The sequence below is a fragment of the Ranitomeya imitator genome, chromosome 4, assembly GCF_032444005.1.
Source record: "Ranitomeya imitator isolate aRanImi1 chromosome 4, aRanImi1.pri, whole genome shotgun sequence".
In the NCBI taxonomy this organism is placed as follows: Eukaryota; Metazoa; Chordata; class Amphibia; order Anura; family Dendrobatidae; genus Ranitomeya; species Ranitomeya imitator.
In genome coordinates this window covers 46,281,318-46,353,406 of record NC_091285.1, presented here as the reverse complement: position 1 = coordinate 46,353,406, position 72,089 = coordinate 46,281,318, and the positions used below count along the sequence as shown (strand labels likewise).

The 72,089-nt window shown below is 44.3% G+C and overlaps 1 long non-coding RNA gene across 1 annotated transcript; it reads left to right on the top strand.

The window, feature by feature from the left end:
- The first annotated feature begins 13,260 nt into the window (after nucleotides 1-13,260).
- On the top strand, nucleotides 13,261-65,067 carry LOC138673937 (uncharacterized). Its single transcript, XR_011320380.1, has 3 exons — nucleotides 13,261-13,409; nucleotides 19,757-19,910; nucleotides 64,646-65,067. It is a non-coding gene; the product is annotated as an uncharacterized lncRNA (long non-coding RNA).
- Nucleotides 65,068-72,089: the final 7,022 nt, after the last annotated feature.

The following is a 72,089-nucleotide window of genomic DNA, read 5'->3' as shown; positions in this document are numbered from 1 at the left end:
TGTGGTTTTGCTGCGGATGTGCTCGACCCAATGCAAGTCAATGGGTGCAGAAACAATGCAGATCCGCACAAATAAATGACATGCTCCTTCTTTTAACCTGCAGCGTTTTCAGTGCGGAGTTTTCTGCACCATTAGCACAGCATTTTTTTTCCATTGATTTACATTGTGCTGTAAATCTTTTGCGGATTTGCAGTGTTTCTGCACGGTAAAAAACGCTGCGGATCCACAGGAAATCCTCAACTTGTGCACATAGCCTTATATAGACAGGTGTGCGCCTTTCCAAATCAAGTCCTATCAGTTTAATTAAACCCAGCTGGATTCCAATGAAGGCGTAGAACCATCTTATGGAGGATCACAAAGGAAATGGACAGCATGTGACTTAAATATCAGTGCCTGAGCAAAGGGTCTGAATACTTATGACCATGTGAAATTTCAGTTTTTCTTTTTATTAAATTTGCAAACATTTCCACATTTCTGTTTTTTTTTCAGTCAAGATGGCATGCAGAGTATACATTAATGAGAAAAAAACTGTACTTTTTTGAATTTACCAAATGGCTGCAATGAAACAAAGAGTGAAAAATTTAAAGGGGTCTGAATACTTTCCATACCCACTGTATATAATGTACACAGAAAGCTGCTAAGCCGGGGTTTGAGCAGTGTTATACAAGGATCAACATCTGAGCTCTGCTAGATCTGCAGCAGAGAATACTGTGATTCAATCACAACTGCTGCATTCAGTAAACCAAGCGATACATACACTGCTGGAATCAGGGTGTATGTCCCTATATCATGCTGCTGTCAAATTACACAGCAAAAACCTAATGACACATTCCCTTTAAGCATAAATCAGTCATGTGCGAAAGGGTGGTCGAGCTGTCATACTCTCTCCCCTGAAGACGTCAATGAGTTTTATGTAAACGTTTGAAATAGTATTTCTTGTTGTAACAAGTATTAATGTCCCTGTGAGCTGTCTTACTCTTTGTTTCTGTACAGAGCTGGGTGAAAGGTTAAGTCTGCCCATCAACAGACAGCAGGGATAGTGTCAGGGTTAACTGTAAGGCTGGCTCATTGTGGGGAGGAGGATTGAGAAAGTTAGTGAAGTAAGAAAGGACAAGAGATGTGAGTGAGCAGACTAGATCTGGCGAGGAACAGAGCTAGGGTGGGGTGAGCTGAGAGGCACAAGGCAGCAAGAGTCATGAAGAAACTTTAGAGGAATCATAGACTGAGACTGAGCTCCAGCTCAGAGACTGAGCGATCCAGTTTAGAGACTGAGATCCTGCTCAGCAGGCAAGTGGACTATTTGTAGGAGAATTAAAGGAATAAGTGAGCCCAGTATTGGCCAGTTGTGGAGGCCCTGTAGTGAAGGGTCCTGCCCTACTGAGGACACAGAAGAGGGAAGTGACATTAAGAGAGTCCCTCGTGAATGGATCACAGACTACTGTTTGGGACCAGAGTCAACAGCGTAACCAGTAAGATGGAGGTTTATCTGATTCGCTCTGCTTGTCTACCGTCCACATGTAAAGTGTTGTCGCCCAAAAGTGATAAGAACATCCCTCTGTATGAGGCAGAAGAAGTTGTAAAGTGTACTGCTGGCTTGTGTACCTAAGTGTCTTGCCCAGTACAGAGTGCCTTGTTTTTATGAACACGACTGGTGTCCTTATCTTGAAGTCTAAATGACCTGATCAAGAGTTGGAATGGGACCAGCTTGAACATGAAGGTACCTATAGCAACACTGCCATTATACACACACACATCCAGAGCTCTCGTTTTTTCTTTAGCGTGCCATGGCATTGGACTCATGACACTAGCCTACGGTTTCCACCCCGGCACTGTTACACATGCACTGTCTCCCACTGCTGTTGAGGACGGGATCTCCAACATTTTTGTTGCCCAGGACTTTTCGCCAACTTTGAACTCTCCTAGGCTGTACACTATTGCTCTAGAGCTGTAGTTTCCAATTTGATTTTCCAATTTAAATCCTTTGTTTCTTCCTAAAAGCTAAACTTCGTAAGCGCTCTGCACAGCGACATTGTCTGTGTTAATATTGATTTTACATAGTCAATGTACAAAAATGATAGTTCTTTCTCTTCATAACACTCTTATAAATATTAATAAAAGCCTTGGCTCCCTGATGCATAATTACACTTGTTTAAGATTTAAGCTATGCCGTACGTTGCCCTTTTTTCTAATATGAGTTCTGCAGCTGACAAAAGCAGTCTAGCTTATATATACAGGAGCAAGCAGGCAGCTGACACAGGGCCTTCCGCAACCTTTTTACACCAGAATATTGGTGAAAACTGACAGCCGGCCACTCAGTTCCCTATCTGCATTGTGGTTTTTGCTTACACAGTATATTTAGTAACATAGTAACATAGTTAGTAAGGCCGAAAAAAGACATTTGTCCATCCAGTTCAGCCTATATTCCATCATAATAAATCCCCAGATCTACGTCCTTCTACAGAACCTAATAATTGTATGATACAATATTGTTCTGCTCCAGGAAGACATCCAGGCCTCTCTTGAACCCCTCGACTGAGTTCGCCATCACCACCTCCTCAGGCAAGCAATTCCAGATTCTCACTGCACTAACAGTAAAGAATCCTCTTCTATGTTGGTGGAAAAACCTTCTCTCCTCCAGACGCAAAGAATGCCCCCTTGTGCCCGTCACCTTCCTTGGTATAAACAGATCCTCAGCGAGATATTTGTATTGTCCCCTTATATACTTATACATGGTTATTAGATCGCCCCTCAGTCGTCTTTTTTCTAGACTAAATAATCCTAATTTCGCTAATCTATCTGGGTATTGTAGTTCTCCCATCCCCTTTATTAATTTTGTTGCCCTCCTTTGTACTCTCTCTAGTTCCATTATATCCTTCCTGAGCACTGGTGCCCAAAACTGGACACAGTACTCCATGTGCGGTCTAACTAGGGATTTGTACAGAGGCAGTATAATGCTCTCATCATGTGTATCCAGACCTCTTTTAATGCACCCCATGATCCTGTTTGCCTTGGCAGCTGCTGCCTGGCACTGGCTGCTCCAGGTAAGTTTATCATTAACTAGGATCCCCAAGTCCTTCTCCCTGTCAGATTTACCCAGTGGTTTCCCGTTCAGTGTGTAATGGTGATATTGATTCCTTCTTCCCATGTGTATAACCTTACATTTCTCATTGTTAAACCTCATCTGCCACCTTTCAGCCCAAGTTTCCAACTTATCCAGATCCATCTGTAGCAGAATACTATCTTCTCTTGTATTAACTGCTTTACATAGTTTTGTATCATCTGCAAATATCGATATTTTACTGTGTAAACCTTCTACCAGATCATTAATGAATATGTTGAAGAGAACAGGTCCCAATACTGACCCCTGCGGTACCCCACTGGTCACAGCGACCCAGTTAGAGACTATACCATTTATAACCACCCTCTGCTTTCTATCACTAAGCCAGTTACTAACCCATTTACACACATTTTCCCCCAGACCAAGCATTCTCATTTTGTGTACCAACCTCTTGTGCGGCACGGTATCAAACGCTTTGGAAAAATCGAGATATACCACGTCCAATGACTCACCGTGGTCCAGCCTATAGCTTACCTCTTCATAAAAACTGATTAGATTGGTTTGACAGGAGCGATTTCTCATAAACCCATGCTGATATGGAGTTAAACAGTTATTCTCATTGAGATAATCCAGAATAACATCCCTCAGAAACCCTTCAAATATTTTACCAACAATAGAGGTTAGACTTACTGGCCTATAATTTCCAGGTTCACTTTTAGAGCCCTTTTTGAATATTGGCACCACATTTGCTATGCGCCAGTCCTGCGGAACAGACCCTGTCGCAATAGAGTCCCTAAAAATAAGAAATAATGGTTTATCTATTACATTACTTAGTTCTCTTAGTACTCATGGGTGTATGCCATCCGGACCTGGAGATTTATCTATTTTAATCTTATTTAGCCGGTTTCGCACCTCTTCTTGGGTTAGATTGGTGACCCTTAATATAGGGTTTTCATTGTTTCTTGGGATTTCACCTAGCATTTCATTTTCCACTGCATTTCTGCAGTTTATTTTAAATGTCTAATATACAATAAGCACAAGGAAAAGCCTGCAGTTACTGGAATTTTGGAATATATATATACTAGCTATTGAACCTGTTCTACGCCCGGGTGGCGAGCATTTATATTGGTATATGGTCTCCATCCTGGTATGTGCTGCTCCATCCTGCGTCCACATCCTGTCATGAGCTGCTCCATCCTGCGTCCCCATCCTTATGTGCTGCTCCATCCTGCGTCCCCATCCTGTCATGAGCTGCTCCATCCTGCGTCCCCATCCTTATGTGCTGCTCAATCCTGCGTCCCCATTCTGTCATGTGCTGCACCCATCCTGCGCCCCCATTCTGTCATGTGCTGCTCCATCCTGCGTCCCCATCCTGTCATGTGCTGCACCCATCCTGCGCCCCCATTCTGTCATGTGCTGCTCCCATCCTGCGCCCCCATTCTGACATGTGCTGTTCCCATCCTGCGTCCCCATTCTGACATGTGCTGCACCCATCCTGCGCCTCCATTCTGACATGTGCTGCACCCATCCTGTGCCTCCATTCTAACATGTGCTGCACCTATCCTGCGCCTCCATTTTGTCATTTGCTGCTCCCATCCTGCGCCCCATCCTGTCATGTGCTGCTCCCATCCTGCGCCCCCGTTCTGTCATGTGCTGCTTCCATCCTGCACCCCCGTTCTGTCATGTGCTGCTCCCATCCTGCGCCCCCGTTCTGTCATGTGCTGCTTCCATCCTGCACCCCCGTTCTGTCATGTGCTGCTCCCATCCTGCGCCCCCGTTCTGTCATGTGCTGCTTCCATCCTGCACCCCCGTTCTGTCATGGGCTGCTCCCATCCTGCGCCCCCGTTCTGTCATGTGCTCCTGCCATCCTGCACCCCCGTTCTGTCTAGTGCTGCTCCCATCCTGCGCCCCCGTTCTGTCATGTGCTGCTTCCATCCTGCACCCCCGTTCTGTCACGTGCTGCTGCCATCCTGCACCCCCGTTCTGTCATGTGCTGCTTCCATCCTGCGCCCCCGTTCTGTCATGTGCTGCTCCCATCCTGCGCCCCCGTTCTGTCATGTGCTGCTTCCATCCTGCACCCCCGTTCTGTCATGTGCTGCTGCCATCCTACACCCCTGTTCTGTCATGTGCTGTTCTATTTTGTCATGTGCTGCTCCCATCCTGCGCCCCCGTTCTGTCATGTGCTGCTCCCATCCATATGCCCCATACGCTGCTCCATAAAGGTTTATGGCCCCCATAAGATGCTCCATAGTATATGCCCCGTACACTGCTCCATAAAGGTTTATGGCCCCCATAAGATGCTCCATGGTATATGCCCACGTACACTGCTCCATAAAGGTTTATGGCCCCCATAAGATGCTCCATAGTATATGCCCCCGTACACTGCTCCTTAAAGGTTTATGGCCCCCATAAGGTGCTCCATATTATATGCCCCGTACACTGCTCCATAAAGGTTTATGGCCCCCATAAGATGCTCCACAGTATAATCCCCCATACACTGCTCCATAAAGGTTTATGGCCCCCATAAGATGCTCCATATTATATGCCTCGTACACTGCTCCATAAAGGTTTATGGCCCCCATAGGATGCTCCATAGTATATGCCCTCGTACACGGCTCCATTATGGTTGATGGCCCCATTAGATGCTCCATAGTATTAAATGCCCCGTATGCTGCTGCGATATATATAAAAAAAATAACATACTCACCTATCGTCGCTGGACGCCGAGTGCTGGGGGGCCTGAGTAGGCGGGGACACCGGCGCACTGTGGGGGTCAGGTGCCGCAGTCGCCGCTAGCTGAGGCCCCCGACACTTGCTATATTCACCTGGCTCTGATCCAGCGCTGCGTGCCGCTCCGTGTTCCGGCTCCTCTGGCTGTGACTGTTCAGTCAGAGGGCGGCGCGCATTAAGCACGTCATCACGCTCTCTGAACTGTGAACGTCACAGGCAGAGGACCCGGAAGATGGAGCGGCATGCAGCGCTGGAACGGGACAGACAGGTGAATATAGCTCATACTTACCCTCCTGGCGCGTCCTTGCTATCCATTGGAGATCGCAGTGTGCGTTCAGTGCTTACGCATTCCACGATCTCCTGGGCTGCGTTACTCTGTGGGGTCCAGACTGCGCCGGCGCTTGCGCTTGCGCAGTCTATAAAGGCTTCGGACAGAGTGACGCTCCCAGTGTTATATTATAGAGATATATATATATATATATATATATATATATATACACCATTTAAATCAGGAAGTCCCTCACTGAGCTCAATATGCATCTCTGGGGCTTAAATATGTAGAAATTTGCACAGTAAATGTTCGTAAGTCTAACAAAGTTTACTGTGTCTTTTACTGTGTTTTGTTATTTCCTTGTGATGTTTTCTGTTTGTATTACTGTTTTTCCTTTAATATTTGTAACCTTTTTTGGAAATCTGTTCCCTCTTTCCTGTTTTTTTTTTTTGCAGCAAGTCCTCTTCCTTACAGCATTATTGAATTTGCTCACCCCATGGTTTAAACATAGAATGCGAATCAGTCCATCCAACTTTCATTGTATACACATAAGCCCAGTATTTTTTTATTGGCTCCAATTATGGCCACAAACATAATAAATAAGTAGATAAGTTACCTTAGGCCCATTGAGCTGCCATTATGTCATGCAGCTAGGAGGAGGCGGCACCAGCCTGATTGACACAGCTGGGAGGTGCAAAAACAAGGCCAGTTAATGAGTGGGATGACAATACTGATGGGGTATGGGTGAAGGGGTACAATTCAGACAAACCTCTTCAATCACATGTTCTGCTTAAAGAGCACCTGTCATTTTATTTTTTCATCAATAAATAGTACATATGAAAATAAGCAACTTTGTAATATATTAACCCCTTCAACCCAAAGGCTGTTTTCACTTTCCTGACCAGGCCAATTTTTACAATTCTGACCACTGTCACTTTATAAGGTCATCATAACCCTGGAAGGCTTCAATGGATCCCACTGATTCTACAAATGTTTTTCTGAAACATATTGTACTTCATAATAGTGGTAAAATTTGTTGGATATGACTTGCGTTTATTTGTGAAAAAAAATGGAAATTTGACAAAATTTCCTGGAATAATTAGCAGACACCATGTTGCGTTTGGAGAGCCCCTGATGTGCTTAAACAGTGGAAACCCCCAACAAGTGACACCATTTTGGAAACTAGACCATTTTGGAAACTAGACCCTATCTAGATGTGCATTGAGCACCTTGAACCCTCAGGTGTTTTACAGAAGTTTATAACATAGAGCCGTGAAAATAAAAAAATAAAACATCAAATTTTTCCCTGACTGCCATTGTAGTGACCAGTACGTTGTAGTTACCAGTACGTTATGCCCAGCTCATGCTTCTGGAGACACGCACCCGTAAATTAGGCTGCCTCTCTTCACTACAGAAATGCCAAACATGTGGATGCTAAATGTGGTTTAGGTGCACTGTGGGGCTCAGACGGGAGGAGGGGCATTTGGATTTGAGAGCACAGAATTTGCTGGATTTCTTTTGGAGGATGACAAGCCATTTTGCTTTTCCAGTGCCTTTTTACTACCAGTAACGTGAAAACCCCCTATATTTCCATTAACAGATAACAGACCTGAGTGAGGACTTGCTTTTTTGTTGTTGATTGAGTTGAAGCTTATATTGGAACATTTTACACTACATTTGGGATCACATTTATCTGGCATTCTATGATGAGCACTTACTTTGTGGTTTCCTTCTAAGGAAACCCCCAAGGGATCCGTTCACTATAATGAGGCATCAGATTTTCTCTGGACTCCATCTGACCTCTTTTCAGCATTGTCCTTCTTTTCAGAAGTGCACAAAACTGTGGCCGACGACACTTTTATGTAATCCTAAAAAGATGGACACCGCCGGATCAAAGGTCTTATGGCGTCCACAGTGCTTCCATCCGCCTCACTAGAGGGAGTCTTCCATCGAGGGATCCGTCTGAATCACGTATTTCCGAGATTTACACGAAAACCCCGGTGTAAGCGCTCAGCGCAGAGCGCAGGATAAATATGCACCTTACTGCGACCATTGGGAGGCAGAATGAAAAAATCCACAGCAGGTGAAGAATTGGCATAATTTTTTTTTTATTTATTAGGCAACTTTATTCTTTGGGTCGGTGCGATTACAGCGATACCATATTTATATCGGGGTTTTAAGTTTGGCTGCTGTCATACAGTAAAAGACGCTTTTTATTGCGAAAACTAGTTTTTCCATCCCCATTTTTTGAGAGTTATAATTTTTCCATATTTTGGCCCACAGAGTCATGTTATGGCTTGTTTTTTGTGGGACAAGCTGACAATTTTATTGGTACTATTTTTGGGCACATGACATTTTTCGATTGCTTTCTATTCCGACTTTTGGAAGACATAATGAACAAAAAACATAAATTTAGGAATTGCTTTTTGTTTGTTTTTTTATACTGTTCCTCTTGTGGTAAAATTGGTAAGGCAGCTTTATTCTTCGGATCAGAACAATTACAGCGATACCTAATTTATATAGTTTTCTCATGTTTTGTCGCTTTTACACAATAAAAACTATTTTATAGAAAAAATCATTATTTTTGCATTGCTTTATCCTGAAACTTATAACTTTATTATTTTTTTGCTGATGGAGCAGTGTGATGGCTTGTTTTTTGAGGGACAATATTATGTTTTCAGCAGTACTTTTTTATTTACATTCTTCTTTATGATCACGTTTTATTGCCCTTTTGTTTGGCAGTATGATGATAAAGCATTGTTTTTTGCCTAGTTTTTTTTCTTACGGTGTTCATTGAAGGGGTTAACTAGAGCGACAGTTTTATGGAGCGGGTCATTACGGATGCGGTGATACCAAATATGTGTACTTTTTATTGTTTTGTGTTTTCTTTTACATAAATAAATATATTTATTGGAAAAATAATTCTTTTTTTATATTTATTTGGAGATTTGTTTTTAAATATTTTATACTTTTTATTATTTTTTTTTAAATTTTTTACATTGTCCCTTCCTGGGACATCACTGTATATAATCTGATCGCTGCTCTGATACTGTGCAATGCTTCTGCACTGCAGAGCTTTAGAGCAGCATCTGACAGGCAGGGAAGGAGGCTTGTCAGCGTCTGCTCTCCGCAGGCACTCACAAGTCACCTTCCCTGCAGGAAACCGAAGGAACCTGCGGGGATCTCCTTGGAGACATCAGGACAACGCAATCGATCGCGTTGTTCTGATGGGAGCACTCAGGGAGCCCCATCCCTGTGTGCGATCTTCTCGATGTCGCTGTCACTATTGACTGCAGCATCAGAGGGGTTATTATTATTATTATTATTATTTATTGTTATAGCGCCATTTATTCCATGGCGCTTTACATGTGAGGAGGGGTATACATAATAAAAACAAGTACAATAATCTTAAACAATACAAGTCATAACTGGTACAGGAGGAATGAGGACCCTGCCCGCGAAGGCTCACAATCTACAAGGGATGGGTGAGAATACAGTAGGTGAGGGTAGAGCTGGTCATGCAGCGGTTTGGTCGATCGGTGGTTACTGCAGGCTGTAGGCTTGTCTGAAGAGGTGGGTCTTCAGGTTCTTTTTGAAGGTTTCGATGGTAGGCGAGAGTCTGATGTGTTGTGGTAGAGGGTTCCAGAGTAGGGGTGATACGCGAGAGGAATCTTGTATACGATTGTGAGAAGAGGAGATAAGAGGGGAGTAGAGAAGGAGATTAAGGGGTTAAACTGCAGCAATCGGTGCTAGCACTGATTGTGGGCATTGCTACGGGGTATCAGCTCTCACACACAGCTGACACCCGCACCCGATCACCGCGGCGCTCAACGTGAGGCTGCGCAATCGCTACACTGACCATATACTGTGGTTTGCGGGAACGCAGTTCCCGCCGAGCAGCACTAGTACGGTGCATGTCAGGAAGGGGTTAATGCATCTTCAATTTCTTCTCCAGTATTGATATTTCACTTTCAATTCTTCGGTGAATACTGCTTTTTCCATTAAGAGATGACAATTGCTGCTCATTAGATTCTATGGCGGGAGGAAGGGGAAGAGCTGGAGGCTGGCACAGACATTCTGCTGCAAGTTCTCCTGAAATACGGGAACTGTTACAGCTAAAGGATATGTTCACACATTGTGGTTTCACAGCATTTTTTTCTGCCGTTAAAACTTTCTTTTTTAGCAGTATAAAGGTTGTGTATAAAACACAGCTTTTCGCTGGGTTTTTTTGGGGTGCTGACTACATGTGTGATTTGTCTACAGTACATGTCAAAAAACGTTTTATTCATCAAAAATGCTATAAAAAAAAGTAAGCACAAATGTTGTGCTGCATTTTTTTTATTGTTTTTTTTTCAATTTCTTATTACTTTGAATAAATAAAAAACGTTTCAAAAATTATGAAAGAAGGGACTTGCTAAAGATTTCCAAAAACGCTGCAGTTCTTAAAGGGAACCTGTCACCTGAATTTGGCGGGACTGGTTTTGGGTCATATGGGCGGAGTTTTTGGGTGTTTGATTCACCCTTTCCTTACCCGCTGTCTGCATGCTGGCTGCAATATTGGATTGAAGTTCATTCTCTGTCCTCCGTAGTACACGCCTGCACAAGGCAAGATTACCTTGCGCAGGCGTGTACTATGGAGGACAGAGAATGAACTTCAATCCAATATTGCAGCCAGCATGCAGACAGCGGGTAAGGAAAGGGTGAATCAAACACCCAAAAACTCCGCCCATATGACCCAAAACCAGTCCCGCCAATTTCAGGTGACAGAGTCCCTTTAAATTTAGCAAGGAAATTAAAAAAGAAAAATCACGTGCATGAGATTTCTGAAATCCCATTGCTCTTTGTACAGTAATATGCTGGTTTTTTTCTGCCTGAAAAAAAATGCACAAAAGTAAACATCTCCAAATCGCAACATGTGAACATATTCCAAGTATCAACACAAAAACAGTGGCGTTTCTCTCCGTATGGAAACACAATTTACCTTTTGATCTTCTGGTCAGGAAAATGGGGGAGTAAAATTATTCAAACATTTTTTTTATATTTATTTGGAATCTAAAAGTAGCAATTGTGCGTCAGGGGCTTCAAGTCATGGCTATTTTATTATTTTACAGCATCATGAACTTTTTCTCTGAAAAAATACAAGTTTGTATCCCTTTTTTACTACTAGACAGACCCTTGCTCAACTGCATATATACCCATGTATGTAAAAATAATTTATTTAACTGCTGTAGGAAGATCGATCTTGTGCAAGCCTAGAAAGGTCCACCAGAGTCTTCTCCGCCATTATAATATTAAGCCACCTGTTTGCTCTTCCCCTTGTTTGTTCTATTCTTCAACCCTAATGTCCTTCTCCAGTGTTGGTCTCCTCATACGATTTGTACAAAGTAGGCAAGTCCTGGCTTGATGATCCCTGCTTCGAGTGACATGTCTGTCTAGACTTGTTCCAAGATTGATTTGTTTGTTCTTGTTCCATCCATGGTATTGATAAGATCCTTCCTCAGCACTAGATTTTGAAGGCTTCTATTCTTCTTCTGTCTTGTTTCTTTTTCGTCCATGTTTCGCATCTGTATGTTATCACAGAAAGACCAATCTATGCAAGGGCCGTGTCTCCATCACTTTCATTGTGGATTTGTCCATAGTTATTCCCCTATTGACTTTTGGTGTTGTCGTCGCATCTTGAGTGATCATCAGTCCAAAGAGGTTGAAATCCTTCCGAACTTCCAGTTCTTCACCATCCATCTCAAATGTGTTCCGGTCATACCTCGCAGTAGTCAATAACTTTGTCTTCTTTGTGTTGAGTAGAAGTCCCGGAACTTTCCATCTTAACGCTCCATAATATTACAAACATAAACTTGTAACAAATTCACGTAGACTGTTTACTGTATGTATATGGAAATATTTCCTTTACTAGACGCCCCTTTTTGGGGTGGCCTATAAGCACATGTGTTGTATGCCCATAAGTAAATTTGAACCTGGCCTTTATACAGTTTTTTAGTATGTACTTGTTTCAAAGGTAGGATCTATAGGAGTGTTCATCTGTGGTTTCCTTGTTCCTCTGTAGGATGGTAAGTCACCATTCTGAATTCTGCGCTCAATATCAGGTAGCAAGTAGTAGAAAGCAAAATATGTTCTATGCAATAAGCAGAATTTTATAAAACAACCTCCCGCTTTGTTCAGTGGCCACATCAGTAGTCCATGGTTCCATACCAGAGTTACGCGAACCTTCTCCTTAATTGCCCATATCCCAGGTGCAAATTCTGTTTAGTAGGAATGGCACAATGTTGTCTACTAATCACAAGGGATGGTGGGAATGCTGAAAGGCAGGAGATTAGCAGGGCTGTGGTCCGGCAGCTACAGATTACTAACATGACCAATGGACCGTGGTCTACTAAAGCTTTTTGCTTTATTCTACCTTTCTAAAATCTTATAGGGTTTGTCTTTAGTATAGTTGTTCTATCCTGAGAAGTGGGAAGTGTATGGAGTTGAGACTTCAATCAATATCAACGTGAATATCGCAGTCTTGGCCAACCCATTTATCTTACATGGGTCCACAAGCTGCTTCGCTAAAAGTTGCCGCATCCATTGCTATGCAACTCACTGCTTCTTTAGCATTGACTGGAGAGGAGTGAAAAAAATGAAGCCATTAAAGATAATAAGACTTAAAATGGCTGCAATCAGACTATTATTTCTTGTCCCAAAACGACAAGTGTCCAGAACGCAAACAGCTGGGCCTATAAGAGATCTTGCACATATTTTCTACACCTGAGGATTCGGGAATACAATGAGATTTTGGATTTCGGTAGTTATTATTAAACAGAAAATGCTTCATTTTGGAAGGCGTCCAATAATTTTAGCTTCAGAGCTAAGAGCTTGTTAGACCGGTTTTACTCTTGTTGTATAAACAGTACGTTGCTTTGTCTGCTAAACAAATAATAGTAACAGACCAGAGACATGACATGAATATCAGAAGTAGGGCATTGAACTGAACAGAAATCTGGGGTATGTTTACAAAATCAGGCCTGTGCCTGGGGCATCGCGACTAATTTATGTTTATTTTTAATACGATTTTTTTTGTTCGCTATTCTTATTTTCATACAAATAATGGTGCCGAGAACAATGAACAGACATGGTGCATGTTTTGCAATAAAAATAAAAAACCAAAGGAAGATTCCAGGAGACAAGATTGGTGGAGATACGGTTTAATACCAACGCGTTTCAAGCTCGTCTGACTTCTACCAATTCTGCCTCCTGGATTCTTCCTCTGGATTTTTGTTAGCAATGCAGAGGATCCACTTATTCCTTCTTTTCATATTATTATTTTACTCGTTGTGGATTTCACAGCTGAACCAGGTGAGCATCTCCTTCACTAGCAAGAAAGTCCCGAAATTGGAGAACTATCCGGGGATGTCAGGGGTACACTCTGACTTCAACTGTATTTATGTTGTCAAGACACAGATACAGCTGAATATAATGTTGGCGCTGCCAGATCCCTGCTCTATCATTCTATCTGGGCAGAGACTAAAGAACCTTCAGATCATGTAACATTCTCTGGACTTGGGGGTGGGTAACAGAGACCAGTGTCAGAGGAGCAGGGATGTAACAGGATATAGAAGCAATTGGGATGCTAGTGTGGGGGCCACTGTGGGGGCTTCACACTGTGTATGTGGAGAGATAGTGGGGGAATCATGCATCGTGAGAAGGAATATGATACTGTGTGGTTTGAATTGTGATGATTTTGGGTCCCACTCTTTTTGGATTGGGGCAGCAACGTTAGCAGCTCAATGGGGTTTAGGAGTACAGGCAGTGCACAAGATTGTTTGGTGGGAGTCGGCTACCTATCGTTCGTATGTTAGACGGCCCACGTAAGTGGGGATACTTGGGGTCTTGTGTGGCTTCTACATCTATACCCCCACATTTCTACCACTCCATGTTCTGTCTGTTTATGTATTTCAGGAACTTGCTTGCCAATATGGGTGTTAGGACATTCTTATTTTTATTGAGGTTCACTTCAGGCCTACACGAGACTGGCAAGACAACATTTGGGGCTCTCCAAAGAGGTAGTATCGATACGATGGATCGATATCAGGGGTATGCCCTGGAGGGGGTAATACTGGAGTTATTTCTTCACATCATGTTAGACTGAACACCTGGTATACTGATACTGCACGTGGGTGGGAATAACTTTAGTACGAGGACTTCGAGAGAGCTGATACGCAATATCAAGTATGATTGCTAGTGATGAGCGAGTGTACTCGTTGCATGGGTTTTCCCGAGCACACTCTGGTGGTCTCCAAGTATTTATGACTGCTCAGCGATTTAGTTTTCATCGCTGCAGCTGAATGATTTACAGCTACTAGACAGCTTGATTACATGTGGGGATTCCCTAGCACCCAGGCAACCCACACATGTACTTAGGCTGGCTAGTAGCTGTAAATCATTCAGCTGTGGCAAGGAAAACTAAATCTCCAAATACTAACAAATACTCTGAGGCCACCCGAGCAACGAGTACACTCTCTCATCACTAATGGTTGCCTTTGGCTCTGGTTCTCCCACCTTGGTTTGGTAGTGGTTTGGTCAGATATTATTGCGCGCTTGACATGGAAGCATGTGCGTTCAGTGGAGAGAATCATCAAGGTGCTCATTAAAGTCAATCGGGAGGTGTCACATTTTATTGCACGGAGGGGGGAGTAGTGATATGAAATCGGGATTTGGAAGTTCCTTTTCGGGAATTATCCTCACGGGGTCATGGTGAGGTCCAAGGAGCATATAAGTTTTTTAATTTTTGGATTAAAGATTTATATTTTATTCACATGAAGCTGGAACATTTGCTTTTTCTTTCATGAAAGAAAGCTGGCTTTGATGCCCATAGCAATCAATGAAAAACAAAAGTTGCAATTAGTTGCTATGAAAAACAAGGGTTGTCTTTCTTTTTGACAGTACTGTAAATCTGCCCATATATATGTAAATGAAGACACCGACCAGCAAATGGTGAGCACCGAAGGCACTAACGGAACACTATCCATTTCAAGGGGCACTCAGACAACCATATTACTGGGCTACCCTCATTGCTGGGCCATGCCTTGCCATTGATGAGGCCACATCATTTTCAAATTTTCAATGAGGACATCCCCTTGTTGAGGCCTTAAAAAATCCCTACACCCTTTGTCCGGACCATAGAGGCCAAGTATTTCTGTTTGTAAATGTAAACCTGCAATTCGCAATGAGAGGAGTGCAGAGAAATATATATGAGGTCTAGTGCCACCGAAACGGTCTCTGGCGCAGTCATCGCTACTTCTCCAAAAACAGCAATCCCCTTTGGATGATTTAAGCCATGTCATACAAGCGTAGTCATATAATTGATTTGATTCAGTCAAACTCGACCATTTAGCAAATGCATTAAGAAATCCAATCAATTATTAATGATGGGTATTCAGTTACCAGAGAACACTATTGCAAATATATTTCTTCATATCAAATTCATTATTATCATTTGTTCCCCGAAAATAATATTTGTACTTTTTTTTTTTTTATTGCGCAGTGATATTTGAGTGTATCTTCAATTATGCAATCCAAGGGATTGTGTTGCTTGTAGTTCCACTGAAAATGATAGGTTTCCATTTCTGAAATGTTTGTGCTTTTTTACTCCATATAGAGAGATGAGTGCACTTTTTTGCTGGTTTGTCAGTCTTGTACATAAATGAAGATATTCATGAGGCCGGACCAAATGAGAATGAAGAAGGTTTTTTTTTGTCATTTTCATACTGCGAATTAGGTAATTAGGAGTCATCTCATTGTGCATCATGTGATATTTAAAGCTGGTCAGGGGTGGGACCAATCTGTAGAACTGTATGAGTATGTGTATGTATGCAGCAAAGCTGTGTGGTGTGTGTGTGCATCTACTGAGTGTGTGTGTATGTAGCAGAGCTGTGTGTATACAACAGAGCTGAGTGTTCATGCAGCAGAGCTGTGTGTGCAGCCGTGCTGTGTATCTATATGTGTGTGCGCATTTACTGTGTGTGTATATCTACTGTGCATGCATAAGTATATTTGTGCATTGCATGAATGTTTGTATGCCTAACGTGGATGTTGCAGAGCTGTGTATATAAGATGCACTTGCCGAAAAAAAACACTAATTGGAGCTATTAACTATTTTCTCCCTGTTCCTAACTTATATTATGAAAATTAATGTTATTGACTACCCCACCAGGAAAATTTAAAAAGGAACAGACATAAAAGTGCTTTTAAAAAAATTAGACTATAATCAAAAAGTCAGTTTATTTCTGTTCTTCAATACAAAAAGTGAAACTCGTATATTATATAGATTCATTACAGAGTGATCTATTTCAAATGTTTATTTCTGTTAATGTTGATGATTATGGCTTACAGACAATGAAAACCCAAAAGTCATTATCTCAGTAAATTAGAATACTTTATAACAAGAGCTTGAAAAATGATTATAAAATCTGAAATGTTAGTCTACTGAAATGTATGTTCAGTAAATGCACTCAATACTTGGTCAGGGCTCCTTTTGCATCAATTACTGCATCAATGTGGCGTGGCATGGAGGCGATCAGCCTGTGGCACTGCTGAGAGGTTATGGAAGCCCAGGTTGCTTTGATAGCAGCCTTCAGCTCGTCTGCATTGTTGGGTCAGGTGTCTCATCTTCCGCTTGACAATACCCCATAGATTCTTTGGGGTTAAGGTCAGGTGAGTTTGCTGGCCAATCAAGTAGTTGCTTGTAAACCAGGTATTGGTACTTTTGGCAGTGTGGACAGGTGCCAAGTCCTATTGCAGAGTGAAATTTTCATCTCCAAAAAGCTGGTCGGCAGAGCAAAGCACGAAGTGTTCTAAAATTTCCTGGTAGACAGCTGTGCTGACTTTGATTTTGATAAAACACAGTGGACCTACACCAGCAGATGACATGGCTCCCCAAACCATCACTGATTGTGGAAATGTCACACTAGACCTCAAGCAGCTTGGATTGTGGCTTCTCCACTTTTCCTCCAGACTCTGGGACCTTGATTTCCAAATGAAATGCAAAATTTACTTTCATCTAAAAAAAAACAACACCTTGGACCATTGAGCAACAGTCCAGTTCTTTTTCTCCTTGGTCCAGGTAAGACGCTTCTGACGTTGTCTATTGGTCATGAGAGGCTGACACAAGGAATGTGACACTTGTAGCCCATGTCCTGGATACGTCTGTGTGTGGTGGCCCTTGAAGCCATGACTCCAGCAGCAGTCCACTCCTTGTAAATCTCCCCAAAATTTTTGAATGGCCTTTTCTTAACAATCCTTTCAAGGCTGCAGTTATCCCGGTTGCTTGTGCACTTTTTTCTACCACACTTTAATTTCCACTCAGCTTCCCATTAATATGCTTGGATACAGCACTCTGTGAACAGCCAGCTTCTTTAGCAATGATCTTTTGTGTCTTACCCTCCTTTTGGAGTGGGTCAATGACTGCCTTCTGGACATCTGTCAAGCCAGCAGTCTTCCCCATGATTGTGGAGCCTACTGAAACAGACTACGGGAACTTTTTAAATGCTTAGGAAGCCTTTGCAGGTGTTTTTTGCTAATTATTCTTATTTAATGATATAATGACTTTTGGGTTTTCATTGGCTGTATTCTAAGTTTGTGAGAAGCACCTGTACATATGCTGACCAAATCACAGGCAACATGAATGAACCGTGTAAGTCTGCAATGCGGTGGTGTTTCCAAAAAAGCCACTTCGAAGAGCCATCTGCAGCTAAGCATCTCATATGACTACTCTGAGGCCGATTCCTGGTAGATTGTCTCCACCAAATTCTACAGACTGACTGGTTTCTAAACGCAAACATGGGGAGAGACCTGTCAGTTTAGGAGAGTGGGGCAGGGAGAACCCAGAGGGGACCAGCTTTGGACTAGTCATCTGGGATGCAGAGTAGAACCTAAATGCAATAAAACAGCCCAGGTCTAATTCATGTTTGCCTATGTTTCAGGTGGAATGAATATACAAGTACCTCTTAATTAAAGGGAACCTGTCAGCAAGCTTTTACTTTCTCATTTGAGAAAAGTTTAATGAAGGGAAATAGACCCTAATTCCAGTGATGTGTCAATTAGTTTACTGGTTGCAGCACTTGTGCTAAAATCAGATTTTTTTTTATTTAGATGTAACAGTGCTCAGAAAGCTGCCCCCTCGCACACCCCTGATTAGCAGCTTTCTATGTACATTCTATATTGATAGTAAGCTGCTAATCAGTGCTGGGTGCATGATTGGACCATCAGGCACTGGGGCAGCTAGCCTGGCAGTGATAATCTTCTTCTGATAAAACACTGTATTAAAGGTACAGCACACAGACTAATAAGTGACACATCACTGAATCGGTCCCTCAGCTCCTGTCTTATTCTACCTTATGCTCCTGATAGATTTCCTTTAATAGGAAACATGTTTGTCCTATTTTGTGATATGCAAACCTGAGATGCTACAGTCCAAAAATATGCACAGATCGGCATCAGGACGAGACACGAGGAGTGGGGAGCATTCAATAGATTGTTATGGATCTCTGACTCTTCTGATTGCTCCCCTGATGCTAGAGGATTTTTTAGAACGCTGCACCATTTGCAGTCTCGATGGTTTCCTGCCCCAGCTCCTCCCTGATTATAGAGGAGCCACTTCAAACTGGCGTGAGAACGGTAAACATTGCAAAACTTTTGCCAAACTCCATGTTCCGCAAACAGCTGGCAACTTGTAATAATGTTTTAGAATAGATGAATGTGCAAATCTGGTGTCTAACACATTCATGTTCAGCATTCATAACGGCAGAATGTACAATATTATATATTTAATGCAACGTACAGCCATGGAACCGTGGGCCTTCAGCCTTCACTCTGTCTAATTCTCCCTTCTGCTGGTAGTTATTTTTCTCTTCTGCGCTCAGAGATCTCACTCCATATTCCATCACTTCTCAGGCCATCTCCGCACACACTTGACTGCGAGGGAAATTGGATTTTCTTAACTTCGGGGGGAGAGTAGTCCGTAATGTACTTTCTCCTTTATCTCCTTCAGATTCTATCCCTCTCTTTATAAGTCCGTGATAGGCAGCTGGTGCTCCGAGCGGACCCACTCACTAACGGCTACAGATTGCCAAGTCCTCTATGTCAGACTTCAATATATTCCTTGTGTAGATTGAAAACAGATTAAAGTTCTTAGTGATTTTCCTTGCAACTTATTTCCTTTCCGCTTCTTCTACGCCATTATAAACCAAGGCTGAAAATATATTCACTTTTATTTACTATGTAAAAAAGTGTATATCATAGAAACTGCGATCGAAATGGAAGAACAAAGGCGCGCACAGATACATTCAGACGAGTCATGAAGGGGCAGCTTACATGAGTAAAGTATCAAAGTCTCGTTCCTCCTACCCCAGAATATATCCCAACTTTAGCGCCCCAAGAAAGATACAACAACCATAAATGGATTTTATTGGTCATTGCGTTAATATAAAAAATGTACGTAACGTACAGAACCCAAAATTGAGTCCTCAACCCTTCACACTAACGATGACCGCGTCTATTGAAATTTGAATTTGGCAGATTCGTTTAAATAAGGGACAGAAATTCGATTTGCATTAATTTCTTTATGCTGAGGTTGCTCCAGACCCCAGAGCTTTATACATGTAGGGTTTTCTAAATAACAAAAATTTATATTCATCTCTCCATAGTTATCACTTTTTCCGATCATTGATGTTGTCATGCCCAGCACTGGAGTCACCAAAGACTGAACCAGAATTGTAAAGATGGAGTCTGGATACCTGTATACTGGGGACTGGACCGAAACTGTTACAATTGGGTGGAAAAGCAAATGGTTGGGGAGAGGTGAGTATAATTTTATTTTGTTAACTCCTTGAATCCAAGGAGCCTCCAGTTTTGCCCAAAGCAATTCATAATTTTTTTTTTATTGTGGCAAATTGGAATATTTTTGTGAAATTCAACATGTCGATTCACTCATCTATTTATCACCTTATAATACAACTAGATTGTGGCCCGATTCTAATGCATCTGGTATTCTAGAACAGGGGTCCTCAACTCCAGTCCTCAAGGCCCACCAACATGTCATGTTTTCAGGATTTCCTTAGTCTTGCCCAGGTAATAATTGCATCACCTGTGCAATGCAAAGGAAATCCTGAAAACATGACCTGTTGGTGGGCCTTGAGGACTGGAGTTGGGGATTCCTGTTCTAGAATATGCATGTCCCCGTAGTATATGGACAATGATGATTCCAGAATTCGCGGCAGACTGTGCCCGTCGCTGATTGGTCGAGGCAACCTTTATGACATCATCATCGCCATGGCAACCATTATGACATCTACGTCGATACTGTGCCCGTCGCTGATTGGTCGAGGCGAATTCGCGGCAGACTGTGCCCGTCGCTGATTGGTCGAGGCAACCTTTATGACATCATCGTTGCCATGCTGTGCCTGTCGCTGATTGTGGCCCGATTCTAACGCATCGGGTATTCTAGAATATGCATGTCCCCGTAGTATATGGACAATGATGATTCCAGAATTCGCGGCAGACTGTGCCCGTCGCTGATTGGTCGAGGCAACCTTTATGACATCATCATCGCCATGCTGTGCCCGTTGCTGATTGGTCGAGGCCGGGCGGCCTCGACCAATCAGAGACGCGGGATTTCCAGGACAGACAGACAGACAGACAGACAGACGGAAAAACCCTTAGACAATTATATATAAAGATTTCTAAGGAAAAGCAACCCATTGAGTGGAGGTCCTTGAAGATGACAGTCAAGCCAAGCACAACTTTCTTTTACTTATAGTCAATAAATGGTGGCTCTGAGGCTGGTCAACCAAACATGGACCGTAGCCTTCTCATTATCTCTAAGGCTAATGCTGGACTTTTATTCATTTTTTCGTCAAGTGGGGAGGCAAGAACCTTAATTAATCCCTCTCCTAAAGATCTGAGGCATAATTCCACCAATTCTAAGTCCCGCATGCCACAAAGACTGTTGTGACTAAACTTTCCATTTCCATACTTCTGGTTCAATCTAATCCACACTTTTAATTCAAGTTAAACCATCTCCCCTCATTGAAAAAAGGAGCAATTCAAACAAAGAGTTCATACTATACCCTACAAAAGTATCTTTAAAATGGAAGCGGGTGGAAGACTACACTTTTGTATAACCTAAAATTACTGGTAGTCTACCTTTTGCATCCCTATTTATGTACATAAGATGTATTATCATTAACTAACAGTGTCAGACTGGTACAGAAGGAGGGAGGACCCTGGTGGACTTACAATCTAAAAGGCATGGGTTAAGCAGCTCAGGTAGTCAACAGGGTTATTAAAGGTTGTATTCTTTCCTAAAAAGGTGAGTTTAGGTTACATTTTAAAAAAAAGTAATAATCGTGGAGGAGAACCTGAAGTGCTGAGATGGTGAGTTACAGAATATTGGGAGATGCACAGGAAAAACATTGGAGAGGGCTTAGTGGCGAGCAGAAAAGAATATTCATAGAGATAGAGATAGAGTAGCAAAACATTTACCCAGCTTGGGTCTTACAAAGGTCTCAGAAAGTACTGCTTCTGCTTACCGAAAACACCAGCTGGTAAAGGAAGACTTACATGCCAGACAATGCAACCTGGGAAAATGGCATACAAATTAGCTCTCCTTCCAAATAAAGGAGACCCATCTGCCATCATTTGGAGATACAGATGCTTCCATATCAGTTAAAGCCAGTTTCTTTGGGATCTTCACAAGCAGAAACAGTCCACCGACACTTACGTCAAACCCTCCCATCTTGCCAACCAGTGCCCTGCTTTGCATTGATAAGAGGATATCATCCACTAATAGCTGTCTGCTGGTGTTTTTCCTTTTTCAGAAGACTCTAGTATTAAACTTTAGGCTAATGTCAGCTGAACCACCTGAAATCAACAGGCTTGGATAACAGTCTAATGTGTATGTGGGCACTGATCAACTGATTCCTGGAGGAGGGGGAAATGTCAATCATTCATATCGAGGTTTGGACTGCTGATCGCTTTGTTCTCCAGGAGATAACCCGATGCCAGCCATGACTCGCGAAGGCTCTTTCATAGAGAACAGTGGAGCACTTGGCCTAATGAGAGCGACAGCCATCTAATATGTATGGTGGGCTTTAGTCTTGTTATAGGACTAGTTACATGGTCCCACATTGACCTAACTATAGGGTGGCTACACTAGAAAAAGTTTTCCCTCCTTCTTAGAGCAGAGCTTATTTGAATGCGTCTTACAGAAACTTGGGTTGTACAACCAATTGTGGGAAGGATTTGATACATTATATCAAGAAGTTATTTAATATATTCTTTAAATTGTTGATAACACTTTTATATGCTCAAAAAACCCGGAATCTATGTCCTTGTATTATGTGAGTTTTGGAATGACACTTTAAATGATGAATAAGCCAAGACTAGATCGGTAGTTGTAATGTTAAACTGTCTGAAAGTCTTTGGTGTGCCCTGCCTGGATTACATTAGGCTTTACATAGGGAAAATAGTTCCTGTTTCACACCAAAGAGATTCCACCATCAAAACATTGCAGGCAGCTCGCTGGCAAGAGAAATGTCTTTGGCATGACAAGTAAACATTATTTTCTCTGTTCTCGAAGATATGCTCACTGATTTTACCATTCCTGGACACGTAACATTATTGTAACATTGCCCATAGACATCCAGGCTTTTACTCTCATGTCAAATACCAGTTAAACGACTAAGTGTTCCAAGTATGAATATATATATATATATATATATATATATATATATATATATATATTTATATAGGCTGTCCCTCTCTCTGGCAGTATATATATTCAATATTATACATTACCTTGCCAAAGTTTTATGCCGGTGCGGAAGAATTGTCTCTAAGTGTCACACTGTGAAGGTCTTCAGTAACAAAGGGTGGCCTCAAACTGTCTCGGGAACTGGGACCGTATCTATCCCTGTACCGGGGGTACTCTTGATGGTAGAGTGGCCCGAGTCTCTGACCTTACTATGCTCCTGATATGCCCTAAGCTGTCCCCTTCCACTCCCCCGGAGGCCTGGGACGGTTATCTTAGTGTATAAACACGTAAGACAAACAGGCATAACAAAAAGCAACTGATGCGCAAAATCACTCATCAATGGTAGTGAGGAATATAGGGAAGGGTAGGAATGTACTAACGGAATGGAATAGGATAATGGAGGGAGCATTCACCCAAAAATAGTATACAACAATCTCCAGCAGCAACTACAAACTCAAAAGATCAGCACACCAACTCGAGCGAGCCAGGAAGTAAACTTTCACAGGCAGGGATAAAAAGGTCTGGCCAGGTTTTATAGGGGGAGAAAATTAGAAAGTCAGATGCAGTTGTGCGATGGAGCTACATGTCTCCAACCAGCATACAAAGAGTCGTTAACCTCTTCAGCGCTAAAGGAAACAAAGTCTATTTAATATGAGGAGCAAAACACACAGGCTAAATTGAAGACCTGTGATTCCCAATACGTAATGATCAACCAATCCCAAGTCTCCCAGGAGGATGTGACACACTTGTGACAGTAAGAATGCTCTCCAAAATAGAAGTGTTGATAGCTTACTGTTACCAGTTAACACAATGCAAAGTGAAAGAACAAATAAAAAATAAAAATCAAATCAATATTTGATGTGACTGGCTTTTGTCTTCAGATCATCATCAATTCTGTTAGGTATACTTAAAAAAGTCAGAAATGTTATCTGGTGTAGAACTAGGGTCAAAATATTCGTAGTCGCAGGGTGTGAGGAGGAGTCCAGTCAGGATCAGTTATGCAGTTGAAGCTGTTTTGAAGAGGAATTAAGGAATAAGCAATGTTGAGGATTGTAGATGCAGGAAACTTTGTCCAGAAGATGAAACACACAGCATGCTTGATTCCCCTTAAAAGAACTGGCACCAACCAGTGGGATCCATCAACAGTCTGGAGACGTCTGGCTAGAAGTGGTCTTCATGAAAGAATTGTGATCAAAAAACCATACTTTCAGTATGGAAACAAGGTCAAGTGACTCAATCATGAAAACATGGCAACTGAGCTGCAGAAAAATGTCAGCTGGTGCTCTGGACTGATGAGACAAAATGTGAAACATTTGGCTGCAACAGAAGGAGGTTTTTTGCCAAAGGGCTGAAGAGTGGTGCAATAATGAGTGTCTGCCGGCAACAGTGGAGGGTCTGCCGGCATCAAGCATAGTGGCGGGTCCTTGCAAGCTGTAAATTTTACCCAATGCAGTTAAAGATTAGGTCAGGATTAAACTCTTCCCGATATTGCAAGTACAAGTACTTCCAATGTCAGGTTCCCCTTCTTTGATACAATCTTACTGAGCATGCATACTTTCAGGCTGACAATGGTTGTGTTATTCAGTCAGCATTTGCCTCTAACAGCCACAGGTGGAGTCGCGCTCTGCTCACTGCTGTTTACTCCTTAAATGCCATGGTCAATCTCTGACCGTGGCATTTAATGTGAGCGGTCTAAGGAGGTGCCCACTGTCTCTATGTGACACTATCGTGGGCTGCAGATTTGTTGATATGTTATCACGGGGTCTGCTGAAAACCCCCATTCCTGCAATTGCATTACTCCTGTGCCACTCTGGTAATGCAAAATAATAATAAAATGTAGCTTTCACTTAATACGTCAATAAAAACAATTGTCTCAAAAATCTCTAGAAAACCAAGTGATCAGGCAACCAAAAAATACATGGAACAATCTGCCACAGCTGGAAAAAGATTTCATGATCAACTATATCAGTGACAGCTAGTAGAAGACAGATGTAATATAAATATATAATCAACAAATCATAAGAAATTGAATCTTCTGTCAGAGGATAGGCCTACCACAGCAGATGTAACACGTAAATGTCTGCCACACTATGTGGACAGTGGTCACATACCATCAAAACGCTATTAACCTGCAGAAATGAGGTTAATCTCCAGCTTAATGGCATTCTAAAACTGTGCTGCTACCGTACTGAAAGTGTGGCTTCCAGGAGGAACCAGCAGCCTCCGGCTTTCAGTTATATAAGGAACCTGTTATATAAAGGGAACCTGTCATGTGCCAAAATGCTATTGATCTGAAAATATGGGGTTAATCTGTAAATTAATAATGCTCTAAAACTATGCAGCCGATGCACTGAAAAACTGAAAACCTGGCCCCCAGAAGAAAATAAACTTTATTCCTGCCAGCACCCTCCGGCTTTCAGTTATATAGGCACGGCTTCCGTCTCCTTTCAGTACATAGTGAGTGGTGGCTGGAACCCCGCTCCTTACACTGACTGACAGCTGGCTCTGTACTGATGCAATGCTGAATCCGTGTGAGTGCTATCCGATAAAACATTGGATAGCCCTGGTCTGATTCATACGCTCATGGATCAGAGCCCCAAATCTGGCTTTCGAAATCAACTATGGATGTCGGAGGTGAAAGCAAGTCATTTTGGGTTATGTAATGCCTGTTTTTTTGTGAAAATTTTGTAAACAGAGTTTAGCCTTTTTTTAAGTCCAAAACTTATAGTATTTGATCTAAAAGTTTATTTTGATTTTAGTTCATAAAACTAGAACAGAAGGGAATTTTAGAAGTTTTATGTTTTTTAATTAATTTTTCATCAGCCAGTAAGAAGAACCTCAAAGCAGCTGCAGATACAAATAAAAACATAACATTATAACTCTGTATTGGTACAAAATAAGTAATGCAAAATATTTTTACATTTACTCAAAATGTAATTTGCAATGTTAAATGTTAATTACGGCAGAACTTTGTGTTATATCTCTGTCTTACACGTAGGATATACAGTAGCATGAGGTTTAAAGATCTTGAGTTTTATTCTATTTTTTTTTTGTTGTCATGGCAAGTTTAATTCTTCCTAGAAAATATTGTACAAAAAAACAAAAAAAAAAACTGTCGGAATTTATTATACATGCTAATTTTAAGTACATCTGAGAAGTATAAAGCCATATTTTCTCTCACACAAACAATAAGATTAAGTGAGAAAAAGAATTACAATATAAACCATGTCAAATAACAGTGCTTTAATGGGTTTGCATCTCAGAGTCATTATGAGTTGCTCTGGGCGCAGTAAGCTTTTTTTTTTCCCCTTAATCTTCTTATGTCTAAAACCCCTAATGTTACCGCAGCATACCGAGAGTTGTCAGCATTGTCCTGCACCTACATACAGTATATATTATCATGGGAAATCATGGAGCTACTTTTAGAGGACAGGATTTTGGTCAGTATTTTGCATTGTCATTTGCAAGTCAAATCAAAAGAGATGAAGTCATGACCACCAGTCATAACATGATAATTATGGGCCTGGTGGACATGATGGGGTTATACAGGTGAGAATAAAATCTTTTTGCTATTAAAAGGAGTTTGTCAACAGAAAATGACTGTCGGAACCAAAGAACAGGCACTTGGTGCACCCTTGGCGTGGCCAAACTGTTTAGTTACTCTTCCCACCTACTTGGTTTCCATCAATCCCTGCCTTTGTCTGTCTTTCTCCTGCTGACAATCAAGAAAGATGTGGTCTAGATAGATGGAGAACAAGTAATAATAATATTCAAATCCAAAACAAGCCTTTTATGCCATGAAAAAGACTATAAACACAATGGACTCCAATAAATTCATATAATGATATTTTATTAAATAATTTACACGATAAAATACTACTATAAAGCAGAAAAAACCTCCGATGTAAAGGAACAAAGATATCATGGAATATCAAAAAATTATACACTTGAAAACATCATACGTCTCACTAGAAGGACCTGCCCATCCAGCTAATTACTTGAAAACAGGGCGGTATTACCTAGTACAAATCCTTTGGTAAAAGCAGGTGCTCTAATACTGGGGCCAGACTAGCGTGTTTATTGCTATAAAAGCATGTATAATGAGCGATTCAATACCCAATATAAATTGGCACCATTAAACTCAATTACCAAACTACAAAGTGAGCATTTGATTACTTTCATAGTGCCTGATGTCGGTGTATCCATTCCTACACCCCGACGCGCGTTTTGTAAACACTTCCTCAGGGGGCGTCAGTATTTTGCATTGCCATTTGCAAGTCAAATCAAAAGCGATGAAGTCATGACATGATAATTATGGGCCTGGCGGACATGATGGGGCCATACAGTGAATTCCAAAGGTGAGAATGAAATCTTTTTGCTATTAAAAGGAGTTTGTCAACACAAAATGACTGTCAGAACCAAAGAACAGGCACTTGGTGCACCCTTGGCGTGGCCAAACTGTTTAGTTACTCTTCCCACCTACTTGGTTTCCATCAATCCCTGCCTTTGTCTGTCTTTCTCCTGCTGACAATCAAGAAAGATGTGGTCTAGATAGATGGAGAACAAGTAATAATAATAATAGTCTTTTATTTGTATAGTGCCAACATATTCCGCAGCGCTTTACAGTTTGGACACATTATCATCGCTGTCCCCGATGGGGCTCACAATCTAGGTTCCCTATCAGTATGTCTTTGGAGTGTGGGAGGAAACCGGAGTACCGAGAGGAAACCCACGCAAACACGGGGAGAACATACAAACTCCTTAGGTGGGAATATACATTAAACTGTTTTGCCTCTCTTGCACGTGCTTGGTATCAAAAAGTCATTTTGTGCTGACAGGCTCCTTTAAAAGGGGAATTATAGGACCTACATGTAACAGACATTTATGGAATCCAATGACAGATAGATAACAATCATAAGTATATAGTGTGCATAACATTCATCGACAGAGCATAAAGCACACATACAGACACATATAGACAGTCACACAGACACATACACATATACATACACAGACAAACACACTGACATATGCACACATACACACACAATGGGTATAGTGAACATTAATGAGATATTTTTAAAGATACATTACTAGAATACAGTGGAAAGCTTATACCCTCTGGTAATAAAATATCCAGGAATAAAAAAAAAACATTAAATAGGTCAGGACAAAGTAAAATATGACAAAGCCAAAAGGCATTTAAAATCTTGAAGGCAGAGAAATCAGAAAATCAGAAATAGCATTTCAGGAGCATAGAAATAAGAAATAAGAAATGTGAAAAAGAAATCACGCTGAGGAATTAGCTACAGAGAAAGAAGTCACCAATGAGTATAAAATAAATCATCAAAATTTGTATATATGTAAATAAATACTTAACCCCTTACTGCCATCAGACGGAATAGTACATCCAATGGCAGTGTCCCCCGCTTTGATGCGGACTCCGGCAGTGAGCCCGCATCAAAGCTGGGACATGTCAGCTGTTTTGAACAGCTATGAGCCCACAATAGGCGCGGGTGAAATCACAGTCCACCCACGCCTTTTAACTAGATAAATGCCGCTGTCAACTTTTCACAGCGGCATTTAACACGCGCTTCCAGCCATCGAGCCTGAAATACGCGCACCGCTGACTCCGGTGATCGGGGGTCGTCGGTTCGTTGGCATAACATCCAGAGGTCTCCTTGAGATCTCTATGGTTGTTGATGCCAGATTGCTATGAGTGCCACCCTGTGGTCGGCGCTGATAGCAATGCAGTAATTCTGCTACATAGAGTCAATCTGAGCATCGCCTCTTTGTAGCAGAGCCGATCAAGTTGTGGCAGCTTCTAGCCTCCTATAGAGACTATTGAAGCATGCCAAAAGTAAAAAAGAAATGTTTAAATGTAAAAATATTAAAGTTTAAATCACCCTCCGTTTGCCCCATTCAAAATAAAACAATAAAAAAAAAATCAAACTTACACATATTTGGTATCGCCGCTTTCTAAACAGCGTAGCGATAAAAAAAGTCAAAACCCTAGAATTATGTTTTTTTGGTCGCCGCGACAAAATTATATCATTAAAAACATCAGCAGGGCATACAAAAAATAAGCCCTTACCCAACCCTAGATCATGGAAAACAGACGCTATGGGTTTTGGTATTGGGTATTTTTTTTATTTTTTTTAGCAAAGTTTGGAAATTTTTTTCACCACTTAGATAAAAAAGAACCTAGACCATTTTTGGTGTCTATGAACTCGTAATGACCTGAAGAATCATAATTGCAGGTCAGTTTTAGCATTTAGTGAACCTAGCAAAAAGCAGAAGAAAAATTAAGTGTGGGATTTCACTTTATTTTGCAATTTAACCGCACTTGGAATTTTTTTTCCTGTTTTCTAGTACACGATATGGTAAAACCAATGATATGGTTCAAAAGTACAACTCGTCCTAGGAAAAAATAAGCCCTCACATGGCCATATTGAATGGAAAATTAAAAAGTTATGGCTCAGGGAAGGAGGGGAGCGAAAAACAAAAACCCAAACCGAAAAAAGCTCAGGTGGTTAAGGAGTTAAAAGAAAAAAAAATCTGATGGCATTAGCCCCTTAAAACATAATCATATATTTATAGGGGATAAAGAGAAGGCTAAGATATTAAACATACACTTTTCATCTATGTTCACAGATGGATGAACTGATGAACTGCCAGTGCCAGGTATCATTCAGAAAGGCAGAAATCAAAGTTCATCACCAATATAACTTCATTCACACAAGAATAAGTACAGCTGTGTTTGAGCAAATGAAATATGACAAAGCATCCAGGCCAGATGTCGTTCATCCACAAATATTGAGGGAATTCAGCTCAGTAATTGACCGACCACTGTATCTTATCTTTTAAGACTCTCTTGTAACAGAGCCAATGTCAAAAGATTGGAGGATAGCCAATGTAGTACCGATAATTAAGAAAGGTAAAGAGGTGGATCCAGGCAACAACCATCTGGTAGGTTTTACATAGGTGGTATGCAGAATATTTGAGGACAATCTAAGAGATGACCTGCAAAGCATTGGGATGCTAGTCAATACTCACGGACAAGCTGTGAGGCTTGGGTAGTCAAGAGGCTCGGGATCAGGTGCCAATAGGGCTCGTCATATACATGTGACGCTAGTCACTTCTCATGGCTAAGCCGTGAGTCAGAGTGGTCAGGGAGTCCAAGGTCAGAAGCCAGGATGGTACATCAAAAACAGAAGGAAGAGACAAAAGCGTAGTCAGGTAACATTCCAAGGTTAGAGGGAGGATAACGGGTCAGAGCTGAAGGGGTTAAACAGGCAGATGGACAGAACAAAGTCCAAGGTTCAGGCAACAGATCAAACATATAGAACTCAAGGCACAGGAGAGCACAAAGCACAAATCTCAGAAGATGACTGTACATCTGGAAGTGGTCTGGGAGAAGCTGCTCAGTTAAGTAGGCATGAAAATATCCCGAGATAGTGAACACCTGAGACAGTCGATGCCTCCCAGTCACAGATTGGTTAGTCGAGCTGTTGATAAACACACTGACAGCTCAGCACGCCCCTAAACCAGACTGGATGGTCATGCTGTCCTTCAAAGTACTGACAGCTTCAGCACGGCCCTGTACCAGATTGGATGGCTGAGCTGTCAGTAACTGCATCCCAGACACCCTAAGGAGTGGAACCATGACAATACTAACAGGTAAAGCAAAGATATAGTCAGGATAAAGTTTGAGATTAAAATTCCGGGAAGGTAGAGGATCATGACCAAAAAACAAAGCAAACAGATGTCAAAGGCAAGGTCCAAAGTCGATAACAAAGATTAAATACAGGAACACAGAGAACATAGCAAGTGCACACCATTTGAGCTAAGCTACAGCTGGCACTAATTGGAAACATCAAACCACCTAAATAGATAGGAAATCACCCATATAGTAGGTATATGCCCTGGCCCTAATTGGACAGCTGAACTTTCACTCATCATACTAACAGCTTAGCACCCTCCCAGCCTCCTATTGGATGGCTGAGCTGTCCATCACCATATCTACAGCTCAGCACGCCCCTGTTATAGATTGGATGGCTAAACTGTCACTCACTGCTTCCAGACACACTGACACGTGTGAACTAGTGTTGAGCATTCCGATACTGCCAATATCGGATATCGGCCTATATTCGCGGTATCGGGGTTCCGATACTTTTGCAATATCAAATACCGGAATAATCCCATAATGCTATGAGCCAGTTTGATTTAATTCAGCCAATGAGGAATCCTAAGAAGTGTGGGCACATCCTGTTATGCATGTTAGGCATGTAACTAATGGCATGGCTGTGATTGGCTGCTGAAATGATGTCATGATGCACTATAAAAGCCGCCGCCGCCATTTTGGGTTCACTCTGCTGTGAATTCAGTTAGGGATAGGACGCTGCTGTTCTGACTGAGGGACAGTTTGAGATAGTGATTTGCTTCATTGTGCTTTACCCAGGCTACTGTAGCAACCGCTGTGTGAGAACCTTTTATTTGCCTTGCAGCGCTGTTCACGGCTGTCTGCAAGATCTCTCTGTGTGTGAGTGCAGATCATGCTGCAGTGTGTTCTGCAGCCACATCTGGTTGTAGTTCCCTCAGCGTGCTTCACTTCCTCATACTGTTGCATTGTCCTTTTTTACATTTGTGCTGCTGCACATTTTTCCTGATTTCTCCTATTAGTGTGTTTCCATCCGTGTCCAGCTAGATAGTGTGCAAACACTATATAGGAGTAGATAGAGGAGCTTTTCTGCAGTCTCAGCGCCATTGACGGCTGTCTGCAAGGTCTGTCTGTGTGAGTGCAGCTCTCGCTGCATTGTGTTCTGCAGCCACATCTGGTTGTAGTCCGCTCAGCGTGTGTCACTGCCTCGTACATTGTCCTTTTTTTCATTAGTGCAGCCCATTTTTCCTGATTTCTCCTATTAGTGGTGTGTTTCCATCCGTATCCAGCTAGATTGCGTGCACTATATAGGAGTAGATAGAGGAGCCTTTCTGCAGCCTTGTGCCCTGCAGCCACATCCAGATTGGTATTAGCCTATTTTTTGGAGCCTCATCTATTGCATTATAGGTTACCTTCCTGCATTGTAATAGCTACAAAAAGTTTCTGATACTATCGGTTTGACATCTTTGGGCACATCCATTTTTTTTGTAAAAAAAAAAACCTAAATAAAGTTCACCAAACACTCCACTTTACAGTTGTGTAGGCCACATTAGCTCATATTAAAGTCTAGTCCACACTTTATAAAATTAGTGTTTCTTATACCTGTTAGCAGCTGTTCAGGAATAAGCACACTAAGCCCTTAGTACTTTTCTGCCTATCTTTAGCAGTCTACTTCAGAAGGCAGGGAGTAAGGCACGTGGTCGTGGGCATGGAGTTTCTGCAGGGAGAGGATGTGGGGATTCTGTGCCTGCTGCGGGCACCAGTGACTCAGCATCCCCTCCACCAGTTTTACCAGGGAACAGTCCTTTATGCGCAGCTTTGTAGGAGCTCGCCGTACCCCACTGGTGTGGGATGAACAAATTGAAGCCGTTGTGGAATGGATGGCAGCTAACGCATCGACTTCAATTAGTGCCACATCCTCTCAGGTCCAGAGCACTGAAGAGCACCCATCTTTCTCTTCACCACCTGGCAAATTGCCCAGGCAGTCTGAGAGCCCTGGACAGGAGCCATCTCTACTTCGGTCCTCTGAATCTCTTGGCTTGAAAAGAGGGGGCCAGCCAAGCAGCATTCGAGAAATGGAAGAAGAGGCAGTATGCAATGATGCGCAACTGCTTTGTCTCTCTGAATCTGAAGAGGCGGGTGGGCCAGTGCCTACGGTCAGCACACCTCAGTACGCATCTGATGATGAGACTCAGGTGCCACTTTCTGGTGCGCACTGTGCTGCTGAGACTACCCAGGAGAAGCAGTTGTTGAAGAGGGTAGTGTAGATGATGAGGTCTTTGACCCATCATGGCATGAGGTACAGGAAGGTGGTGGGAGCTGCTCTGAGGAAGAGATTCCCCAAATGGCCCAAAAAGGAGGGAGAGGGAGGGGGCAGACTGCGTTGCCTGTAGTCTCCACTTCGGCACCCATTAGGAGTATGCCTCTTCCAAAACCCAAAAAAGGGCACTCCCAAGACTTGCAGTGCCTGCTCCTTTTTTGACACAGTTGCAGATGACATTTGCTTTGTCAAATGCAAGCTGAGTAATCAGAAAGTTAAAAGAGGGAAAAGTGTCAGCAACCTCAAAACCACAAATATGTGGAAACATGTGCGGACAAAGCACGTGGTGGAGTTACAAAAACACACTGAAGACCTAGGCTAACCTACAGCGCCACCTAACACCTGTTGAGCTCATGTTGTAGCCTCTTCCTCCAGCTCACACACAGCTGGTTTGGCTTCCTCACAGGATCGCCATGGAAGAACGTCTGGCCCTGTTGTACAGAGACCCAGTGTAATTCCACCCACAGCACCACGTTCCCTGTCATCCTCACACTCCCAGGCCAGTCTACAGCCATCGGTAGCACAGGCATGGGAGAAAAGGCAGCCATATTCGGCAAACCACCCCCGAGCACAGGCTCTGAATGCTGGCATTGCAAAACTACTGTCCTTGAAATGCTGTCATTCAGGCTGGTGGAGACTGACAGCTTCCGTAACTTCATGGGATTGGCAGTCCCACAATACAACGTGCCCAGCCGCTTTTATTTCAGCAGGAATGCCATCCCTGCCCTGCAAAAGCATGTGGAGGGAAACATTAAACATGAGCTACTAAACGCCGTCAGTAGCAAGTTCCACCTGACCACCGATGTGTGGACCAGTAACCATGGACAGGGATGATACCTTTCCCTCACTGCCCACTGGATAAATGTTGTGGAGCTGGGTACAGATCTTGAGAGTGGCGCTGTACGTGTTCTGCCAACTCCAAGGATTGCAGGAATCCAGTCTGTACACATTGACTCCTCCTCATACTCCAGTTCCTCTGAATCAGCTCTACAGGAGCCGTCACAGTCTGCCTCCACACGGACCCGTGAAAGGTTACCTGTTGCGACCGATATGAGCACAGCTGTGGCCAAACGTCAACAGGCCGTATTGAAATTAATTTCTTTGGGGAATCGAAGCCACACAGCGCAGGAGCTCTGGAGTGCCATCAAGCAGGAGAGCGACGTGTGGTTTGTGCCAGCGAATCTCCAGCCAGGCATGGTAGTGTGTGACAATGGCCGAAATCTGCAGCTCTGGGCCTAGGCAACCTCACTCACATCCCATGTCTGGCACATGTGCTCAACTTGGTCTTGCAGAGTTTTTTGATTGACTATCCGGATCTTGATGCACTGCTGCACAAGGTCCGGATAGAGTGCGCTCACTTGCAGCGTTCCAGCATGGCAAGATCGCGCATTGCAGCTACGCAGCGCCGATTCCGCCTTCCGGAACATTGCATCATATGTGACCTACCCACCAGGTGGAATTCAACGTTACATATGTTGGAGAGGTTGTGTGAGCAGCAGACAGCAGTAATAGAGTACCAGCTGCATCAGGCCCAAAAAAGTCGCACTGCGTGCCGTTCAGACTTCACCACCACTGAGTGGGCCACTATGAAGGACATCTGCCAGCCTTTGCGTGCCTTCGATGACTCCATGCGGATGGTGAGTGCAGATGATGCACCAGTCAGCATGACTATCCCCCTCATCTGCCTGCTTGAAAAAACACTGCAAGCGCTAAGGGAGGAGGTTGTGGAAGAGGTGGAGGATGAGGAGTCACAAATGCCATCTGCTTCTGAACAGTCTGCGCAACGAGGCCTAGGCAGGGGACACTTTGTGAGGAGAATGAGGAGGAGTCAATGGAGGAGGAAGACATCAGTCCAGAGGAGGGACTTACACAATGCTCTAGTAGTCAGTATGTAGAGCGAGGTTGGGGTGATGCAGAGCAGGCAGAGATGACGCCTCAAGCAGGGGACAGCGTTTCTTGGCCAGTTGGCATTCTGCAGCACATGGTTGATTTCATGCTGCAGTGCCTGAGAAACGACCGCCACATCGCCCACATTCTCAACACGACTGATTATTGGGTGTACACCCTCCTAGATCCTCGCTACCGGGACACCTTACAAAGCCTCATAACACCATTGAACAGGGAGCGTAAAATGCGGGAGTACCTAGACACACTGGTGCATTCCATCATGTTCTCCATTCCAACCGAGAGCAGTGCTGCTAGTGCTTTACAAAGCAGCTCAGTGCGTCGAGGCAGTGGAGGAAGCTCTGCAAAAAGAGGCAGCAGAAGCAGTGCCTTAGCACAAGGCAAGACAAGTATGGCCCAAATGTGGCAAAGTTTTGCGTGCATGCCACAAATGTCTACACCATCACAGATGGCTACAGTCAGCAGGAGGCAACGTTTCCGTCAGATGGTGACAGACTACATGTCTTGCCCTCTCAGTGTACTCCCACACAGCTCTTCCCCCTTCAAGTTTTGGGTCTCTAAGCTGGATACATGGCCAGAGCTTAGCCACTATGCATTGGAGGTGCTGGCTTGCCCCGCTGCTAGTGTATTATCGGAACGCATCTTTAGTGCCACAGGTGGTGTACTAACAGACCGTCGCATGCGACTATCCTCTGATAACGTTGACCACCTTACTTTTCCGAAAATGAACAAGGCCTGGATCTCGCAGGAATTTGCCACTCCACTTCCAGATTAAATACTTGGTTGGCAACAGTATCCAGGTCTCCTGTTGTGTTCATGTTTCTACCACCTGAACTGTAATCCCTGGGCTCCAACACCGCCAGTTGCTGCTCAGAAGTGCCGTCTGCACAGTCTGCCATGTTATTGCGGTACAGTAACGTCAGCTGCTCCCCTGCTGTGTATCCGGCAATTTCTCCTGCTCCGTCCACTCTCACACTACAACAGATATTAAACTTGCTCCAATTAGGCCTCAGCCTACACTCTGTTTCTAGCATTGACCCTGGGCTCCAACACTGCCAGTTGCTGCTCAGAAGTGCCATCTGCACAGTCAACACTTGCTCCTCTGTTATTGGGGTTCAGTAACGTCAGTTACTCCCCTGCTGTGTATGCGGCAATTTCTCCTGCTCCATCCACTCTCACACTACAACAGATATTAAACATGTTCCAATTAAGCCTCAGTCTACACTCTGTTTCTAGCATTGATCCTGGGCTCCAACACTGCCAGTTGCCGCTCAGAAGTGCCTTCTGCACAGTCAACACTTGATGCCGTGTTATTAGGGTTCAGTAACGTCAGCTACTCCCCTGCTGTGTATCCGGCACTTTCTCCTGCTCCGTCCACTCTCACACTACAACAGATATTAAACTTGCAAAAAGTAGTGACGAAGAAGGACGCTGTTCCTTCGAAACGCGTTGGTTGCTAAACTTGTCCCTTGTGCCGCTCCGTAGTTTTTCAGCTGTGACGTCACACGCTAGGTTTTCCGTCGGCCATCTTCCTTGCGCTCGTATCCAGGGATGCCACCGGCCGGGGCTCTCCCTGGCTCTACGCAGCCTTCCCGCTACTACCACGTGAAGCCTCGCTCCAGACATCGGCAGACCCCCACTGCATCTCTGCACGTATTGTCTCACTACTTCTCCTGCGGCGTCAGGCTCAGCTCTGTATTGGACCCAGCGGTGCCCTCCTCGGTTACAGGTACTGTTTTCACAGGGTCGGGGCCATTGCGGAGTTTATGTAGTCTGACATAGTATTGTCTATTATATATGTTTCTGCTACCACACTAGTACTTTCATTGGGGCTTACACGGATTTAGGGGGTTGTATGGCTCCATTGTAGGACTCTTCACAGCAGGATTTTAGACATTCCCTTCCCTTTTCTCGCAGTTTTTTTTCCTTTACTCGCGGTCTCTAGCTTTTTTGTAGATATTAAACTTGCTCCAATTAGGCCTCAGCCTACACTCTGTTTCTAGCATTGACCCTGGGCTCCAACACTGCCAGTTGCTGCTCAGAAGTGTCGTCTGCACAGTCAACACATGCTCCAGTGTTATTGGGGTTCAGTAATGTCTGCTGATCCCCTGCTGTGTGTGCAGCAATTTCGCCTGCTCCCTCCACATTCACACTACTACAGATGTTAAACTGCCCCCAATTAGGTCTCAGCCTACACTCTGTTTCTCCTGTAATCCCTGGGCTCCAACACCGCCAGTTGCTGCTCAGAAGTGCCATCTGCACAGTCAACATGTGCTCCAGTGTTATTGGGGTTCAGTAATATCTGCTACTCCCCTGCTGTGTATGTGGCAATTTCTCCTGTTCCGTCCACTCTCACACTACAACAGATATTAAACTTGCTCCAATTAGGCCTCAGCCTACACTCTGTTTCCAGCATTGACCCTGGGCTCCAACACTGCCAGTTGCTGCTCAGAAATGCCATCTGCACAGTCAATACTTGCCGCTGTGTTATTGGGGTTCAGTAATGTCAGCTACTCCCCTGCTGTGTATCCGGCCATTTCTCCTGCTCCGTCCACTCTCACACTACAACAGATATTAAACTTGCTCCAATTAGGCCTCAGCCTACACTCTGTTTCTAGCATTGACCCTGGGCTTCAACACTGCCAGTTGCTGCTCAAAAGTGCCATCTGCACAGTCAACACATGCTCCAGTGTTATTGGGGTTCAGTAACGTCTAATGATCCCCTGCTGTGTGTGCGGCAATTTCGCCTGCTCCCTCCATATTCACACTACTACAGATATTAAACTGCCTCCAATTAGGCCTCAGCCTACACTCTTTTTCTCCTGTAATCAGTAGACTCCAACACCGCCAGTTGCTGCTCAGAAGTGCCGTCTGCACAGTCAACACATGCTCCAGTGTTATTGGGGTTCAGTAACGTCTGGTGATCCCCTGCTGTGTGTGCAGCAATTTTGCCTGCTCCATCCAGATTCACACTACTGCAGATATTAAACTGCCTCCAATTAGGCCTCAGCCTACACTCTGTTTCTCCTGTAATCCCTGGGCTCCAACAACGCCAGTTGCTGCTCAGAAGTGCCGTCTGCACAGTCAACACATGCTCCAGTGTTATTGGGGTTCAGTAACGTCTGCTGATCCCCTGCTGTGTGTGCAGCAATTTCGCCTGCTCCCTCCACATTCACACTACTACAGATGTTAAACTGCCCCCAATTAGGTCTCAGCCTACACTCTGTTTCTCCTGTAATTTCTGGGCTCCAACACCGCCAGTTGCTGCTCAGAAGTGCAGTCTGCACTGTCAACACATGCTCCAGTGTTATTGGGGTTCAGTAACGCCAGCTGCTCCCCTGCTGTTTGTCCGGCAATTTCTCCTGCTCTATCCACATTCACACTACTACAGATTTAAAACTTGCTCCAATTACGCCTCTGCCTCCACTCTGTTTCTAGTATTTACCCTGGGCTCCAACACCGCCAGTTGCTGCTCCTCAATGCAGCAGCCTGGATCATCTATCTGCCTAATCGTTATTCAGATGCAGCCACTCTTCGCCAGTCATTACACTGGCTGCCCATTCATTATAGGATCCAATTCAAAGTACTTGTTCTCACCCACAAAACTCTCCACAGTGCAGCACCCCTTACATCTCCTCCCTTAGTTCTGTCTATCGGCCTAGCCGACCACTGCGCTCTGCAAATGACTTTCGACTAACCTCTGCACTAATCCGTACCTTCCACTCCCGTCTACAAGACTTCTACCATGCTGCACCAATCTTCTGGAATGCTCTACCCCAAGAAATTAGGACCATTCACAATTTGCATAGTTTTAAGCGCGCTCTCAAAACATATTTATTCAGAGCGGCCTATCACGCTTCCTAATACAAGTCATTTTAGGTTTGTGTGTTTGTGTGTGTGTAGCCCATTCACTGCTTCGATCTATCCCCCATCCCCTGAAGATGGCTGGACCATCATTGTTAATACATCATTGTAAATACACACCTGAACTTTGTATCTCCCCCACCTCATTGTTGATTGTAAGTTCTGACGAGCAGGGTCGTCTTATTTATTGTATTGTTTACGTTGTTACTTATGACTTGCATTTGAAAATGTTAAACTGTAAAGTGCTGCGGAATATGTTGGCGCTATATAAATAAAGATGATTATTATTATTGTTATTATTATAGGAGGAATAGTAACAAGTATATTGCAGAGAAAAATACAAGTATTGACAACCAGCATAGCTTCATAAAAGATAAATTTTATCTAACCAACATTTTGGATTACTGTGAGGAGGTAAGGGCAAATCTGGATGTTAGTCATGCAGCTGATGTGGTATACCTGGACTTTGCAAAGGCATTTTATACTGTGCCACACAACAGCGTTATACTGAATCTCAAGAAGCATGGACTAGAGGACACTATATGCAAATGGATTGAAAATTCAATAAGGGACAGGAAACAAAGAGTTGTTGTAAATGGTACATTCTATAATCGGGATAAAGTCAGCAGTGGGGACCACAAGCGTCTGTGTTAGGACCTATTCTTTTTAATGACTTTATAAATGATCATGTGGATGGGATTGGGATTGAAGTGTCAGTCTTTGCTGATAACGCGAAACTATGTAGAATAATAAAAACTGAACTTAACTGTTTAATGTTACAAAATGATCTGGATAAGATGTCTGAATTGGAAAACACTTGCAAGATAAGTAGTGTTGAAGGCAAGTGCTCGTTACTCAAGTTTGCCTACAGTGCTTGGGTATGCATTGAGTATCACAGGTGCTCGAGTGAGATGTTCGTGTCCCCTAGCTTTTAGACAGTAACAAAACATTTGGACATTGCTGTCACGCATAGTGAAGGGAGACGAAGTGCAACACAAAGGAATAATGGAAAGGGAAACAAACACTAGGAAAGGGGGAGTGGAGACCCCTAGACAGATTTAATGTCACCCTGTCTGCCCAATCAACCCTATATAGGTTATGCCCCTATTGCCGAGCAGGGTTCCTAATCCCTGCCTGACCCTGGTGATAACATCTTCAAGGAGTTTGCATGTTCTCTCTGTGTTTGCGTGGGTTTCCTCCGGGTACTCCGGTTTCCTCCCACATTCCAAAAACATACTGATAGGGATTCTAGATTGTGAGCCCCATCGGGGACAGCGATGAAAATGTGTGCAAACTCTAATGCACTGTGGAATATGTTAGCGCTATATTAAAAAATATAAAGAAAAAGAAAGAATAAGTCCTGCATCGGGAAGGACAGGATGAGTGCTAGTCAATCCCCACTACCGCTAAAGACAGATGGAATACACAAACAAGGGGGAGCACTAAGCTTGAGTAGACTCAGACAGAAACACAGACATCCTCCAGCAACACTAAGGAGGAAGCTAGCTGACTGCAATAGCTACAAGCTGCAACTGGAAATAGAAATATCAACCACAACTTCTAGCAGCAAGCTGGGGGTTATAAACATCCCAGGCCATGTGTGTCAACTAGAGCTGTGGGAGGTTGCCACTGGGTCCTAAAGTCAGAAGAATGGAGGCTGCAAAGCCAACCGCTGAAACCTTTTGCAGGCTAGAGGCAGTGCGACTGTCTACAGCCTCTGACACACCTGTGACAATTGCCTGGCAAACAAAGGCAATTTCTGCATGTTTTGTGGCTGTCTAATAAACTGAGGAGACGTGAACATGTCATTCGAGCACCCTCAATACTCAGTGCATACCCGAGCACCCTAGGCAAACTCAAGCAATTTGCACTTGCGCTCATCACTAAGGATAAGTTTTAATTAGGATACATTTAGAGTAATGCACTTAGGACAGAGTAATCCTATTGCTGCATATACATTACATGAAAATTTACTTGGGATTACCGAACAGGAGAAGGACTTGGGTATTCTGGTTACAAGTAAGCTGAGCAGCAGCACTCATTGTCAGGCAGCAGCTGCAAAAGCAAACAACATTTTAAGATGCATCAAAAGAGATTTAAAATCCTGTGATCCAAATCTCTATATATAATTGTCTAAGGGTTTTTCCGTCTGTCTGTCTGTCTGTCTGTCTTTCTGTCTGTCTGTCTGTCTGTCCTGGAAATCCCACGTCCCTGATTGGTCGATGCCGCCAGGCCTCGACCAATCAGCGACGGGCACAGTATCGACGTAGAAATCCAGCGTCTCTGATTGGTCGAGGCCGCCAGGCCTCGACCAATCAGCGACGGGCACAGCGACGACGATGTCATAAAGGACGTAGACATCCCGCGTCTCTGATTGGTCGAGGCCGCCAGGCCTCGACCAATCAGCAACGGGCACAGCGACGATGATGTCATAATGGTTGCCATGGCGACGATGATGTCATAAAGGTTGCCTCGATCAATCAGCGACGGACACAGTCTGCCGCGAATTCTGGAATCATCATTGTCCATATACTACGGGGACATGCATATTCTAGAATACCCGATGCGTTAGAATCGGGCCACAATCTAGTGTATAATAATCCCTCATAAGGACTCACCTTGATTATGGGATCCAGTTTCGGGCTCCAAAATGTAAAAAAGATATTGGGAAGTTACACTACTTTCAAAAGTTTAGGGTCACCCAGACAATTTTGTGTTTTCCATGAAAACTCATACTTTTATTAATCAAATGAGTTGCCAAATGAATTTAAAATCTAGTCCAGACATTGACAAGGTTAAAGAAAAAAGATTTTTATTTGAAATAGTAATTTTCTCCTTCAAACTTTGCTTTCGTTAAAAAATGCTCCCTTTGCAGCAATTACAGCATTGTAGACATTGTAGGCATTCTAGCAGTTAATTTGCTGAGGTAATCAGGAGAAATTTCACCCCATGTTTCTAGAAGCCCCTCCCACAAGCTGGTTTGGCTTAATGGGCACTTTTTGCGCACCATACCGTCAAGCTGGTCCCACAACAGCTCAATGGGGCTGAGATCTGGTGTCTACCCTGGCCATTCCATTGCAGATAGAATACCAGCTGCCTGCTTCATCCCTAAACAGTTCTTGCATAATTTGGAGGTGTGCTTTGGGTCATTGTACTGTTGTAGGATGAAATTGGCATTGCGTTGCAAAATGGAGTGATAGCCTTCCTTATTCAATATCCCTTTTAACTTGTACAAATCTCCCACTTTACCAGCACCAATGCAACCCCAGACCATCACATTATCTCCACCATGCTTGACAGATGGCGTCAGGTACTCTTCCAGCATCTTTTCAGTTGTTCTGTATCTCACAAATGTTCTTCTGCGAGATCCAAACACCTTAAACTTGGATTCATCTGTCCATAATACTTTTTTCCAATCTTACTCTGTTCAATATCTGTGTTCTTTTGCCCATATTAATCTTTTCCTTTCATTAGCCAGTCTCAGATATGCCTCTTTCTTTGCCACTCTGCCCTGAAGGCCAGCATCCTGGAATCGCCTCTTCACTGTAGACGTTGACACTGGCATTTTGCGTGTACTATTTAATGAAGCTGCCAGTTGAAAACCTGTGAGGCGTCTATTTCTCAAACTACAGACTCTAATGTACTTGTCTTGTTGCTCAGTTGTCCAGTGGGGCCTCCCACTTCTCTTTCTACTCTGGTTAGAGTCTGTTTATGCTCTCCTCTGAAGGGAGTAGTACACACTGTTGTAGGAAATCTTCAGTTTCTTGGCAATTTCTTGCATGGAATAGCCTTCATTTCTAAGAACAAGAATAGACTGTCGAGTTTCACTTGAAAGTTCTTTTTTCTGGCCACTTTGAGAGCTTAATGGAACCAACAAATGTAATGCTCCAGATTCTCAACTATCTCAAAGTAAGGTCAGGTTAATAGGTTCTCTAATCAGCCAAACTGTTTTCAGCTGTGCTAACATACTTGCACCAGGGTTTTGAAGGTCATTCTAACCATCCATTAGCCTTCTCACACAGTTAGGAAACACAAAGTACCATAGGAACACTGGAGTGATGGTTGTTGGAAATGGGCCTCTATACAGCTATGAAGATATTGCATTACAAACCAGACGTTTGCAGCTAGACTAGTCTTTTACCACATTAACAATGCATAGAGTGTATTTCTGAATCATTTAATGTTAGCTTCATTGAAAAAAACTGCTTTTCTTTCAAAAATAAGGAAACTTCTAAGTGACCCTAAACTTTTGAACAGTAGTGTAGAGTCAGTTCAAAGGTGAGCAACTAGATTATTACATGGCATGGCAGACCTCTCATATGATGAGAAATTTGTAAAAGTTGGGCTTTTTAGCTTAGTAAAATGTTTCACAGATGAGATCTCATTTATATGCATAAATATCTGTGTAGTCAGTACAAAGGATTGACACGTGGCTTATTCCTTTCAAAAACCTTACAAAGAAAAAGGGGACATTCAGTAATTGTGGAGGGTATGTGAATCTGGTGTCTAAATAGGAAAGGGTTCTTTACTAGGGTTGAGCGAAACGGATCGGCCAATTTCATAAGTCGCCGACTTTCGGCAAAGTCAGGTTTCATGAAACCCGACCCGATCCCAGTGTGGGATCGGCCATGCGGTACGCGATCTTCACGCCAAAGTCGCGTTTCATATGACGGGTTCAGCGCCATTTCTCAGCCAATGAAGGTGGATGCAGAGTGTGGGCAGCGTGATGACATAGGTCTCAGTCCCCACCATCTTAGAGTAGGGCATTACAGTGATTGGCTTGCTTTCTGCGGCGTCACAGGGGCTACAAAGGGGCGTGCACGCCGACCGCCATCTTACTTCTGCCAATCTGAGCATAGGGAGAGGTTGCTGTAGCTTCGTCTGAAGCAGGGATATGTTAGGGAGGAAAGCTTGTGCTGTAGCGATTTCCACTGTCCAACACCACCTTTTCTTTGCAGGGACAGTGGAGGCTAGATTTCTGTGCATCAGCTCTGTAGCTTATAAGGCTCCCTGATAGCTGCATTGTTGTTTGTACGCCGCTGTGCAAACCAACTGCTTTTTTCAAAGCAAGAATCCTGTTGCTCCTTCTTTTCTGCAAAGTTCTCTTGTTTCTTTGTCCACACTCTTGTGCACAGCAGTCCTTTTTATTGCTACCATACTTGTCCTTTGATCATTGTAGGGAGATTGAAATTCTACTACAGCCCTTGTATTTTTTTATATATCTGCCAAGCACTTTCTGCCACTCAAACTGTGTAGTGTGAAACAGTGGGCTTGATTTTTTCCTGCATTTTCCCACACCTAAAAAAGGGAGATTTATATTGCCACTGAGTGCATCTGCGTCAGTCCTGTTTGTGGCATATCTGTCAGCCAATTTCTGACACAGAAACTGTGTAGTGTAATACAGTGGGCCTGATTTTCCCTGCAGTCTCACATACCTATAAAGGGAGATTTAAACTCACAAGTTTACGTACACCTTCTAACTGGTTTTACAGTACCACATAACGTTTGTTAGTTTGGTTACATTTTTCCATGAATGAGAAAGTCTGGTGGAAGAGGTTGTGGCCGTGGGCGTTCATTGCCAGCTGGTAATGATGGTAGTGGTGGTGGAGCATCAGGTGGTTGTGGTAAAAGCAATATAGCACCTAAGTCTCGAGTTGTTGAGCCAGCGTCATCATCTGACTACACAAGGCCTCGAACGCTCTCTTTTCTGGGAGTAGGAAAACCGCTTTTAAAGCCGGAGCAGCAGGAACAAGTTTTGGCTTTCCTTGCTGACTCTGCCTCTAGCTCTTTCGCATCCTCTTCGGAAAGTAAAATATTTAAAAGCAGCGCGTCTTCAGTGGATGCTCCCGGTCAGGAACAAGTTGCTTCCTTGTGTCCTTCACCCAGAACAACAGAGAAGGATGCGTCAGGCGACACAACAGGTTACTCCATGGAGCTCTTTACACATACCGTGTCTGGGTTAGAAAGGGAAATTGTCAACAGGCCATTACAAGATGAATCGAACATGGAGTGCACAGATGCACAGCCACAGCTAGATTATTATGCTGTTCCATTGACTCAGATCACAACATTGCCCTCGCAGTGTACTGAGCCAGAATCTGACCCTGATGAGACTAAGGTGCCCCGTCCCGAACGCTATAGCACCGGCTTACATGGTGACACAGAGGAAGGTGCACAGAACATAGAAGAGGAGGTGATAGATGACCCAGTTGTTGACCCCGATTGGCAGCCATTGGGGGAACAGGGTGCCGCTGGCAGTAGCTCTGAAGCGGAGGAGGAGGAGCCGCAGCAGGCATCAACATTGCAACAGCTTTCATCTGGCAGGCCCGTATCTGGGCAAAAACGTGTGTCAAAACCAAAAACAGTTGTAGGACAGCGTGGTCATCCGGTTACAGTAAAGGTACAGTCATGGCCAAAAGTATTGACACCCCTGCAATTCTGTCAGATAATACTCATTTTCTTCCTGAAAATGATTGCAAGCACAAATTATTTGGCATTATTATCTTCATTTAATTTGTCTTAAGTGAAAAAACACAAAAAGAATTGTCTTAAAGCCAAATTGGATATAATTCCACACCAAACATAATAAGGGGGTGGACAAAAGTATTGGCACTGTTCGAAAAATCGTGATGCTTCCCTAATTTGTGTAACTAACAGCACCTGTAACTTACCTCTGGCACCTAACAGGTGTTGGCAAAAACTAAATCACACTTGCAGCCAGTTGACATGGATTAAAGTTGACTCAACCTCTGTCCTGTGTCCTTGTGTGTACCACATTGAGCATGGAGAAAATAAAGAAGACCAAAGAACTGTCTGAGGACTCGAGAAACCAAATTGTGAGGAAGCATGAGCAATCTCAAGGCTACAAGTCCATCTCCAAAGACCTGAATGTTCCTGTGTCTACCGTGCGCAGTGTCATCAAGAAGTGTAAAGCCCATGGCACTGTGGCTAACCTCCCTAGATGTGGACGGAAATGAAAAATTGACAAGAGATTTCAACGCAAGATTGTGTGGATGTTGGATAAAGAACCTCGACTAACATCCAAACAAGTTCAAGCTGCCCTGCAGTCCAAGGGTACAACAGTGTCAACCCGTACTATCTGTCGGCATCTGAAAGAAAAGGGGCTGTATGATAGGAGACTCAGGAAGACCCCACTTCTTACCCCGAGACATAAAAAAGCCAGGCTGGAGTTTGCCAAAACTTACCTGAAAAAGCCTAAAATGTTTTGGAAGAATGTTCTCTGGTCAGATAAGACAAAAGTAGAGCTTTTTGGGCAAAGGCATCAACATAGAGTTTACAGGAGAAAAAAAGAGGCATTCAAAGAAAAGAACACGGTCCCTACAGTCAAACATGGCGGAGGTTCCCTGATGTTTTGGGGTTGCTTTGCTGCCTCTGGCACTGGACTGCTTGACCGTGTGCATGACGTTATGAAGTCTGAAGATTACCAACAAATTTTGCAGCATAATTTAGGGCCCAGTGTGAGAAAGCTGGGTCTCCCTCAGAGGTCATGGGTATTCCAGCAGGACAATGACCCAAAACACACTTCAAAAAGCACTAGAAAATGGTTTGAGAGAAAGCACTGGAGACTTCTAAGGTGGCCAGCAATGAGTCCAGACCTGAATCCCATAGAACACCTGTGGAGAGATCTAAAAATGGCAGTTTGGAGAAGGCACCCTTCAAATATCAGGGACCTGGAGCAGTTTACCAAAGAAGAATTGTCTAAAATTCCAGCAGAGCATTGTAAGAAACTCATTGATGGTTACCGGAAGCGGTTGGTCGCAGTTATTTTGGCTAAAGGTTGTGCAACCAAGTATTAGGCTGAGGGTGCCAATACTTTTGTCTGGCCCATTTTTGGAGTTTGGTGTGAAATGATCAATGTTTTGCTTTTTGCTTCATTCTCTTTTGTGTTTTTTCATTTAAGACAAATTAAATGAAAATAATAATACCAAATAATTTGTGTTTGCAATCATTTTCAGGAAGAAACTGAGCATTATCTGACAGAATTGCAGGGGTGTCAATACTTTTGGCCATGACTGTATTCGATAGTAGGAAGGGTGAAGTCTGGCAATTTTTTAACCAAGATCCGAATGATCAGTGCAAAGTGATCTGTAAGATATGCTCAAGAACCTTTAGCAGAGGTCAGAATGTCAAAAATGTAAAAACAAGTTGCATGCGTAGACATTTAACCACCATCCACTTGCCAGCCTGGACTAACTACCAAACGTCCCATAGAGTTGTTGCACCCGCTCACAATGAAGATAGTCAGCAACGCTACATTCCTTCCCTCACTGTAAGCCCATCGTTTACGACACCACCTGCAGCAAATGTGGAGGTATCATCGCAAGGCCAAAGCAGTCAGGGAATCACCAGGTTCTTGGTAGGAAACACTGTATGTAGGCCAACAGCAAGAATACCATCACCAACCCTCTCTCAGTCTGCCATGTCCACCACCACCCCCGCTAGTTCCACCATATGCAGCTCTCCAGTCCAGCTCACCCTACAAGAGACTCTCCTTAGGAAAAGGATGTACTCATCCTCTCATTGGCGTACACAGGGTTTGAACGCCCACATTGCTAGACTAATCTTGTTAGAGATGATGCCCTACCGGTTGGTTGAAAGCGAAGCATTCAAAGCCTTGATGGCCTACGCAGTACCACGCTATGACCTACCCAGTCGAAACTTCTTTGCGAGAAAAGCAATCCTAGCCCTCCACCAGCATGTCAAAGACCACATTGTCCGTGCACTCAGGCAATCAGTCAGTAGAAAGGTGCACCTCACAACAGATGCATGGACCAGTAGGCATGGCCAGGGACGTTACGTGTCTATCACGGCGCACTGGGTTAATGTGGTGGATGCAGGGTACATAGGGGACAGCCATAGTGGCACAGTTCTGCCTAGCCCACGGTTTAGGAAACAGTTGGCTGTAGGCATTGGCCCCTCCTCCTCCTCCAGAAGCTCGTCCACAGAGCGCAGTCGCACGACCACTCCATCCGCAGCTGCCAGTGTTGCAACCGTGGTGTCCCATTATGGAGCAGCTTGTGGGAAGCGTCAGCAGGCTGTGTTGGAAATGAAGTGTTTGGGCGACAACAGACACACCGCGGAAGTTCTGTCCGAGTTCTTGCAGCAAGAAACTAAGTCATGGCTGGGCAGTGTACATCTTGAGGCAGGCAAGGTAGTCAGTGATAACGGACGGAATTTTATGGCTGCCATAGCCCTTTCACAACTGAAACACATTCCTTGCCTGGCTCACACCTTGAACCTGGTGGTGCAGTGCTTCCTGAAAAGTTATCCAGGGTTACCCGCCCTGCTCCTGAAGGTGCGAAGACTTTGCTCGCACATCCGCCGTTTGCCCGTACACTCCAGCCGTATGCAGAACCATCAGCGATCTTTGAATCTTCCCCAGCACCGCCTAATAATCAACGTTGCAACAAGGTGGAACTCCACACTGCACATGCTTCAGAGACTGTGCGAACAGAGGCGTGCTATGTATTGTGGGAGGATACACATACACGGGCAGGCAGTTGGATGGCAGACATGGAGTTGTCAGGTGTGCAGTCAGCGTCGGACTGGAGCACCTTGGGCCCACCAGAGAAAATCATTCTTGGGGCCCACTATGTAGCTACATAGTAATAGATACAAGACCACCAATTGTGCGGTAAAAAGCGCTAATATCAGGGTATAATATAAGGTAGTTCACATCTTAATAATGTAGCAAGGGTTGGGGTAGCCCCCTCACAGAATATAATGTAGCCCCCTCATAAAATATAATGCAGCCCCTCTCATAGAATATAATGCAGCACCCCACAAAATATAATGCAACCCTCTCAAGTATGACGCAGTCCCCACCATAGAATATAATGTAGCACCCCATAGGGTATAATGCAGCCCCCCCCATATAGTATAATGCCACCCACCACAGAATATAATGTAGTCCCCTGAGAGAATGCAGTTCCACCACAGAATATAATGCAGCCCCCCATAGAGTATACTGTAGCCCCCTCATATAGTATGATGTAGCCCCCATAATATTATGTAGTCCCCTGAGAGAATAATGCAGCCCCACCACAGAATATAATGCAGCCCCCCATATAGTATACTGTAACCCCTCATATAGTATGATGTAGCCCCCCATAATATAATGTAGTACCTTGAGTATAATGCAGTCCCCCCACAGAATATAATGTAGCTCCCCTGGGGCCATATTTAGAGTTTCTGCTGCCCTAGGCACTTTTAGCGCTGCCTCCCCTTTTGGTGAGTATGACACTATCGGCAGTGACTTTGGCAAGAATCGCTGATGTGAAAGTCAGCTTTTGCAGCAGATCGGGCAGATTTTCTGCATCTGCCGCGTAACGGATCACTTACAGCAACACTGCATTCGGCCTCATTCATTCCCTATGGGATTTGCGGCACTTGCAGTGATCTTCCCAACTTTTGAAGAAGGGAAGGAGGTATAAAGTTTGCGGCGCGCGTAGAGTGCCGCGGCAAATTTTAGGCCACGCCTCTGACCAGACCCATTTCACAACTAGTCACAACCATATCCACGTCCCAACCGCAGCCAGTTAGCACTGCTGATCACACTGTTTTATATACAATAATTATAACCAAAAACAAATATGGCCACACAGTGCTCCATACTGTATAATGGCCACACATGATGCTCCATACTGTATAATGGCCACACAGTGCTCCATACTGTATAATGGCCGCACATGATGCTCAATACTGTATAACGGCCACCACACATGATGCTCCATACTGTATAATGGCCACACATGATGCTGCATACTGTATAATGGCCACACATGATGCTCCATAGTGTATAATGGCCACACATGATGCTCCATAGTGTATAATGGCGACACATTGCTCCATACTGTATAATGCCCAGACAGTGCTCCATACTGTATAATGACCACCCACACATAGTGCTCCATAGTGTATAACGGCCACACAGTTCTCCATACTGTATAATGATCCCACATAATGCTCAATACTGTATAACGGCCACACATGATGCTCCATACTGTATAATGTCCATTGGCCACACATGATGCTCCATACTGTATAACGGCCACACATGATGCTCAATACTGTATAATGACCCCCCTCCTGTATGCATGGCTTATATTCCCCCCTATGCATGGCTCATCTCCCTCCTATCCCATATACATAGCTCATATTACCCCCCCTGTATGCATGGCTCATATCCCCCCTGTATGCATGGCTTATATTCCCCCCTGTATGCATGGCTTATATTCCCCCATGCATGCATGGCTCATATTCCCCCCCCTCCTGTATGCTGGGCTTATATTCTCCCCCTCTATGCATGGCTCATATCCCCCCCTGTATGAATGGCTCATATTCCGCCCCTGTATGCATGGCTTATATTCCCCCCTGCATGGCTTATATTCCCCCCTGTATGCATGGCTTATATTCCCCCCTGTATGCATGGCTTATATTCCCCCCTGCATGGCTTATATTCCCCCCTGTATGCAGGCTTATCTCTCCGCACCCGCACCCGCTCCCGCTCCCGCTCCTGCTCCTGCTCAGCGCACTGGCTTATGTCCTCCTTCATCCCCCCGTCCCTCCGTCCCTCATACTCACCTGTCCCACTGCACGGCCGTGCCGACATCCCTCGCGCTCTGTCCCGACTCCAGGCAGCGGCGCCGACGCAGCACCTTCTTCCTGCTTGAGCGGTCATGTGACACCGTTCATTAAGATCATGAATATGCGCATATTCATGATCTTAATGAGCGGTGTCACGTGACCGCTCATTCAGGACGAGCTGCAGTGCAGACGCCGAGACCATCGCTGGAGCAGGGTGAGTATTCAAGGCGGGCGGACGGGCGTTCGGGTGGGCGTTCGGGCGGCGGCGGGGGGGGGGCCTGGAGCGGGGGGAGGCCCTGCCAGCAGGTGTCAGTGCCAGGGCCCACAGGAGGATCCTCCGGTTTCCCGGTGGGCCAGTCAGAGCCTGTGTGCAGTGGTCGAAGCTACAAGATCTGTGTCAAGTCCTTCAGTGTTTTGAGGAATGCACACACCTGGTTAGTGCAGACGACGCCATCATAAGCATGAGCATCCCCCTAATGCGTCTGCTGATGCAAAGTTTGATGCACATAAATGAGCAGGCATCTGCAGCCGAGGACGAGGGTAGCCTTGATGACAGTCAGCCACTGTCTGCTCAGGGAAGTCTCCTGGATGAGGTGGCGGACGAAGAGGAGGAGGATGATGGGGATGAATATTTATGGGAGGAGGAAGCTTCTCAGGGGGCAATACAAACTGGTGGCATTGCAAGGTCAGGTACAGGGTTTTTGAGGGAGACAAGTGATGTTGATTTGCCAGAAAGTGTTCCTCAACCCAGCACAAGCTGTGAATTGACACCTGGAACATTGGCCCACATGGCGGATTATGCCTTGCGTATCCTAAAAAGGGACCCCCGCATTATCAAAATGATGACCGATGACGATTACAGGTTGGCCTGCCTCCTGGATCCACGCTATAAAGGGAAATTGCAAAATATCATGCCACATGAGAACCTTGAGCAAATATTGTCTACCAAACAAGCAACTCTTGTAGACCGTTTGCTTCAGGCATTCCCAGCACACAGCGGCGGTGATGGTTCTCACACGAGCTGCAGGGGACAACATGGCAGAGGTGTTAGAGGTGTACAAATCAGAAGTGGCGTTGGACAGAGTGGTTTTATGACCAGGTTGTGGAGTGATTTCGCAATGACCGCAGGTACTGCAGCATCAATTCAAAGTGACAGGAGACAACATTTGTCCAGTATGGTTACTAACTATTTTTCCTCCCTTATCGATGTTCTCCCATTTGATTACTGTGCATCCAAAATGGACACCTGGCCTGAATTGGCAGAATATGCATTGCAGGAACTTGCTTGCCCAGCAGCTAGTGTGCTATCAGAAAGAGTATTCAGTGCTGCTGGGTCAATACTGACTGAAAAAAGGAGTCGTCTGGCTACCCAAAATGTTGATGATCTAACCTTCATTAAAATGAACCAATCATGGATTTCTAATTTTTTTGCCCCACCTTTCCCTGCTGACACCTAGCTTTCCTGTATTTTTACCTGGATGCAGCACCCTATTGGTAATTATAAGGATATTTTTGGCTACAGCACATAAAAGGTTGGATTGTATTTTTTTTTTTTGGGCCAGCTGATCACAGCGGTGCAGAGGTGCATTTTTGCTGGTCATACGTTTCCTGTAAAAAGGTCTTGCTTTTGGACCGGTCTTACTGACTGCTCCAATTTCTCCATGTGCAGCTGCTGTATGTCCAGCATACGCCATTTTTACACCTCCCTAAATGGGCTGACTCCCCCCACGTGCGAGTGCCATTTGGCTGAAGAGGTGGGTGTGCCCACTTTTGGGCGACGGCACTGGCACAGGGTCCCTCATAGTACAATGAAGTGTCTCTGGGGGTGGTGGTGCGCACCCAACATCAGACCCACTGTCGTAACATGAGGGGCCCTGGGCCAGTACCGCCGCCCACGAGAGAGTGTTCCCCCCCAGCTCAAACAGTGCTCTACCACTTGCAAATTATCTCTCACCGCTCCACCACTGTTTAGTCTGTGTGGTTAAATCCTTCAATGGCACTGCCAATACCAATTTGTTGACATGTATGAAGCTAGAAAAATATTCAGGGGCTCTGTCCTACATTTACACCAGTTAATACTTTGCGCCAAATACCACTGTCTGCAAGTCAGCAGAGGAGCCCACCCCTTTACCTAGGTATGCCACCTGTTTATTTGTGAAATTTTTTATTTGCCAGACATTAACCTCACTTTATTATTTTGGCCTAGTATCTGTGTCAAACACTCCATCCAATTGCCCTCCGCTGACCACACCAATGCTGCCTGTGTACCCCTGTAACCTATTTAATCCTGCATCGAGCCTACTTTTTTATTTTAGGCCTACTAAGTCTGTCTGCGGTCCCTCCTTGCAATCGTCCTCCGCTGACCACACCAATGCTGCCTGTGTACCCCTGTAACCTATTTTAGCCTGCATCGAGCCTACTTTTTTAATTTTAAGCCTACTAAGTCTGTCTGCGGTCCCTCCTTGCAATCGTCCTCCGCTGACCACACCAATGCTGCCTGTGTACCCCTGTAACCTATTTTAGCCTGCATCGAGCCTACTTTTTTAATTTTAAGCCTACTAAGTCTGTCTGCGGTCCCTCCTTGCAATCGTCCTCCGCTGACCACACCAATGCTGCCTGTGTACCCCTGTAGCCTATTTTAGCCTGCATCGAGCCTACTTTTTTAATTTAAGCCTAATAAGTCTGTCTGCGGTCTCTCCTTGCAATCGTCCTCCGCTGACCACACCAATGCTGCCTGTGTACCCCTTTAACCTTTTTAAACCTGCATCGAGCCTACTTTTTTTATTTTAAGCCTACTAAGTCTGTCTGCGGTCCCTCATTGCAATTGACCTCCACTGACCACACCAATGCTGCCTGTGTACCCCTGGAACCTATTAAAAAGTGCATAGAGACTTCGTTTTTTTATTTTAGGCCTAGTAAGTCTGGCTGCGTTCCCTCCTTGCAATCGTCCTCCGCTGACCACACCAATGCTGCCTGTGTACCCCTGTAACCTATTTAAACCTGCATCGAGCCTATTTTTTTTATTTTAGGCCTACTAAGTCTGTCTGCGGTCCCTCCTTGCAATCGTCCTCCGCTGACCACACCAATGCTGCCTGTGTACCCCTGTAACCTATTTTAACCTGCATCGAGCCTCCTTTTTTTATTTTAGGCCTACTAAGTCTGTCTGCGGTCCCTCCTTGCAATCGTCCTCCGCTGAACACACCAATGCTGCCTGTGTACCCCTGTAAGCTATTTTAACCTGCATTGAGCCTCCTTGGTGTTGTCCTCCAAGGTAAAAAGCTGAGCTTCAATCTTCAGGCTTTCGGCCTATATAAGTTATTTAACTTCATTTGGCCTACTAGATTTGTTGTGGCCTACTAACGGTGTCTGCCGCTCCTAGGTGTTCTCCTGGTTTAATTTCCTGAGCTTCTATCTTCGGGCTTTCGGCCTATATTTTTAATATTAAACTGCATTTGGCCTACTAGTTTGATTGGGGCCTACTAACGGTGTCTGCCGCTCCTAGGTGTTCTCCTGGTTTAATTTCCTGAGCTTCTATCTTCGGGCTTTCGGCCTATATTTTTAATATTAAACTGCATTTGGCTTACTAGTTTGGTTGGGGCCTACTAACGGTGTCTGCCGCTCCTTGGTGTTGTCCTCCAAGGTAAAAAGCTGAGCTTCATCCTTCAGGCTTTTGGCCTATATCAGATATTTAACTGCATTTGGCCTACTAGTTTGGTTGGGCCTACTAACGGTGTCTGCCGCTCCTTGCTGTTCTCCTCCACTGGACAAAGTAGTGCCGCCTAGTTACTACTGTTACCATTTTTGAACTGCATTTAGCCTACTTACAGATTTGTGTCCTCCATTTGTTGTCCTCCACTGAACAAAGCTATGATGCCTGGTTAGTCCTGTTACCAATTTTGAACTGCATTTAGCCCACTTTATTATTTGGGCCTATATCTGTGTTTCCTCCTCATCCTGCCCATTGCCCAGACAGTGCTAGATGAGTCTGCTGGTACATTGACCCAGACCACTACATTCCCCTTGCATGCTACACAACCAGAATGTGACCCTGCTGAAAGTCAGGTTCCCCTTCCTGCATACTATACCACCTTACACGGGGACAAAGAGGAAGGTGCAGATGAAAGTGCAGGTTCCTTCATCAGGTGGGGGGCATACTCGTTGGCGACGTCACTGGCACAGGGCCCCTCATAGTACGCAAAAGTGTCGCTGCCGGTGGGAGGCGCCCCCGCCGTGCAAACACACCGCCGTACTTTGAGGGGCCCTGTGCCAGTGCCAATGCGAACGAGTGGGCCCCCCCTGCTTGCTCAGGATCACAGCACTTGCAAAGTTGAAATACTTACCTTTCCCTGCTCCACCACCGTGACGTAGTCCACGTTTCCTGGGCCCATTAAAAACTTGAACCAGCCCTACCCCCCACAACTTTAGCCAAATGACCCCCAATGTCCAATGCCTAACTATTATTATAAGGTAAATTAAGATTGAAAAGCTTCAGTAACAAGAATGGATGTTTTTGCCATTAAAATGGGCACTGTAGGTGTTTTCCTGGCCTCCACTCACTGCCGACTATGCTTCCCCATTGACTTGCATTGGGGTTCGTGTTTCGGTCGATCCCCGACTTTTCGCGATAATCGGACGATTTCACTCGACCTGACTTTTGAGAAAGTCAGGTTCCGCTCAACCCGACTCGATCCTAAAAAAGTAAAAGTCGCTCAACCCTATTCATTACAGTTAGAGCAGTCAAACAGTGGAATGCCAGCCACAAGAGGAAATAAAGCAAACGTTATAACAGCATTTAAAAAAGGGCTGGATGCTTTTCTCATAGCAAATGGTATTGTGGGTTATAAATAGTGATAGAGAATATGGAACTGGTGGAGAAAGGTCGAACTTGCTGCACCTGTATTTTTTTTTCAACCTATGCAACTATGGAAGAAAAACAAAACTTAGATGTAGCAATAAGAAATATTTATGCACGCAACCATGGACTCATACGATTTTTGCAATTTCCAATAGTGTTTTAGACGCCCTCCTTAACCTGCCCTAAGTCCCCCAACCTCTCAACCCCTCACTGCATTAGTTATTTATAAATGTTATCAAATCTATTATTCCTAAATTAGCGTTTGAGGCAGGCAGAGTGTGAGAGGTGGTATTGATCGTCTTCTGTTTGATTATGATTGATTCCTTTTTCTGCTCTGTTTATTATAGATATAATAACTGTATTAATAACTTGCAGAAAACTCATATCTTGTGGTGCGCATGTGAAGAGATGTAACATAAAAGTCCAGGCCACAGACTGCTTTTGTTTGATACAACCCTGCCATTTTATTTTACTTTTTCATTTTCATACAATTTTTATGATATATGTTCTTGTAAAAGATTAGACTTGTGAGGATATGACCGCTTACTAAAGACTATAGGACAAATGGACGTAGAGCAGAAACTTTTTCCAGCACGGAGCACCGGTTTTGCTGTATTTTATTAGATATTTTCTTGCTCTGTTTTATTAGTGATTTGCTTGCTAGTCAGTTCATCCTGAGGAATCAATGTTTACATTCAGGGATGGTAAGCAGAGGAAGGGGAGCAGGCTAGGTTCACATTGCGTTAATGGGTGTCCGCTAGCGGACTCCGTTACATGGCGCAATTGTCGCAATTAGCGCTATGTAACGGATCCGTTAGCGCACCCATTGACTGCAATGTGCTAACGGATCTCTAGCAAATCGCTAGCGCATGCCATTTTTGGCATGCGCTAGCGATGTCCCGTTAGTTTCGGACGGACCTTGGACGCTGCTTGCAGAATCCGAGGTCCATTCCTCGCTAGCGTAGATCGGGTATCTGCGTTGGCGGGATCGCCAAACGCGATCCCTTTTGGGACATTGCGGTAGCGCAATCCGCTAGCGTATGCGCTAAACGGATTGCCCTAATGCAATGTGAACCTAGCCTAAGGCCAGACAGGAGACTGCTAAGGGTAAATGTAAAGCAATCATCCTATGAATCCATTGTTCTACCAGCCTAGGCTCATTGTGTGGATGAAGATAGTAGACCCAAGAGAGCTGTCACCACAGGAGGCCTCACATACAGCCCCATGTGATGGGATATGCTTTGTTCTGTGAGCTAAATAAAATTGTTTTAAGGGGAAGGGAGAAAAAGGCACATGGATTGAATCAAGCAGTGGTTGGAGGGACTTCGAAGTAGAGAATCAAAGCTGGGATGGATGATCTATGGAGTTTTGGAGATTGGTTGCTGGCTGGAAGGGTAGCCATAGCTATAGTCATGATATCCATCATCTGGAGGAACATATGATGTGACTGCACACTATACTGGCTGTAGATACCAAAAGCTGTGGGCCAACCAAAAGTTGGGAGACAGTAGGAATCGCCTGTTATGGGGCCACTGGAACTATCGATCTCATATTGGGAAATTGTGGACTGAGAACAGTGTATATTGGCCCTCTACCTGGATTTGTTGTGCAACCATAGATGTATGGAATAAAAATAGTTACATCATTAACTTGCCTACGTGATTTTTCTAACCCACAACATCAGATTCTCACAATACTCTTAGGAGACTTACAAGCTAAAGTGAGGAAAAAACAGCCTCAGAGACAGGTGGTCTTGGAGATTGGCAATGTCACGATTCAGTGTGCCTGACAACGTTCACATTTGTTTCATTGCCAAATAGTCAGCACTGCTGCCCTTCAGGACTTGATTCTAATCTTGTCAAGGTCATCATCTACATGAAGTTAAATACTCTCCTCATGTTTGGGTGGGCTTCCTCCTACACAAGAAACATTTACTAAAATATCAATTGGCTTTTGATTAAATTTCCAGGAAAAATTGCGTGCACCTAAAATAGCAAAACTATGCTGTAAGTGTCATTAAAAGCACATATGAATATGGAATATGTGTAGGATAGAAGCTGTGCTGATATATTAGCCAATGAAGTCAACAAACTTCACACCCAACCTATATTACTGGGATGGGCACTCCCATAAGAAAATAATCTGAAACTTAGACCAGGCTACAAAAAGCATATCAGGAGGTGATAATGAATGAAGAAATAAAGTTTGAAGACTAAAACTTTTATTAACTAAAGGTTAACATATGTAAAAATAATTTTCTCTGTGTCAAATGTGTCCATAACCTATAAACATATACAATGATGCAGTAATTAATATCATACAATGACCAAATAACCGCTCCACACATTTAAAGTAAGCTGCCAGTGTCTATACCTAATCTTAAACACAACTGCTATACAATTAACATTGTTGGTGATGACAAGCCTCAGGTGCTCGGATATCAGGTGCTAGGCATGGCTGATGTGCTCTGTGAATACTTGATGACAAGTCTTTTGCCTATATAATTTAGTCACGTGATGACCGTTTTAAGGTTGATGCACACTTCTCTGTAATTAATTAACCATAAAACTCTTTGAAGCCTCACTGCACTCAATATCCCTCCCAATTCATTTAAAGGCATACATAGGAATGTGACTGCAAGAAATATTGTCATGCTCACATAATGTGAAGTACCATAAGTAAACTCTGTTACTCACGACCCCCAGTTCCAGTGCCAATTGATGACATCTGGTCCTATTTCATCTCCTGCGAATCAGGTTGCTGCCGCAACCTTATGTACTTTAATGAGGCTAGTCGATTTTGGCTTGGCTTAGGTAGAGAGATGACCATGCTGAACATCAGCTGCTTTGCTCTGCCATATTGAGGTTCCACTCTGCTACATTTCAGCATTGCTACTCAGACTCAACTTGCTACATCAGTCATCTCTGTGCCCATTTGTCTACACTGTTCCAGCTCTGCTGCAAACTGTTGTCACTAGAGTTGAGCGACTTTTACTTTTTTCGGATCGAGTCGGGTTTCGCGAAACCGGGCGAAATTGTACGATGATTGCGAAAAGTCGGGGGCCGACTGAAACACGAAACCCAATGCAAGTCAATGGGGAATCAAAGTCGGCAGTGAGTGGAGAACAGGAAAACACCTACAGTGCCCATTTTAATGCCAAAAACATTAATTCTTATTACTTAAGCTTGTCAATCTTAGTTTACTTTATAATAATAGTTAGGCATTGAAAACTGGAAGTCATTTGGCTAAAGTTGTGGGGGGGTAGGGCTGGCTCAAGATTTTCGTGGGCCCAGGAAACGCGGAATACGTTATGGCAGTGGAGCAGGGAGAGGTAAGGATTTCAACTTCGCAAGTGCTGTGATCCAGAGCAAGCAGGAAGGGCCCACTCGTTGGCACTGGCACAGGGCCCCTCATAGTACAGCGGTGTGTTTGACGGCGGGTGGGGCCTCCCACTGGCAGAGACACTTTTGCGTACTATGAGGGGCCCTGTGCCAGTGACGTCACCAACGAGTATGCCCCCTCACCTGATCAAGGAACATGCACTTTCATCTGCACCTTCCTCTTTGTCCCCGTGTAAGGTGGTATAGTATGCGGGAAGGGAAACCTGACTTTCAGCAGGGTCAGATTCTGGCTGTGTAGAGTGCAAGGGGAATGTAGTGGTCTGGGTCAATGTACCAGCAGACTCATCTAGCAGTGGCTGGGCAATGGGCAGGATGAGGAGGAAACACAGATATAGGCTCAAATAATAAAGTATTTTTACAAATGCTTTGTTCAGTGGAGGACAACTGTAATGAGTGGCAGACACAGTTAGTAGGCCCAAATAATAAAGTAGGCTAAATGCAGTTCAAAATTGGTAACAGGACTAAACGGGCGGCATTGCTTTGTTCAGTGGAGGACAACTGTAATGAGTGGCAGACACAGTTAGTGGGCCCAAATAATAAAGTAGGCTAAATGCAGTTCAAAATTGTTAACAGGACTAAACAGGGGGCATTGCTTTGTTCAGTGGAGGACAACTGTAATGAGTGGCAACCACAGTTAGTATGCCCAAATAATAAAGTAGGCTAAATGCAGTTTAAAATTGGTAAGAGGACTAAACAGGTGGCATAGCTAGGTACAGGGGTGGGCTCCTCTGCTGAGTAGCAGACAGTGGTAGTAGGCGCAAAGTATTAACTGGTCAAAATGGAGGCCAGGGCCTCAGCACAGAGTACACAGCACAGAGTACACAGTGGTGGAGCAGGGAGAGGTAAGTATTGCAAGTGGTAGAGCACTGTTCGAGCTGGCGGTACTGGCACAGGGCCCCTCATATTACGACGGTGTGTCTGATGTTGGTTGTGCACCACCACCGTCAGAAACACTTCATTGTACTATGAGGGACCCTGTCCCAGTGCCGGCACCCAAGAGTGGGCACACCCACCTGTCAAATGGCACTCGCACGGGTGCTTGCGCCAGGTGGTGACCACGGCCCTGTGGGGGGAGTCAGCCCATTTTGGGAGGTAAAAAATGGCCTATGGTGGACATTCAACAGCTGCAAATGGAGGAATTGGAGAAGTCAGTAAGAGGAGGCCAAAAGCAAGACATTTTTCAGGCAAGCTAAGTGTCAGCAGGAAAAGGTGGGGCAAAATAATTTGACCTCCAGCCTTAGGTGCTATTGTGAATTTGCCACTACCACCAGATGCATCACCACCACCACTACTATCAGTACCAGATGGCAACCACCGCTTACGGGCTCTTCCACCAGACTTCCTCATTTTTTGGAAAATCTAACCAAAATAACAACCGTTATATGGTACTGTAAAACAAGGTAGAAGGTGTATATAAACTTGTTGAGAATTTAAATCTCCCTTTTTTTTGGAGACTGAACCAAAACTCAGGCCCAGTGTCTAAAACAACACAATGTAAGTGGCAGAAAGTGGCTGGAAGATATATGAAAAAATACAAGGACTGTAGTACAATTTCAATCTCCCTACAGTGATCTCAAGAAAAGTATGGCAGCAATAAAAAGGACTGCTGCACACAAAAGTGTGGACAAATAAACAAGATAACTATGCAGAAAGGAGCAACGGGATTTTTGCTTTTAAAAAATCAGTTGGTTTGCATAGCGGCGTGCAAACAGCAATGCAGCTATCAGGGAGCCTTATAAGGCAGCCTAATAAGCTACAGAGCTGATGCACAAAAAGATAGCCTCCACTGTCCCTGCAAACAAATGGTGGTGTTGGACAGTGGAAATCGCTACAGCACAAGTAGTTTTGGGGGTTAATATTCCCTCCCTAACTATATCCCTTCTTCTGATGAAGCTGCGGCAACCTCTCCCTATGCTACGATCGGCAGAAGTAAGATGGCGGTCGGCGTGCACGCCCATTTATAGCCCCTGTGACACCACAGAAAGCAAGCCAATCACCGTCATGCCCTTCTCTAAGATGGTGGGGACCGAGACTTATGTCATCACGCTGCCCACACTCAGCGTCTCTCCTTCATTGGCTGAAAAATGGCGCTGAAAGCGTCGTACGAAACGCGACTTTGGCGTGAAGATTGCCAACCTCATAGTCGATCCCACACTAGGATCAGGTCGGGTTTCATGAAACCCGACTTTGCCGAAAGTCGGCGATTTTTGAATTTGTCCGATCCGTTTCGCTCAACCCTAGTTGTCACTATTCCAGCTCTGTTACACCAATTCAGCACCTTCTCTGCAGCCTGTTACATCGTTAACGCAACCTAACCCCAACTCGGTCACCCTGATCTACCAAAGCCACCTATCAGTGTTGATCAAGAAGTGATCCTCCAGACCAGAGGCTCACCAGATGAGACATAACTGACTCCATGCATGGTCTACCTACTCATTGTATGGAGCTGAAGGGACTCTGCCTTCATCAGACATATAAATCCTTACTTTGTCTATTGGCTCTGCGCTCCTTTATTCTGTTGATGATGTGAATAACACACAGAATGTTAATAATCTTGTAGAACTCATCTCTGAATTCAAGATATCTTGAGCCAAAAGGAAAGGTAAGACACATTTTTGGTTAACTTTTACTTTTTACTAAATTAAATTATTTGAGAGTTATATGAAGTTTAATTTACATCCAATTAGATGTGGTCATCTTAGTCTTTTCTGTTCTTTACCACTTGGATAATTTTACACTCACTTCCTGTGAGCAATGGTCTAGTTAATTGTTTAAACAACCAATACCTCTTATTCTTCTTCCACTTATTTCATGCACCAGAGACAGAGTAGACACAACTCACTCGCTTTGCCTCTCTGCTAAAATAAACATTCATTTTTCTAGAGAGTGACAGAATATAGACTGTGCCAACCTACTGAATTCCTATGCACACATACAACTCAAGGTCACTGGCACTAGATTTCAGTATCCCGTTTCAAGTTCTGTCAACTAGTCATATGCAGCATGAGAATATTATGAATAGGATTGTTTAAAAGCCCACCAAAAATGTCTATTAATGCGTTTTTAAACATTGTGAATGCTCTGGGCAAGATAGCTTCTGTGTCATTAAAATAAGTGCAAAGTACAAGCAGCTGATGGGGATGGCTTAGAAATTATGGCAGAAACAGAATTCAATGTGCGCAGCACGACTCTAAAGTTTGACTTTGTAGTCAAACAAAGAGTCCAGTTCATCAAGACTGTTCAGAGACTGAAGTAAGATTTGTGGCGTAAGGCATGCTGCAGCTCATCATGAGTTAGACAAGCCGTGGCATTACATTCCCGTTCCACCTCATCTCCACCCATTTGGCAGAGCAGAGTGAAACTGGAGTAAAAATGCCAAAAGTCATAAAATATTTGTGTAACACTGTGTTGCACCAAAAATTATACAACTTCTCAAAGTGATTTATGCCAGAATTCTGACATAATCACTTTGGCCCCTTTCACACCGTTCATCTGCAGTGATTCCGTTGGGACTTACGTCTCAGTTCCCCTGTAAAATGGGATTCGGGTGTATGCACCGTTGGGTCCATTGACTGTAATGATGCCAACCGATTCAACCTTTGCTCTGTCATGCATCATTTTCGGGTATATATGCCTACAGGAGGTGGACACTCAGGCGTAGTAGACTGCATCTGGATTTCTGCCTCCAGTAAGCATATATGTTAGAAAATTATGTACAACAGAGCACGCATTCACTCTGCATCATTACAGTCAATGGTCCTCTTGGCACAAATGCTTGAATCCCATTTTGAGGGTGATTTGGACGTAAGTGCCAATGGGACCACAAAATGTGGGACAAAGCTCAGTGTGCAATTTGGGGAATTGGGGCCAAAGTGTACAGATGTAGACTACAAGACAGTCCTTAAGGTTATAAAAGTGGTAACATGTCATAGACCTTTTCTTCCAAGATGTTGGCGACAATTATGAGTTAAGCAACACTCAGGCCTGGCCTACAGTTGCCTTGGTCTTCTCCACATTAAAATACTGGTATGGGGGAGTCTTACTATCCACTAAAATCTCTCACTTTGCAGTTTATCTCTCTCACAGCTCTCAAAAGTTCATGCACTATTGAAGATCCGCAGCCTTAGTACAATCACAGTCACTTTTCACCGCCAAACGCGGTGTTATCCTTGAAGGCCATCACTGTCTCAGCAGATAGTCTCCATGGCATTATTTGTTGTCTTCATGTCAATTCTTCAAACATCTCTCTTGCTCTGCCACAAACAAGAGACCATGGATCATACCTCAACAAGTCAATGCAAACACTTTGGGCATTTGCCTAAACTCCCCAAGATGGCACTACTGTTGGCATTTAAATAGTAGTTCTCATTGTGAAAACTTTTTGCACATTATCAGATTTTCATTAATACTAGATCACCGCATTCCAGATAATTATAACATTATTGTATTTCATTTTCTGTTGGTGTTGTACTGGTTATATATTTTGATGTCTATTGGTTATAGCTATAGGAAATGTGAACGTAGTAGGGTCTAGGTCCTAATGGTTGAGGTGACTCAAAGACCCATCTTTTAACCTGCCACTTACGAAGAAAGCTGTAACAATTCCACCCCTCAGTGTGTCTTAGAGCACAGTGATTGATAGCTTAGTTGTTCAGTCTGGTGCAGGGGCATGCTGAGCTGTCTGTGCAGTGATTGACAGCTCAGTCATCCAGTCTGGTGCAGGGACATGCTGAGCTGTCTTTGTTTTTATTGACAGTTCGGCCATTCAATCTGAGACTAAGAAGTATTGAGCTCTCTTCGGGTGCTCCTGCTTCCCTTGATTCTTCAGCTATTAATTGGGTTAGCAGCCTCAGATAGCTACCAGATGTAGCTTCAGCTCAGTCTGGCTTGGTTTTCTGTACCTAGTGCCTTGCTTGTTGATCATTGGCTGCCTGACCTTGTTCTGACCATTTGTTTTCCTATTAACTTTGCTTTGATCTACTCTCCTCCCAGTATTTTGACCTTGGACCGTTACTTGACCTCGTCTTTGTCTCATCCTGCTTTTTATGAGGTACCCACCTGGTTATTGATCTTGGACTACTTGAGTGTCCCAACTCACAGCTTGTCGTTGAGAAGTGACTTAGCGTGACATCAGCACTATTAATAATGGAACTTGATTTATCATTTTGTCCAAGAAACTTCACGTTTCTGGACCAATGTATAATTTGTGAAATGTGACTCTAAAAATGTAAATGTGTAAAATTTGCAAATTTATAAAAAGGCTTAATAAAATGTATATAATTCAGTTAACAACTACGTACAAGTGGTCTAGTGTGAAATCTCTTTAGAAGTAATTCAATAAAAAACTATGGCAGAACAGAGCAAAAAATGGCAGAGTATTAGACAGTAAAGTAGAGCAAATAGATTTTCAGGACACTGATAAAGTGGCTATTTCAGTATTCTATGACTGCTGGACAAGAGGCCCTGTGAACCTCTACCTTATTGCTGGCGTCACACAGCTCCTTTCCTGATTAGAAGGCCCAGTACAATGTTATCATTGTTGTGAGAGGTACTCACGATACGGTACTGGGCCTGGGATGCCAGCAGGCCGGCAAGAGGTTTGCAAGCTGTGATCCAGGGCATTGTTTTGTTTAACTCTACTAGACGAGGGTCAAAAACACCACTATGAGAATGACTACATCATGCACCCACTCCTCAGAATTTGACCTGGTTTTGAAGGTCAAAATAGATACTTTGAATTGAGGATCTTCCTTCTTTCAGGCTCCTAGGTTATCATGATATGAAGGAAGCAGGCCGGGAGATCTACATATCAGGAGAATTAAAATTAAATACCTTTTTTTAGCCCTAACTAAAAATATTTGGTTGCAATTACTTTTCTGAGATCCAGCATTTCCATTACTATAACCCATTTCACACCCATATATCCAGTGATTACATGATATATTCCAAAACGAACTCTAGATATGTCCGCAGCCATCGGAATGAGATCAGTGTTAATCTCCTGGCAAATTATCTTATATTCTTTAATCGGACACCAGAAATGTGTAACAGTGCTGATAGATGGCATCAATTTAAACTGCTTAGCCATGCAATGTTAATTAAACATCATGATAGAAATGAAAGCACAAAATGCTATATTTAACAGGCTTTTAAAACTTTTTTTTATACAGCTAAACAGTCCGTAAAATGGAGTCTGACATGAAGCTGGAGATAAATCTGGGTGGGCCTCCCGCATACATCTCTGCTGGAAAAGCTTTTATCAACTCTTATCTCTGTTGGACCTGGAACGGAAATTATGAGCTTGACTTTGCTGTCGCCTATTATTCACATGAGATGGGGCTAAAGGCTAGGAGTGCCACCCCTCTTACAGGTGTCTGGATGGTGGAGGGACCTCCTATAGGTGACCACACAACTGCACATTACTCATCTGCACTTCACGTTGTGCCAGATAAATATAGATTTGTTAACTTGCGTTACCAGAATGTTTGGTGTAATATATCTCCAAAAATACAAGAGAAGATGAATATGATGAAATATGAGTTATTTTCAGCGATTCATTTAGGCACATGAGAGAGAAATTTTTTCTGTCCAAAGGGAATCAGAATAAATGATAGACATTAAAGCTATAATCAGAAACATGAAATCATTACAGGATGCAGTTATGTTTTTGTTGAAAGTAATTTTTGGATGTCATGATTAGAGATGAGCGGTGTTCGAGTTGAACTGTTCGTCAATTTCAAATTCGAGCCGTTTTGGGCGGTGTTCAAGTTGTTCGTCGAACCGGAACAATTTGCTTAAAATTCGGCTGTTCGAGTTTCTGTTCGATAACTGTTCGTTCACCAAAAGCCTAGCTAGATTTGCACATTAAAAGTGTATAGTGGGTGGGAGGGGGGAGGGCGGGGGATAGATCTGTGCTGAAATAACGCCAATCTCCATTTTTTTTCTTTCCGGCATTTACAGTGGGACGGTGCAGTCTCTCAGCCTATCAGCAGTGCGCACACACACAGCAATGTGCATGTGATGCACACAAGCAAGGGCAGGTGTCATTGGCTGTGTATGTCACATGTCCTCCTTGCCCTATAAGAACCAGCCATTTGCCCCGTCGCCGATTTCCTCACTGCTGCAGCTCAGTGTTAGACGGCACCGCTGCTGCTGTGGGCGCTATACAGACTGAGTGTTTTTTTGGAGCGAATTGTCAGAGAGATAGGTTTAGGGAGTTGGGAGGAGTCGGGACTAGTTGTAATATCAGCCCTTTTCAGGGTAGGTTACAGCAGTTCATAGCACTGTTTGCAGGGCAGGTCTGTGCCAGTGCTGTGCAAGTGTTTGTCACATCATTTGGTGTAATCTAGCTCAGCCAATCCTTTTGGGCAAGTAGCATTGGCTGATAGTTATCTGAGTAGCCCGCCTGTGAAGCTAGCTACACCGCCTGTGTATCTCAATTTTCACTACATCTAATCCAATTATTAGCTTAGGGCCTAGGAGCAGTTTCTGCACGTCAGCAGAGTAGCCCGCCTGTGAAACAAACTATACCGCCTGTGTATCTCAATTTTCACTACATCTAATCCAGTTAATAGTTTAGGGCCTAGGAGCAGTTTCTGCACGTCAGCAGAGTAGCCCGCCTGTGAAACAAACTATACCGCCTGTGTATCTCAATTTTCACTGCATCTAATCCAGTTATTAGTTTAGGGCCTAGGAGCAGTGTCTGCACGTCAGCAGAGTAGCACGCCTGTGAAACTAACTACACTCCTGTGTATCTCTATTTTCACTGCATCTAATCCAGTTAATAGTTTAGGGCCTAGGAACAGTGTCTACACGTCAACAGAGTACCCCGCCTATGAAACTAACTACACCGCCTGTGTATCTCAATTTTCACTGCATCTAATCCAGATATTAGTTTTGGTCTCAGGAGCAGTGTCTGCACGTCAGCAGAGTAGCCCGCCTGTGAAACTAACTACACCGCCTGTGTATCTCTATTTTCACTGCATCTAATCCAGTTAATAGTTTAGGGCCTAGGAGCAGTGTCTGCACGTCAGCAGAGTAGCCCACCTGTGAAACAAACTATACCGCCTGTGTATCTCAATTTTCACTGCATCTAATCCAGTTAATAGTTTAGGGCCTAGGAGCAGTGTCTGCACGTCAGCAAAGTAGCCTGACTGTGAAACAAACTATACCGCCTGTGTATCTCAATTTTCACAGCATCTAATCCAGTTAATAGTTTTGGGCCTAGGAGCAGTTTCTGCACGTCAGCAGAGTAGCCCGCCTGTGAAACAAACTATACCGCCTGTGTATCTCAATTTTCACTGCATCTAATCCAGTTATTAGTTTAGGGCCTAGGAGCAGTGTCTGCACGTCAGCAGAGTAGCACGCCTGTGAAACTAACTACACTCCTGTGTATCTCTATTTTCACTGCATCTAATCCAGTTAATAGTTTAGGGCCTAGGAACAGTGTCTACACGTCAACAGAGTACCCCGCCTATGAAACTAACTACACCGCCTGTGTATCTCAATTTTCACTGCATCTAATCCAGTTATTAGTTTTGGTCTCAGGAGCAGTGTCTGCACGTCAGCAGAGTAGCCCGCCTGTGAAACTAACTACACCGCCTGCGTATCTCTATTTTCACTGCATCTAATCCAGTTAATAGTTTAGGGCCTAGGAGCAGTGTCTGCACGTCAGCAGAGTAGCCCACCTGTGAAACAAACTATACCGCCTGTGTATCTCAATTTTCACTGCATCTAATCCAGTTAATAGTTTAGGGCCTAGGAGCAGTGTCTGCACGTCAGCAAAGTAGCCTGACTGTGAAACAAACTATACCGCCTGTGTATCTCAATTTTCACAGCATCTAATCCAGTTATTAGTTTTGGGCCTAGGAGCAGTGTCTGCATGTCAGCAGAGTAGCCCGCCTGTGAAACTAACTACACCACCTGTGTATCTCTATTTTTACTGCATCTAATCCAGTTAATAGTTTTGGGCCTAGGAGCAGTGTCTGCACGTCAGCAGATTAGTCCGCCTGTGAAACAAACTATACCGCCTGTGTATCTCAATTTTCACTACATCTAATCCAGTTAATAGTTTAGGGCCTAGGAGCAGTGTCTGCACGTCAGCAGAGTAGCCTGCCTGTGAAACAAACTATACCGCCTGTGTATCTGAATTTTCACTGCATCTAATCCAGTTATTAGTTTTGGACCTAGTACCACAGTTTGACCACTCAGTTCTGCTCGGTTTTCATCCATCGGTTGTTGTGCCAACAACTAGAGATACAGAGTTGCCAATTAGTTAAGCACTAAAATGAGTGGCAAAAGGCATGCTGCTGGTGGAAATGGGAATAGGTGTGTTGGAAAGGGAAAAAAAGGTTGTGTACATGGGGTAGGTGGTAAAGCAACAGTAACATCTGCAGAAGAAAGACCATCTTCCAGCCAAAGTAAGATGTCTATTTCTTTTTGTGGACAATCTGATATGATCCCTTTCTTACGACCATCGCTACAAGCATTGCCAAATATTCCAGATGAGGCACAAAAACAGCAGGTGCTTGAACGGATATCAAGTGCTCACTCAAGTGGGCTCTCCTCTATGTCAACTTCAACATCACAACTATTCCAGTCCTCAGAGTTGTCACCCCAATCGCACTTGCTTCCTCACAGCTCCCAAGTCTCCAGCTGCCCGTCTGAGCATGGGGTAACACACATGGTTGAGTCTGTAGAGCTGTTTACGCATACTATAGCCTGGAAATCAGAGGTCTGCTCCAGAGCTTCTGTGAATCCAGACGAGGAATTGATCTGCACTGATGCCCAGAATCCTTGTGAGTCGGATCCAGGTCGAGATGAAGAAGGTTCTGAGCATAATGTAGGCCCTCGTTCCCAAACCGTAAATCCTGTTGGTGGAGACAATGAGGAAGATGATGATGAGACTGAGATACCTGATTGGAACGAAAACTTGACTTTTCGGTCGGGGCAGGAAGAGGTTGGCTCTGAGGACGATGGGTGTGAGAACACACAGGATGATGATGACGAATTTGTAGACCCCACTTACTGTCAACCCCCAGTCCATGAGGTCAGCAGAGGAGGTGGAGGAGGATGCTAGAGATGAGTCTGACGACGAGGTAACGGTGCGCCTTCCTGGACAGAGACGGTGTACTGGAAGCACGTCAACAACTGCATCCTCAACCCCAACTGTGCCTCAGACCAGAAGTCGTGGTGGCTCTTCAGGTCGCACGGGCTCTAAGCCTTGCATAGCCTGGGCATTTTTTGACATTGCAAAGGATGACCTAACTCATGTTGTCTGTAAGATTTGTCAACAAAATCTCAGTAGAGGCCAAAAAATCACTAGCTTGAGTACTTCATGCATGAACCGTCACATGGATATGAGGCATAAGTTGCAGTGGGAAGCTCACTGTGCTACAATGCGGCCTAGTGGGCCGGGTCAACCACCGTCTGCCCCATAAAGTGCATCCGCGTCCTCTTCATCCTCTGTGACTGTGGGGACAGCAGTCGCACATGGTTTTAGATGCAGACCTTCCACCTCTTTACCCGCAACAGCCAGTGTGATTGGCAGGTCATCAGGACATTTGCAAGTGGAAACACCTGCTGGTGTTGAGCGCTCTCCGACATCGACACCACATTTTGATCAAGGCAACATAACATCTCCTCCTGCATCTTCCTCACAGACCAGCAGTTTGCCGAGGACACCCTACTCAACTCCGCCTAAGCACGGCAGCCAGCCCTCAGTCCCTCAGATGTGGACAAGGAAGAGACCATTTCCTCCTAGCCATGACAAAGCTAAGAGGTTGAATTTCTCCATCTGCAAGCTGTTGGCTACAGAAATGCTGCCTTTCCGTCTGGTGGACACAGAGGATTTTTGAGACCTTATGTCCGTCGCAGTGCCCCAGTACCAGATGCCCAGTTGCCACTACTTCTCAAAGAAAGCTGTGCCTGCGCTACACCAGCATGTTGCACACAACATCACCGCTTCCTTGAGAAACTTTGTGTGTGACAGGGTGCATTTCACCACAGACACTTGGACGAGTAGACATGGACAGGGGCGTTACATGTTGGTGACTGGGCACTGGGTAACTAAGGCGACATCAGGAGAAGGTGCTGCTGTCCGAGTCTTGCCGTCCCCATGAGTTCCTCGTCGATCCTCTGTATCTCGAAGTTCCTCCACTGCTTCTGCCTCCTCAACCTCCACTCGGTCCTCCACCTGCACCCAAAGCCTGTCTGGTAATTCCACCCGTGTTGTAACTGCGCAGAAGGAATCCTGAACACCTCCATACTATGCTGTCACCAGGGCTCAATGGCATCAGGCAGTGTTTACATTGAAGTGTCTGGGAAATGTGAGTCACACAGCTGAGGAGTTGTGGTCAGCTCTGGAGACCGAGTTCCATCAATGGTTGTCTCCACTCAACCTGCAGCAAGGGAAGGCTGTGTGTGACAATGCTGCAAACCTGGGTGCGGCGCTTCGCCGGGGCAATGTCACACACGTGCCTTGTATGGCTCACGTTTTGAACCTGGTTGTCCAGCAACTTTTATCCCACTATCCCAGAGTAGATGGGCTTCTGCAGACGGCATGGTCGCTGTGTGCTCACTTCCGCCGTTCACATCCCACAGCTCAACGACTTACATCTCTACAGAAGTCGTTGGGCCTGCCAGTTCACCGGCTGAAATGCGATGTGCCCACACGGTGGAATTCAACTCTCCACATGTTGCAGCGACTTTGGCAGCACCGACGAGCCCTGGTGCAATACGTTATGATGTATAGCCTGGGCCAACGAGATCAAGAGGTGGGGCAAATCACGCTGCAGGAGTGGTCTCAGATCAGGGACCTATGCACCCTTCTGCACAGTTTTTTAATAGCGACGAAGATGTTTAGTGCTGACGATGCCATTATCAGCATGACCATTCCGGTGATTTACATGCTGGAGCATACCTTACACAGTGTTCGCAGTCAGGTGGTGGAACAAGAGGAGGAGGAACAGGATGAGTCATATGCAGAAGGGATCATATCTCCAAGGTCAAGAAGGTTGGCAGCACCAAGGCGGCTGGCATTGGAGGCTGGGGGAGAGGGATTACCGAGGGTGCATGGTAGCAGCCAAACTGTTGAGGAAGGTGCAGGAGGTGAGGAAGAAGTGGAGGACGAACTAGCGCTGGGCATGGAAGACTCATCAGATGACGGAGACCTTGATCAAATTTCTGTTGTGCGAGGTTGGGGGGAGAGGGCTGACGAAGGAAGCATGATTCTCACCTCGCCACCACCAAGACAACAAGGACTTGGTCCTCCTGGATGCGCAAGACACATGAGTGCCTTCTTGCTGCAGTACCTGCAACATGACCCTCGGATTGTCAGAATCTGAAGTAATGCTGACTACTGGGTTGCCACACTCTTAGATCCCCAGTACAATAGCAAATTTGGTGAAATAATTCCTTTTGGGCCTAGTAGCAATTTCTGCTACTCAGCAGAGTACCCCACCCATGAAGCAAGCTATACCGCCTTCTTTCTTTCTCAATCTAACCCCTCGGCTCTGGGGTGTCCACTCTCCCTCCAGCTCTCTCCTTTTCACAGGTGGACTACCGCATGTTTTCACACTGTGGTGAATCTTTTGGGCCCAGGCATAAGAAGTCATCGAGGTAATGGATAATATATGCCGCCTTACAAACATCCATGATGACACATTTGAGGAAGCAACTAAACACCTCAAATAGTGAGCAGGATATGGAGCACCCCATGGGCAAACCGCGATCTATGTAGTATCTCCTTCACAGAAGCAGCCCAATGGGAGGACACTATTCGGAGGCACAGGTAGTAACCGGAACGCCCCCTCAATGTCTGTTTTGGCCATTAGGGTGCCCCTTACCAACTTCTTGACCCGCTTGATTGCCTCGTCAAAAGAGTTACAGTACATAGTACTGTACTTGGTTCCGCGTCGATGGTGCCGTTTACTGACCTGCCCCTTGGATATGACAAATGGTGGATTAGTCTGAATGTATTGGGTTCATGTTTTGGCACAACTCCCAATGGGGGTACCACTACGTCTTCTAAGGAAAGTGTTCTGAATGGACCCGCCGCCATTCTACCTAAAGATATCTCTTTTTTTATTTTTTTGTCAAGACGTCTGGGTGTTGGTAGATTGAGTTTAGATTTTTACTCCAGCCTGTCTTGATTTTAGAAGGGCATGACATGCCTATCTCTGTGTCTCCTCCTCCTTTTACTCCTCCACCTCTTTTCTTTTTGCATGACTATATGTAGTTGTGACTTTTCCATGTTTTTTTTGTGTCTCCTGAGTAGTTTGTCAGCTTTTGGACACCTTTTAAGGTGTTTTCTATGTGTTTTCCATGTGTTTGTATGTGTTTGTGTTTGCCTGCCATTGGTTTCAATGAGGTTTGACCGAGTTCGTAGAACGTTCGACGAACATTTCGTCGAACACGTCCCTGTTCGACGAACCGAGCCGAACCCGAACACTAGGGAGGTGGCTGAACACTAGTCATGATATCGCAAAAGGTTCTGTCAAAGCTGTGCAATCTAAAAAGTTAAAGTAGTGCCTTATTAAAGGGCTCGTTCTGCCAAAAAAAAGCATCAAAAATGCCCCTTGGGTCTTGAGCAGCTCCAACTCCAAGGTTAGAAGT